This window comes from Balaenoptera musculus, chromosome 3, assembly GCF_009873245.2.
Source record: "Balaenoptera musculus isolate JJ_BM4_2016_0621 chromosome 3, mBalMus1.pri.v3, whole genome shotgun sequence".
Taxonomy (NCBI): Eukaryota; Metazoa; Chordata; class Mammalia; order Artiodactyla; family Balaenopteridae; genus Balaenoptera; species Balaenoptera musculus.
Genome location: NC_045787.1, coordinates 891202 through 960424, shown reverse-complemented (window position 1 = coordinate 960424; position 69223 = coordinate 891202). Strand labels below are relative to the sequence as shown.

Genomic DNA, 69223 nt, shown 5'->3' with positions numbered 1-69223 from the left:
GTGGGGTCCTCAGACCAGCACCCCAGGTGTTGGGAACAAGAGTGAATCAGCCCCCTGTGGACAGCGTGGGTGTGATGACGTTCCTTGTGCCCTTGTGACCTGGCTGTGGCCCTGGACAAGGAACTAAAATGCTTAGACCCACTCCCAGAGGGTCTGCCTCTCCAGGAGGGAGGGCGCTGGGCAGGGAGGGTGGAGAGATGGCAGCTCCCCCCGCCCCAGAGGCTTCCAGGAGTGGGGGAAATCAGGAAGGGCTCCTGGACGGAGGTGTCCGCCACTTGGCGAGCGTGCTGGTTTCCATGGGGGCAGACCCCCCTCAATGCGCTGATGCCGGGGAGGCCGCCAGGCCCTGGGAGGACCGCAGGAGCTGTGCGTGCTCTGGCTGGGGGTGCAGGTGGTCCTTGTGGACCTGTGTGTCCTGGACGCCAAGCCCGGACCTGCAGATCAAGCCTGGCATCTGAAGGAGGAGGGAGAAAGACCAGACAAAGACAGCATCTGGCCAGAGTGCCAGGACTAGGGGCAGAGCTGCCGGCCTGAGCTCCAGGGAAGAAAGCGCTGGACACTGGCTCTTCACGTGCTCGATGCCCAGGAACCGGTGGTCGAGTCGAGGAAGCCAGAAGTCGAAGAGCCAGCAGACGGAAAGATCCGCGGTCTGGACTGTCTTCTGCGTTCGAGGGTTGATAATCATGGTTACAGAGAAATGACGGTGCTACTGGAGGGAGGGGCGTAAACCTTCAGGAGCTTTCCCGGTGGTGGGCGGGGGGTGGGGGGGGGCAGCGTCCGTCACAGACAGGTCTGGGAACAACCTCAGGGCCCCCGCCGCCTGCTCAGCGCCCCCGGCAGGGCCCCCAGACTCTGCCGCTCAGGGTCCGCCCAGTTCATCGAAAGCCCTATCAGTGCAGCCCCAGCGCGAGGCCCAGGGTCTTACACGTGATTCTCCAACCAGGCAGGACAGCCAGCCTGGGCGGTCTCACCTGGGGCCCTGCCCTCCCAGCAGAACAGGTCCCGCAGATGAAGGGGCGACGTCCCCGCCCCAAGGGCAGTACTGGAGCTGGGGGCACGGTGTCTCAAGGCCACGAGGCGGCCTCCGGCCCACGCCCCAGCCGCCCCCACACACCGGACGCGCCCACATCCTGGCCTCGGTCAGCGCTGCGTGGCCCGGTGCTGCCGTTTCCAGAAGTCAGCTGACCCGAGAAGGTAAAGTTCCTGTTTGCAGCGCAGACATTCTGGCGGGGGGGGGGGGGGGGGGGAGGGGCGGCCCCTCCCCTTCAGCCCCGCAGACCCTCCCGAGCTGAAAGGTCACAGCCACACGTGGCAGGGGCCGGGGCAGCGTCCCCTGAGCGGCTTCGGGTGCCCTGAGGGAGCCTGTGGTGACTGAGCTCCCTCCAGGAAAGGAGCTGCAAAAGCACCGATTCTGGGGACTTTGTCCAGAAATGACCCCAACCCCCCGGCGGGGAGCATCGCACTGCCTCTCCACTCCAAGGGGCACAGACGCCTTGGGAGGGTCCCAGGAGACCGAGACCCCTCTGCGGAGGGCCCGGTGCGGACGGCGGGCACAGAAGCCTCGGCTTTGGCGGTCTGGGCACCGCAAAGCTGCTGCACGTGAGGGCCTTCCCCTGTGCCCCGGTGATGCTGCCTGGCCCCCACCTGCACCTGCCCTCACCTGGACGCCGGGCCTGCTGTTCAAGGTCCCTTCCGTCCGTCTTTGGTGGGGGTCAGCCTCCTGCCGCCAGCCAGGACCCTGCTTGTCCCTAGTGGTCCCCCGGGAGACCCACCGAGGCCCGTGCAGGGCTGGCCCCAGAGCTGTTGGGCTTTGCGGCATGCTGTCCCTGCCATGACCACTCATCCTGACGTAGGGGGACACGGCCACAGCGAGTGCAAGAAGAGCAGGGCAGGGCCGCGTTCTGGTGACACCTCGCTCACACTCTGCCCCTGGGTGCCTGTCCCTGCGCTGCACCCACACCCCTGTGAGATGTGACCTGTGAGGGTCCTGGCTGCGGACGGGATGACGGGGCCCCGAACCCCTGCCTGCCAGGTGCTGCCCTGAGTCCTGCGGGAGCCTCGACCCCCCAGCCTCCCGCGGCGGTCTCTTCCTCCAGGCAGCCTTCCCTGAGCAGGTCACACCTGCATGTGACCCCCGCCCCCGGTCAGACCCTGAGCTTGGCTGCGTTGGGAACATGCTGCCATGTCCCAGGGGGCGGCCCTGAGCTGCGGGGAGGGGGCAAGAGGGGGGCAGGTTGAAAGCCAGAGCTTCGTCTGTTGAAGACGTCCTGGGCCTGTGAGAAGGGTGCGACGCCACGCCTGCGTCAGGGTTTGGAAGTAAAATGACCCCCTTCCCTCAGCTTGGGGTTCCCTGCAGCCCAGGCCCCACCCTACACGTGAACTCCCCACGGTCCTCAGTCATCCGGACCGGACCATGTCCTTGCATGGACGCGCCCCTCGGGTGACTTCATTCCATTGCTAAAAAGGCAGGCAAGGCGGCCAGTTTGCACAGCATCAAAAACCACAGGTGGAGTCGCTGCCCCGTCCTCTGTGGCGCTGGCCATCCTGGCGCACACAGACCCTCCACGCAGCCTCCCACCTGACACCCGAAAAGCCCAGGCCCGCCCTGTGTTCTCCACTAGCAGAGTCACAAAGCGGCATCTTCAAGAAGAGTGACAAGAAGGGCCGGAAATTCACCCTGGGAGCAGGTGAAATTTTGTGGGAACCCAAAGCTGCCACTGTTGGCAGAGGGAGGGCCCATCCTGACACATCCTTGTGCAGGGAAACCCCTGAGAGCCGTTTTCGGGAAGGAGCCTAAGATTCCGTGGCTCAGTAAATGTTAGCACAGCACGGAACACCCTGAGCGGCTGGATTCAGAGATGGATCTGGTTCTGCCGAAGTCGGGGCCGGAGGGGAGCCGGCCGACGGCGGCCTCGCAGTGACCCTCCCAGCAGCGCTCCCACCGCGTCGGGACACACCCCTGGCCCTCCCGCCCAGCCCAGCTGCAGACGGCCCGTCCACTCCAGCCGGTTCCCTGATGAGCTAAGGAGCAATGCTGCTGGGTCCCGAGAGGCCGCCCCTCCTGTCCCTCTGTGTGTAATCAAAGCCGTCACAGACCGTTCAAAAGGCATGCTTCCCATGTGCAGTGCTGAGGGCCTGGCAGTCCAGACGTGGTTAGACACAGAAAAGCAGCACTCAGTTGAAAAAAGGAACTCTAAAACTAAGGAATCGTCACTGCGAGGTTGTATAATCCTTGTTGTGACAGAAAAGACAGCTTCCAGATTACCCTGTTCCATAACTGGAAGCCTCACACACTGGACCGTCCTGCAGAAAACCCACTGTGGGCGCCGTGCAGCATAGTCAGAAAGGAGCAGCCGTCGGGTTAAGCGGCGGCCATGGGGGCCTGAGCTCCACGGGGTGTTCTCACCAGGGCCCAGGGTGTCGCCTTCAGGGTGAGCCTTGGATGAAGGTGTTTAGCCTTGAAAAACACAGTTAGGATTTGCAAAGACGTCAGGGTTGGGGGACCAATCCCATCACTCTGCAGACGAGGACACCGAGGGCCGAGTCCCCAGCCCTGACCAGGGACCCGCGGTGACCCCACCCGCCCCGCGCCCGCATTCCGGGGCTGGCTCTGCAGAGCCTCCGTTTGGCACGTGGGCCCTGCATCAGCCCCCCGCCTCCACAGTCTCCCGTTCTCCTCCCAACCCCACCTGGCTAAGTTCAAAACACACCCACCCACCTCCAGGACACACCAGCGGACAGGTGTGCTCAGGTGAAAACACCTGAAAACCACGCAGAGCGGTCCTGTGCCTACCTAGGCCTCAGAGGGGCAGGACAGCGTAAAAGCGACTTCCCTGAAGCTTTGGTTGGAGACGGGAGGAACGGGGTTAGGCGGGTGGGAGACCCCTTGCGGGGAGCCCGCCTGGTCTGCAGCGGGTCTGCCTGGAGGGACGAGCCCTCAGCCCCGCCTGCCCCCTGGCGGACCGCCAGCTGCAAGTCCCGCCCCACAGGGCCTGGGCCGGCGTCACTCTGAGGACTGTGCCCGGAGGGGAAGCAGGAAACGTGCCCTCTTCTCTCTCTGCCCCGCTGATTTCTGAAAATGGGGCCCAGCAGGCTCCGCCCCCGAGATGCAGCACCATTCCCTCCTGGGAACCGTGCTGTGTCGACTGGAGGACAAGACGGCCCAGAAAGATCACACGGTGGCGGGCACGCCCCCCGCCCCACCACGTTCTAAGGTTCCAAGGCCTGAAAGAGCAAGACCCCCATCCGAGAACCAGCTGCAGCCCACCCAACTCCCAGCCCGATGCGTCCGCCTCAGGTGCCTGCCAGGCTGTGAATTATCCAAACAAGCCCGCCTCGGCCCCTGGGAACTACAAAGCTTCCTCTGCAGCCCCCCAGATGGGCCCCCCGGGCCGTCAGTCTTGTGCCTGTGGCTAATCACCTGCTGCCAGTCTCAGCTGTGCAGGGTAGGGTGTGGGCAGGCCCCTCCCTTCTGGGTGGGGCGAGAAGCAGGCGGCCCGAGCGGCCCCTTTGGCTGTGCTGGCTGAGGTCCAGGCATCCCTAGATCTGCTGTCCCCTTGGGGTCAGGGAATCCTCCCCAACTTCCTTCCCGGCAACGTCCAAACAGCTCAGGTTTCAAAGCCAAAAAAAAAAAAAAAAAGGATTGAGAACTGAATACAACAATTCCACAAAACCTGCAGGAATGGAGGTCTGCCCCAAACCAAGTTCCTGATCCTGAGTTTGTGGGGCTGACGTGAGCCAATGCCCCCTCCCCGAAAACCAAACACGGGACCGAGCGCCTCAGGAAGGAGAGGAAAGGTGGTCGTGAGGGTCCCGTGAACTCGGAGGTGCTGAAGAAATTCACGGGACGGAGTCCCCTTCCTCCGGTTCCCCCACTGAACCAGAATCGGGTACCCTCTGTCCCCCCTCCACGGGCTTTCCCTCCAGGTCCCTCTGCAAGTCCGTCCCCGTGGCCGAGCCGAGGCCGGGACCCTCTCTGTGCAAAGCCTGTCGCGAGGGAACAGAGGCTCGTTGTCGCCCTGCGGCTTCCAGGGCTGAGCTGGCCTCACGCACCGAGTGGTCCTGCTCCACAGACCTCGGCCGCCTGGCCGCCGTCCAGCGGGGGACAGAGGGATCTGTGTTGGGTCAACAGCACAGCACAGCCACGGCGGGAAAGCGGGGCGGCCGTTCCCAAAGCCCTGGATTGTGTGAACGAGGTTTCTTTTTCCGAAGTCGCCAAAATGTCGGTCCTCGCTGAACGCTCACCGCCTGCCAGGGTCACTGCAGTTCCACCGAAAATAAAAATACTACAGAACCAGAAGCTGAGCAAATTCTTTTTTCTTACTCTCCTTCAACAAAGCTGAATGGAATAATTGAGATCAAATCCTCCCCTTCAAAATCGCATTTGGCTGAGAACCATCTGTGCCAAGTGTCAGCCTGAAATAATCCTTTTGCTGACATTATAAACCCTGTGAAAGAGCGTGGACCACAGAGATGCTGACCCCACCAGAAGCGCCGCAGGACAGATGAGATGTGAGTTCTCTTCAATTTTATTCTTAAAGTGAAAGAGCTTGTGGGCGGAGCTGCATCTAAAACGAGTCATGTAAATGCTGTGACCCGTCAAACAACCTACTGTCAGGATCTTACCCTCCAACGTAAAATAAAATTCAAGCGTGGAGATTAAAATTAAAAGTATTGAATATAAAAAGCCATAGTTTCATGATCAAAAGAAGAAAGCTCAAGACCTAAAATGTACATTCCTAGTTACATAAACGCCCGTGGGTGTCTCAGTGTCACAGCCCCTCCTGGGTCCAGCCCCGTCTGCTTTCCTGTGCAAGACGGCAGTTGCCACAGTGAGACTCCGACGGACCCCAGCCTCACGCTGCTCCCCTCACCATCTGCCTTTGTCCATTTACTGTTGGGGTCATTTACCGTTGCTTCAGCTTTCAGGAGATGTCTCATCACCTTCCGCATCTGCTTGTCAAAATCTGCTCACGTCTTAGAAGGAGACCGAGTCCCCACCCGAAGTGCTGCCTTAGGACACCCCCTGGAACTCTGTACCTCTCTTCTTTGGTCTTAGGTTGTGATTGTTTCCGTGCTTCTAAAAAGGAAAAACAATCCCCATTCACCGTGGTTCTCCGGCTCTGCCTTGTTACCCACCACCAGCACCCGGGGCTGCATCTCCTTCTCGGTTACTAGCCGACTGCTCAGGGCTCCACACGTGACTCTGCTGACTTCTCTTACCACCTGCCCCCTGGATGGACACTCCAGTTCTCACAATTCCACAATAAAGAGTCTTCTCAGCTGTGGGGCTTCTCTGGGGTGTATCCCTAGGGCTGTCGTTCCTGGGTCACAGGGCGTGTGCATCTTCACTCACTGGGCGTTTGCGCACTGGTTCCCGGGCGGCCGCGCTCGCCTCGCACCCCGGGTCCTGGCTGGTCCCCAGCACCGCCTCGCCAGCCCCTCTCATGCCGCATCTCCTTGGGTGCGTCTCCCCTGTGTCTGCAAGCTCAAGCACCTTCTCGTCTCTTCCTGCCCTGCGGGCTTCCTCTCTTGGGCGTTGCCTGTGTGTAAGCTTTCCCCATTTGGGGTCATTTTGCTTTCTTAGAGCCATGTAGAATTTCTTTACATTATCAGACGATGCTGGTCCTTTTCCCATGATGCTCATCGTAACTATTTTTTGGCTGAGTTGTGGCTTTTATTTTCAGCTGGTTTACAGTGAGACTTTCACAATGTTATCGAAACGTGTTGGTGTCTCTCTGGCTTGTGCTTTTTGTGGACTCATTAGGAAATCCTTCCCTATCCAAAATTCACAAAGATAATCTCCAATTTTTTTAACTTTAAGGTTACACTTTGCACAATTAGCCACTCATTCATTTGTGAGGTTTTTTTTTTTTTAAATGTGGTAAAATAAACATAAAATAAAATTCACCATTTTAACCATTTTCAAGTGTATGGTTCAGTGGCATTTAGTGCATTCTCAATGCTATGCTACCATCACAGGCTCTTTCTTCACCCCGGACTCATTTGTCTTCTAAACCATTTATTCAACAGGCCTTATCGAGCCTCTCATAAGGGCCGGCAAGACGCTGGAACAGTCAGTGAAGAAATTAACAAGCCTCCCTGTCCTCGGGGGGCTGACCCTCGGGGACACGCGTCAGTGACAAGGAGCCGGAGCAGGAGGGCCAGGACGGCTCTCCGGCTTTCCCGAGGGCCGAGATTTGTCCCCTCTGACCTGTGAGGTGACGCGTGGGGCCATCACCCCAGCCACGCGGGGCGGCCCGCATGCGCACCGGACGCGGCCGCATCTCAAGGAGCTTCCCCCAAAGAAAAGCTGCTGAGAGCACCTGGTGGCAGAAACCAGCTCCCGGGCGCCATTGACGAGGGTGCCTGTGGGCAGGAGATGACACTCCTTCCGTGCAGGTTTCAGATCTTCTGGAGCAGAGATGGAACCAGAGGAGCTGGTGAGAGGGGCCCCGGGAGGGCGGTGACGGCCACCGCCCCAGCTTTACAGGGCTCATCCTGGAGGGAGGCAGACAGCTGCTCTGTCCTGTGCAGAGAGCAGCTTTCAGGGTGTGGTCGGCGTCCTGGCCCGGGGTCGGGCGGCAGGAGGGGTGGCTCCGAGAACAGCCCAGCCCTGGGGTCCCAGGGGGTGCGGGCCGCGGGGCTGGGGGGCCCGGGATGCCCCCGGCACCTTCTTCACGTGCAGCCGGCAGGGCCACAGCGCAGCCGCGGCTCCCCCAGGTTTGCCGACGGCACGTCTCCTTGGCACAGACCTCGGCCACGTGTCCGGTGGGTAGCGGGAGGGTCGGCCTCCAGGGAGGCCGCCGGCTCGGGACGCGCCCTGGACAGAGGCACAGGGTCGGGGGATGGCTCAGGACCAGCTCAGGGTGCGGACAGGAGGCCCCGGCCGGGTCAGCCCCCTAGTCCGCAGCCAGGCTGGTCCTGACGGTGTCACTCCAGCCGCCCAAGGCGTCGCCGATCTTAACACGCCTTCTCCTGAGCGGCGAGTTCCATCGGTAACAGAGCCACCGGGGAGCCGTCCCCAGAGCGGTGGCCGAGGCAGGCCACAGGGGTGCCCTTCACATGACGGCACTCAGGACTGGGGAAGAAAGTGACCGTTCCGTGCCTCACGGGGTCTGGAGCTTACACAACTGCAGGTGCTTTTTTTAAGGAAAAAAGTGTAAAATTACAATAATAGATTAGGATGACACCGGACACCTGTTTAGAATGAGAACAGAAATGGGCACATATCACAAACATTTTAAAGCTGCAGGACAAGGTCAGATGTGGAGGAGTGCCCACCCTGGGGCCGCACCCTCTCCGCTCCCCAGCTGGTCCACACCTTGGACACAGGGAGTCCAGAGCCCAGCCAGCCAGGCCACACTTACTGACAGTTTAGGGAAGTCTCCTTCCGCTTTGTCCTGCGGAAGGGCTGCCCTTTTGAGGCAGGAAGGGGGCGGGGCACAGCCTTTAAAAGCACAACGTAGCCCGAGGACAGGACAGAAGCTGGTTGGAACAACTAGGTCCAAGATGGCTGACAAGCAGACCTCCCCCAGACCTCGAGCCTCAGTACACGCTCATTGTAACACATCAGCTACCTGACTCACCCACAGGTGCCAGGAGAGCTCTGAGGGTGAGCATGAAGGGCCAAACGCAGGCGAGGCCCAATTCCCAGAAACCTCCCACCCCTCCAATCCTCCTACCCACGAGCCTATGAAATTACCCGGCCCTATTAAAGCTGACAACCCCGTACCCTGGCTCTTTTGGTTCCTTGCCTCTCTCACCTTCAGAGTGTGTTTCTCCCTGAATAAACCTTCTTTCTCTTTACTACGGCTCGCTCTTGAATTCCTTCCTGTGCGAAGCCAAGAGTCCACACTTGGCGGCCGTCCCAGGGACTCGGGTGTGACCCGGGAGGTGACCATCCTCTCACGCCTCACTCTCTTACCTGCAACACTTGGACCTCAGCTGTGCCAACTTCTTACCCTGCCTCAGCCTCCGGGGCTCGGCCAGGTCCTGGGTGCCCCAGGGGCAGCAGGGGTGCCCTGCTTGGCTCTTTCTCCTTGAGGGTCACAGAGGTCCACGTGGGCCATGGGCCCTGGGGGGTGGGGAGGCCATGTGGAAGCCAGGACCTCACCCAGGGGAGAGGGCACCCCCTAGGCCTCCCCCCACATCCCAGAGAACGCTCTGGAAGGGTCAGGAAAGAGGGGCCCTGATGCTTGAGGGTGACTGGGCCAGGGGGTTGTGGGTGAGGACGGACATCACGCTATGGCCAGTGGGTAGAAGCACCTCCCGGGGGTGCTGTGGCAGTGGGGCGGACACCTGGCAGAGGTCAGTCTCCTCGGGCCTGGCCCCGCGGCTTCCTGGCAGAAAGAGGAAGGAAGAGGGTTTGCTTCTCCGACTTTGGCACTTTCTCACTGCGTGGATGGTTAGAGCAGAGGCACCGGGCTCCGGCGCTGCAATTGTCATAGTTGTCACCTGGGTCCCCTTGCTGTCCCCTCACCGTGCTCTGTGGCTCACTCCCCTCTGCTCATGGAGGACCTCGGGGCCCCCACGAGTGCTGTCACTTCCTTCCTCTCACCTCGATCCCCTCCAACCCAGCCCCCAGGGGAGTGCCCTCCTGGTCCAGTGCTGGGGGGTGACCCCACTGCCCCTCAGCCTCCCCCTCCTTCTTCCCCTCCGGGGCTGCGTCTCCTCCGTGGACACCACCGTCCACTCTGCCTCGTTCCCTCTGTGCCCTGGAGCCGCGCCAGACATCTGGGCATCCCTTCCACGCTTGGTGGAGAGGAAACAAATTGGCTTTGAGGATCTGAAAGGAACCGCTGCCAAAGTAAACCTTAGTGTCCCCAACAGTGACAAATACCACGGTTGGTTACTCAGACAACTGAGATTTGAACGTAAACGTGTGGGTCCCAAAGAGGCCGTGGGGTGGTCCACAGTCAACCAAAGAAGAGCTTGCAACACCAAATGGTAACATGTCCACAGATTTTATTTTCTACTGAATCTCCCTCCTATTACTAGAAACTTTCTTTATTACTGGGCTAAAGAAAAAAATTTTTTTTAAGGATTAAGATAGAAAGATTTAAGTTGGAGCCTAAGAAACTTGTTACATACAGCTTGAGGGATTGACAGAAAAAGAAAGAGGGAAATGGCAAGGATGTTACAAGGGTAAATCTGCAAGTCTGTTCTGCCTGCAGATTTTACTGAGAGCTTTATATCTCAAGGTAGAATACGATTCCAAGGAAAGAAATCATTTCTAGAAGGACCTTTTGAAAATTGTTTGACTAGTTCACATTCTCACAGTGTGTCTTTACATTTGGACTTTGGATAAACTAGAGGAGTGGCTGTGTAACGTACCTGTGTCCCCAAGGATCCCGTCACAGGCGTCACCTGACAAGGGACTCCACCTCCGAAGCCCTCGGGGTGGGTCTGTCCTCTTCTCTCCAAGCCCTAACCCTGAAGACTTAATTGCTTTAGACAGCAGGCCCAGCAAATACCTGCTTCGCATCATTGGAATTCAAATTCACTGGGCCTTCTTTTGGTTTGCTTGTTTTGTTTTGGTTTTTTAAGTTGATATGTTGTATTTTCACTTTTATTCAGTTCAAGGAATTTTTTTTTTTTTTTTTGGCCACACGGCATGCGGGGTCTAGTTCCCCAACCAGGGATCGAACCCGCTCCCCCTGCAGTGGAAGCCTGGAGTCTTAACCACTGGACCGCCAGGGAAGTCCCTGGACACCCTTTTTGGGTGTGGGGAGACCCATCCCATTGCCCAGTGTGGGAGCTGCAAGGAACTGCATTTTCACACTTCACGCCTGTGAAGTACGACCGTGGCTGCAGAAATACCTGGGGGAGCAGACACAAGGGCTGCACGGGGTTCCTGTGTTTTCACCCGTGTTCGCTTCATAGAGTGGGTCTTGTCACCATCACACCTGTTGGGATCCTACAGGAATTCTTCGTGGTTGCTTAGCCACATGGGACGTATGTTGTGCTGTGCACCCGCGATGCCCTCCCCCACCTCCGAAGAGGCGCTGGATGCCAGGAACGAGGAAGTGGCCCTAAACCATTTGGTTGAAGTCACTTCATGAATCATAACGACGGTTTAGAACAATAAGCCACATTGTGAACACTGCATGAGTTCACCTCGAATATACTGTGCTGCTGTATGCAGCCTCTCCCCGGATTTCTTTTTAGAAAGGGAAGACAGAAGACCTTACTGCCCACCCACGTGTGATTCAATGTCCGTTTGTCTCGGTTGGTTTCATATGCGGGAGGTGGGTCCCTCTGGTCGTATTGGGGGCTCCGGACCCCATCCACCGTCCCCCCCCAGCCCCTCCCCCAGCTCACTCCCCCGGGGACAGGACAGGCACGAGGCTGGACCATTTACCTCCCTAACCCTCCTGACAACCATCAAAGAGGAAACAAGATCTGGACGCAGCCAGTCCCATGGACTCCAGTGAGAAAGGGGTGGAATTAGAATCCAGGCTTAGAAGTGGCCGCCTTCAGCCCCTGTCGACTTCAACGTCTCACAAAAGCACAGCATGCCTGTGAGAGTCAAACGTATGAGTTAACAGTTTAAAATAAAAGTCCACGGGGCTTCCCTGATGGCGCAGTGGTTGAGAATCTGCCTGCCAATGCAGGGGACACGGGTTCGAGCCCTGGTCTGGGAGGATCCCACATGCCGTGGAGCAACTGGGCCCGTGAGCCACAACTACTGAGCCTGTGCGTCTGGAGCCTGTGCTCCGCAACAAGAGAGGCCGTGATAGTGAGAGGCCCGCGCACCGCGATGAAGAGTGGCCCCTGCTCGCCGCAACTAGAGAAAGCCCTCGCACAGAAATGAAGACCCAACACAGCCATAAATAAATAAATGAATAAATAAATAAAAATTTTTTTAAAAAAAGGACCTTTAAAATAAATAAATAAATAAATAAAAATAAAAGTCCACATCACATTTAGAGACAGGAAACAACCTGCAATTTAAAATAATAATAATAATATGAATAATATTATAAGAAGACAACAGAGCATCGGCGCAATTTGTTCCTGAGAGGCTGTGGTGTGGACGCAGACTCACAGTCACGAACACTGAGCAGCACGTGAACCAAACGCAGGCCACAACGTCCCAGCTCACGGAAGAAGAAGCAAGTCCACGCGGTTGGCACGGTGAGCGAGGAACAGCAGAACTTCACGTTTAGGGGAGGGAGCGGCTCACGCTTCTCATGCCGATACTGACAGTGACCATTCATTAAGAACTCCCTGCGAGCCCAGCTTTTGCTAAGGTTGGACATGAAGACGCTGTTTGCAGTGACCCTTGAGACACGCCGTCTCACTGACCCCCTTAACTTGTCCAAGGTTCCCCTCATGGCAAAGGCCACCCCAAACCCCACCTCTCGGGCAGCCCCTGGGGGGCAGCCTCTGTTCCGGTGCCCTTGGTCAGCAAGCATGTTCATATGTCTAAGTCATGTCACTGTGCACACGTGCTGGGGATGTGTGTCCAGAGAAATGCGTGTGTGTTACACAGGAACAAACCCAAACTGTGAAAATGAAGAACACAGGGCACATGGTCAGAGTAGGACCCATGTAGCCGCATGTGAATGTGGAAGAGGTCCTTTGTTCAAAGAGAAGGTGGGGAGATGCCCACGTCGAAACACGCCACCTCTCCTGTAAGAATCGGGACTCTCTACTAAACACACGGAGTTGGCAGTGCTTTCCCCCAGTAATCCAGTCAGTAGCAAAAATCACATCCAACTTTCCACAAAACCCCGTTTGCCGTCCAGGACCCAACTCTCAGAGAACTGGGACTGATTCCCTAAACTTCATGAAGCAGTTGACGCGTTGTGTTTTCCCGGCCACGTCAAAACAAACTCTACCGAGAACCCAGGGATGTGCTCCTGTCCACCCCAAATTCCCGCTTCTCTGTGCAAAGAGCACGGACTCTGGTGAACGAGCGCTGATGAGCACCATGGGGGCTTCAGAGCACAGGCCACGCCAGGCGCCCTTCCGCGCCCTTCCGCACCCTTCCGCGCCCTTCCACGCCCTTCCATGCCCTTCCAGGCCCCTCCAGCCACCTCACCTGCGCTCACTCGGGGCTTCACAAAAACCCTGCAGACAGGTTCAGCCCCATCCTTATTTTGCAGATGAGGAAGGAAAGTGAGGCGGACAGAGGCGGTCCCTCCCAAGGTCACGGCAGAACCCACGCTCCCGACCCCACTCTGCTGTCTTGCTGTGTCACAGAATGTAACTCCCATGACTAAAAAAGACTCGGGACTTGGGTCAACTTGTCCCAACGGTGAGATCACCATTGGTTACAAGGGGGTTTCCAGGATAACCCTTTAATTCTGAGCCCGGAGGAAAGGAGAATTGCTGAGACCATCGTCAGAAAACAACCCCGCTCATATCAGACAAGTTTGCCCTATCAAGGGGATTGGCACAGCTGAACAGTATGAAAGTATTTCCTTTACAGCTTGAAGAATACAGCTGCAGAAGAATTGGGTTCATTTTGGGTTTTCAATGCCTGTTCTAACTGGGGGTCGTTTGGGACTTCCCTGGTGGTCCAGTGGTTAGGACTCTGTGCTTCCACTGCTGGGGGCACAGGTTCCATCCCTGGTCGGGGAACTAAGATCCCACATGCCACGTGGCGAGGCCAGAAAAATGGGGGTCATTCTAAAAACACACGATGAAGTGAAATATATGCTGTTCAACTCAGACTAAACACGCTTTCCGGGAACCGAGGGCTGCACGCCCAGTTCTGAGCGCAAAGTCCTGACTCAGAAGCCCTTCCTCAAACCCAGGAGCTACTTTCCACCCCTTGTCTTAAGAGATACACCCTCCTTATTGAGTCTCTAAAATCAAGTGGCTTGTAAAAGCCCTATGCTCCAATACAAGTTCCCGGCCTTATCAATTTAAGTGCTGGAAATAGGCACAGGGCTCCTGTCATGACCGACACCGCGAGGTCGAGGAGCCAGATCACATGATTCTCTGCAGCCTCTGTTCTCGGAAACCAAGTGCCCCTGCTTGGGAGGACGCCCCGTTTGCTGAAGCAAGAACCACTTGTACAAAGTGAGCCCCGGGGCTGCCGCAGCCTGGGCGCCAGTGCACGGGGGGGACAGGAAGAGGACAGGTGTGCAGGCAGGGATGTGTGCAGGTGTGTGTGAACAGGTGCAGGTGTGCTTGCAGGTACAGGCTGTGAGCAGCACACCCCGGGGTGCCCATGGCTCCACGGCCCAACCCATCCACACCTGCCATGCCTGCTCACTTCCAGGCGTGAGTGAGGGATGGGGCACCACCCGCCTGTGTAAAAGGTCTTGCTGGAGACCCGGTGCCCAGCCCTCGTGTCCCCAAGAGAGGACCTCAGGGAGGGAGGGGGCAGGCCACCCCCCCCCACCCACCTGGCACCACATGCTGCAGACACCACGGGGCCCGGAGTGGCTGAGGTTCTCACCTCCTCACTCACTACTTTCCTCCTGGACCTCTTTCCAGACTTTCCCAAATGCCCTCTCCTCCTTGGAGACCTCCATGACCTTCCAGTAGGAGTTACTGCTCCCTTCCTCAAGCTTCTGGGCCTTTCCAGCCCCTCTTTTCCCCCAGGCACCTGCTGGGCCCACCTTTGCAGGTGTTATCCCCCAGCTCGGGGCAAACCCACATCCTTGCCCCAACCTCCCGGCCAGAGCTTAGGATGTACTAAGGGTTAGGCAATCACGAATATGAAGATTTAAGCCACTACACCCATCTAGAAGAAACTTTTTGCTTCTCCAAATGAGTCTATTCTCTCTCTCTGTCTTTTTCAAACAATAATGTTATACAACCAAAATGTCTCAGGAGCTTAGAGCGAAGGTGGCACCTTTGAGAAACATCTCCTGAATCCCTACGACGTTCTAGAGCTTTGAGGCGAATAAAAAGGTTCGGGAGATGTCAGACCACCAAGGGCAGGAGGCCCTCCTGACGGGAGCTCAGGGTGGGCTTTGGGGAGTGAAGTGGTGTGGGAACGGGTGGAGGGGGGCCAGGCCAAAAGGTCCTGTAGAAATTGGGATGAGAAACAACTAGGGGTTGAAGAGGAAGCGGGAGATAGGCGTATTCAGAGGGGCTTAAAGGGGCTTCCTAAATCTATTTCAGTGCACAGAGATCCATACCTAAGTCTATTTTGTCGACACAAAAAGATCAAAAACATATCTCCTTGGGCTTTGCTTAGGTTTTGTGGGGTTTTTTGTTTGTTTGTTTTGTCTTGTTTATTTTGTTTTTGCTTGGGCTTTTTTCAGTCCAAGCATCCCTAGTGGCCTATATATTCATTAGGATTAAGTTTACTTGCAAGTAACAGAAAAATCCAAAACAATAACAACTTAAAGATAGAAGCTTACTTCTCACAACCATGAAGGCCAGCGGTAGCCACCCAGGTTTGGGAGCGTCCTCCACATGGTCCAGGACTTGGGTTCCTTCTCTCCGATTGGTCTGCTAGGATGCCTTCCACTCCCAAAGTTGTTTCATGGCTCAAGATGGATGCTGTAGCTCCAGCCATTACATTCCCCTTCCAGACAGCAGAAAGGCACCCTCTGCTTAAGGGCACTTCCCAGAAGTTCCACAAATCTTGTGCTTTTGTCCCATCTGCTGCTGGAACTTAGTCCTATGACCACAACTAACTGGCAGGTAGGTTAGGAAATGCAGTCTTTATCCTGGGTGGCCGTGCTTCCCTGTGAAACGTGCGTATTCCATCACGAAGGAGGTGAGGATGGGGGTGGCCTGGCCTCTACCCCCTCCTCACAGTGAACCTCCTCCTTCAGGAATATGCCCTTCTTCCGAAAAGTGAGGTCGCTGTTTGCAACTTTGTAAAAATAATTCGACACAGTATTTCTCAATGCCAACTGCAAACAATTACTGTAAGCAACTTCTTTCATAAAAGATCACTCCTTTGAGAATATATTTTCATATTTGTGCTTTCTTTTGACATTTTGGGAAGCAAAATTACATGCAAACATTTGTTCTGCAAACCCAACTTGTGAAGAAGCTGTGCCTCTGAGTTCCAAAATCTGTTTAGTTTGCACAGAGGCCCATGGAGGAGCATCATTTCAGCTCATGTTCCACTCCGAGGATCGTTTTCTTAATGTCACAGAAAATGGAACACTGCTAAGAGGACCCTGCTAAGGGAAGGGCCGTGGGATGACGAGACTTTAAACCCCGGGGTCCCCTTACACCCGCATCTCTGTGTAAGTGGCTTCAGATCACCAGCGTTACCCCACGTGGGTTGTAAGTGCTTACCTGAATATTAAATGACAGTCAAACATTACACATAAAATATAGAAAAATGTCAAGTATCTAGATCCTTACTTGATGTCCAATGTCTGTATCTTTGAGGAAAATGGTTTTGTCTGGAATCCAAGTGTTAATAAATAGGACCTCTCTCTGGAAGGCCACCTGCAGAGATGGATGACCGCAGGGCAAGTCCATCCTGACACGTGAGCTGAAAGAACGATGCCTGGAAACATGGCCACGGCCTTCGCTGGTCCTGGCTTGGATCTTGACCTCAGTCTCTGCGCCTCCATTTTTCTTCTATAAAATGGCCCTACTTGGCCCAAGTGTGAGGGGAAGGAGGAGGGGAGGGAGGGAAAGAGAGGTCGGGAGAGAAGGGGGAGGCTGGGGAAGGTGCTGACAGGGGCGGATGAGGTCAGGGGAGCCGCCAGCCAAGGGAGAGCGGACAGAGACTCCAGGGGCGTCTGGGGGCCCGAACAGTAAGGTTGAGGAGGGGAGTGGTCAGCGGTGAGGTGCCCTGGAGTGTCCAGATGCCGACGGACCGGGACCCAGCAGTGTGGGCCCCGGGACCGGCGTGGGAAGGTGAGGAGCCCGGGGTGGCAGCGGGCTCAGGGCGGCCAGGGGTGTGGCCACTCCAGCCCTCGGAGAGGACGGGCACCTGGGGCCCCTCTGCTGTCCTGCCACCTCCAGAGGGTTCTGGGCCCTCCCCGGTGCCAGAGAGCAGCCCGTGCTGAGGGCACCAAACCAACACAGGCGAGACAGGGACGCTGCTCAGGCCACCAGCTCCCGGGCAGTCCGGCTCCAGCCACGGCCCTGGGTGGAGCTGGACGCCAGCAACGAGACTTCCGCGAGCGCGTCCTCACCTCTGCCAGGTCTGAGGAGGAGGAAGGGCTCTGAAATCCTCCAACGAGAGGCCAGCCCTCACCTGTGTGTGCTGGTGGGTTAGCCCATGCTTGCAGAGATGCGGGAGTGAGCTCCACCCAGAACCTAGGAGACACCGACACAGCCAGGTTTTCTTTAAGGGACCACGTAACGTAAATTCCTGAGCATGCAAAAGCAATATTTTCTTTGTGCTTCTGTGCTGGATTGTGCACCTTGAATCTAAATTGAGCACAGAGAAAATGACGCTCTTCACTGTGTACTAGACAAACCCTGCGTAATAATGCTCAACGGGCTGACGTTCATCCACATTATATTTTGAAAGGTTGAAGTCCCTAAATAGGTAATATTTTCTTTCCTTTTTTTCCTCCAAATTGCATCAGTGTTGGGTTGAATAAGAAAGCACGACGGGGGATACTTCACGGCGTTAGAAACGCGTTCACACACACAGTCCCCTTCTGCCCACGTCGACACCTGTCCCCTGCACTGGGGAGGGACCCGGGGGAAGGACACAGGCCCTGCAGCCCCGTCCCCATGGCTCACGGGGGCACTGCAGCCAGGACCCCTCCCCACCCCGAACCCTCCGAGGACTGGACGGGCAGCGGGTGCCCGGAGCAAGAGAATCCTCAGTGAACTGGGTGCTTGGGTATTTTATGGCCAAATGTGTGCGGAAAACTTTCCCAAAGGGATCAGCAAGGAAATGTAACAAGGAGAGTGGCGGGCGTGCAGTGAGACGAGGCCCCAGTGCAGGTGGGGCCACCAGGCCCACAGAAGAACTTGCTCCAGGGCCGGTGCAGCTTGTGATTTCCTGAGCCATCCTTTGCAGATGCCGCCAGGTTGATTCTGGACATGGGCGTTTTGGCTGAGCTGCTTCCACCGAGGTGATAACCCCCAGCCCACGGGAAAGGGAGCCCTGAGCCCTGACCTCTATGGGGTGATGGAGGGGACAGAGGCTGTATTTTATCTTTAACATCTATTCACAGATTTTGCCAAGATTAGCTGGCCATAGTGGGCTGGATCATGCTCCCAAAAAAAGATGTGTTTAAGTCCCGACCTCTGGTACCTGTGGAAAGAGCGTGACCTTATTTGGAAACAGTGTCTTTGCCGATGTGATTAAAGTAAGACCTCCAGATGAGACCCTCCTGGATTTAGAGCAGGCCTTCCACCCAATGACTGGTGTCCACCTAAGAGAAAGAAGAGGGCGATTGGAGACCCACAGACACTGCCCTATAGCTATTAAAGAAACTGAATTTCAGTTAAAAACACTCCCAGAAAGAAAACTGCACACCCAGATGGCTTCATGGGAAATTCTACCAAATATTTAAAGAAGAGATAGTGTCAACTCCACACACACTCCTCCAGAAATTTCAAGAGAACTGAACAACTGCTTCTAAAGGCTAACATCACTCTGATTCCAAATCCAGACCCGGATGTTACAGGAAAGGATGCAACATCCTGCATGAATACAGAGGCAAATTTTCTTTTAAAATGTTTGCAAATAGAATCCAACAACGTAAACGAAGGATAATACATCATGCCTAAGTGGGAAAAGACAGGGGTGTCCACGGTCACCACTTCTATTCAAAAGTATACTCAAGACTCCAACCAGTAAGAAAGAAAGAAAAGACATCCAAATTAGAAAGGGAAGGAGTAAAACTGTTTTTATTTGCAGAGAACGTGACTTTCTATCGAGAAAATACAGATACTAGAACTTGCAAGTGAATCTAGTTCACGACATGAAATCTGTATTAGAAATAAATTGTATCCCTATATACTAGCAATGAACAATCAAAAATGGACATTTTTTAACAAGGATTTACTATATAGCACAGGGAACTATATTCAATATCTTGTAATAATCTATTGATATAATGAAAAAGAATCTGAAAATATATATTATATATACACACATAAGTGAATCACTTTGCTGTACACCTGAAACTAACACAATATTGTAAATCAACTATACTTCAATTAAAGAAAAAAATAAAAAGGGGCATTTTTTAAAGTATTGTGTACAGTAGCACCAAAAATTTAAATACTTACTGATAAATCTGACAAAAGATGTACAAGATTATACACTGAAAACTACAAAACGTTGCTGAGAGAAATTAAAGCAAACCTAAATAAATTGAGAGATAAACCATGTTCATGGATCAAAAGACTCAATATTGTTAAGATGCTATTTCTCCCAAAACTGATGTATAAAAGCAACATAATCCTAACCAAAATGGCAGAAGGAATTTCCTGTGTAAATTCACAAACTGATTCTAAGATTCACATGGAAATGGAAAGGACCTAGAGTAGCTGGAACAACTTGCAAAAAGAAAAACTATAAGTTTGAGGACCAATGCTGACTGATGTCAAGACACATTATAAGGCTCTAGTAATCAACATGGTGTAGAATTGGCATCAAAATGGATAAATAGATCAATGGACAGAATAGACAGTCCAGAAATAGAAGCACATATATGTGGTCAGTTAACTCCTGACAAAGGTACAAAGGCAATTCCGTGGTAAAAGGATGGTCTTTACAGTAAATGGTCTGGAACCATGTATGCCATGGGCAAAATATTAAAAAGCCTTAGATATATATATCTCACATCAAATAAAAAATTTGTTCACAATGGATTATATACCTAAATGTAAAATATGAAATTATAAAACTTCTTGAAGAAAACAGGAGAAAGTATTTAAGACCTTAGCTTAAGCAAGAATATTTTTAGATATAACACTAAAAAGCAGGATTCACTTAAAAAATGATAGATTAAAAAACAACCATGGGGCTTCCCTGGTGGCACAGTGGTTAAGAATCCGCCTGCCAATTCAGGGGACATGGGTTTGAGCCCTGGTCCGGGAAGATCCCACGTGCCACGGAGCAACTAAGCCCATGTGCCAAAACTGCTGAGCCTGCGTGTCACAACTACTGAAGCCTGCATGCCTAGAGCCCGTGCTCCGCAACAAGAGAAGCCACCGCAATGAGAAGCCTGCACACCACAATGAAGAGTAGCCCCCGCTCGCCGCAACGAGAGAAAGCCCGTGCATAGCAACGAAGACCCAACGCAGCCAAAAATTAATTAATTAATTAAAAAAAAAAAAAAAAAACCATGAAAGACAGAACCGAAAATAAATATAAATATGATCAAGTGGGGGTTTATCCAGAAAAACAAGGTTGGTTTAAAATTGGAATATCAACCAATTTAATTCAACATATTAACAGGATTAAGGAGAAAAACTATATGATAGATCTTTGACAAAATGGCAAAAACTCTCAGCAAACTGGGAATAGAAAGGAACTTCCTCAACTTTATTCAAGGTGGCTATGAAAACCCACAGCTAAGGTCGAGACAGAATTCCTTCCCCTAAGATTGTTAACAAGGCACAACCTCTGCTCAGCCTCGTGTACTGACGTCCTAACCAGTGAAATGAGAGAAAATAAGAACAATAGAAGACATACATGTTAAGGAGGAAAAAGTAAAACTACCTTTATTCACAGGTAGCTTGACCATGAATAGGGAAAAGCCTAAGAAATCTACAAACATGCTATCAGAATGAATAAATGAATTTAGCAAGGTTGAAACATACAAAGTAAACACACAAAATTCAGTTGTACTTCTCTATATTAGCAACAAACCTCTAGAGACTGAAATTAAAAATCAGTCCCGGGACTTCCCTGGTGGTGCAGTGGTTAAGAATCCGCCTGCCAATGCAGGGGACACAGGTTCGAGCCCTTGTCCGGGAAGATCCCACATGCCGCGGAGCAACTAAGCCCGAGAACCACAACTACTGAGCCTGCACTCTAGAGCTCGCGAGCCACAACTACTGAGTCCATGTGCCACAATTACTGAAGCCCGCATGCCTAGAGCCCATGCTCCACAACAAGAGAAGCCACCACAATGAGAAGCCCAACAAAGCAGCAACAAAGACCCAACACAACCATAAATAAATAAATAAATAAATAAATTTAAAAAAACAGTCCCATCAGTCCCATTTGGGAATTCCCTGGCCATCCAGTGGTTGGGACTCTGCACTTTCACTGCCGGGGCCCAGGTTCAATCCCTGGTCGGGGAACTAAGCTCCCACAAGCTGAGCAGCACAGTCAAGAGAAAAAAAAAAAACAAAACAGTCCCACTTAACAGCATCAAAACACAAAACAATTAGGGGCAGAATTAGAAAAACATAGGTAAGACCTATAAGTGATAAGCAAAATAATGAAACATTGCTGGGAAAAATTAAAGAAAACCTAAATCAATGAGATATATACCATGCTCAGGGATAGATAACATTACTAAGATGTTGATTTTTCCAAATTAATCAGTAGATTCCACACAATCTCATTAAAAATCCCAGCAGATATTTTTGAGATATTAACAAATTGATTCTAAAATTTCTATGGGAAGTGAAAGGATCTGGAAGAGGAACAAAGCTGGAGGACTTACATTATCTAATTTCAAGGTTTAACACAAAGCTTCAGTAATCAAGGCAGTGTGATGTTAGCACAGGGGTCGATGTACAGATAAATAAAACACTACACGGGGTCCAGAAATGGACCCCATACTCATGTCACAAAGTTGCCAAGGTAAGTCAACAGGGCAAGGATGTTCTCGTCAATGATGGTGCTGGATATCCAGAGAGAAAACAATATAAGCCTCTGTCTCCACCCTCACCACAGGGCTTCACAAACATTAATTTGCAATGGAATCTAGACCTACAAGGTTAAAGCTAAAACTATAACACTTTTTTAAATTAATTAATTTATTTATTTGGCTGCATTGGGTCTTCGTTGCTGCACGCGGGCTTTCTCTAGTTGTGGTGACCGGGGGCTACTCTTCGTTGCAGTGAGCAGGCTTCTCATTGCGGTGGCTTCTCTTGTTGCGGAGCATGGGCTCTAGGTGCGCGGGCTTCAGTAGTTGTGGCACATAGGCTCAGTAGTTGTGGCGCACGGGCTTAGTTGCTCCATTGCATGTGGGATCTTCCCGGACCAGGGCTCGAACCTGTGTCCCCTGCATTGACAGGCGAATTCTTAACCACTGCTCCACCAGGGAAGTCCCTAAAGCTAAAACTATAACACTTCTGAAATAAGAAAATCTTAATGACCTTGGTGTAGGTAAATACTTCTAAAGCAGGATATCAAAAGCATGATCCATCAAAGAAACATATAAATCGGTCTTCATCAAAATTTGAACCATCCGTTTTGAAAAATGCTGTTGATACTTACAAACCATGCCAACACTCAGGGACCGAAAAGCACATGATTCATTGTTCCTCATGATGCTGTGGCTTTCCTGGGAGGTTTGTTCTTTGCACATGCTGGGGTGCCTCATTCAGCCATGTCCACCTGGGGCTGCGTCCACCCGGGGGCCCATCCACCTGGGACAGGAACCTCTTACAGGGCCTCTCCTCCCCTGTCTAACTTCACACAGTCTTGAAGAGCAACACGGCCAGTACTGTTCCTCCACGTGAGTCAGGAACAATTAGAAAAAGTAATAAAAAACAAGATTCGTTTATTTTACTACTGTAAAATCACAACTTATTCAGGAATTAATCTAATAAAATGTGGAATCTTTATGTAGAAAAAATTTAAATGCTATCAAATTAAAAGAAGACCAAAATAAATGGAAAGATAATCATATTGGTGAAAAATGATGCTTAAAATGGCAAAGTATCTGTATCTTCTGTATTCATCATGTTTTTAATTTTCTATGTTTTCTGATACTTTGACATCTTGGGGTCTTGCTGACTCTGAGGGACCGCCCTTGGGGCTAATTCCCTGGGAGCTCACCCTTCAAATGCAAACCGGCCAATCCAGAGCCCACGTCCAACCCTCTCCCCTATGGGGCTCTCAGACTCACGGCCACTGGCACAATCAGGAACAGTCCTGACACTCTGGAACCCACTGAAGTTATTCACACTAGCCAATTCTAAGCCTGTTTGCTCTGTCCAGCCCATTCCCACCGGTGGAGACCACAGGGAAGGGTCCTGCCCACACTTTGTCCTCGCCCTCTGCCTCCTGACTAACCTGGTGCTTCCCAGGGGCCCCCAGTGGCTTGTCACCACTCCTGTCTCTAGGGAACTGTGAGCAAAACTTCTTCCTCTGTGACTGTCTTTCTGGATCTGTGTATCTTACCGCAAATTAAAACAAATTCCTCTTACCAAAGTAATCTATACACGTCATGCAATTCAAAACAAAACTGCCAGTGGGAATTTTGAGTAACTGCACAAACTGATTCTATAATTTGGAAGGAAAAATTAAGTTCTATGAATCATTAAGACAATTCTTTTTTTTTAATTTATTTTATTTTTGGCTGCATTGGGTCTTCCTTGTTGCGCGTGGGCTTTCTCTATTTGTGGAGAGCAGGGGCTACTCTTTGTTGTGGTGCATGGGCTTCTCATTGCGGTGGCTTCTCGTTGCAGAGCATGGGCTCTAGGCACGCGGGCTTCAGTAATTATGGCACATGGGCTTCAGTAGTTGTGGTTTGCGGGCTCTAGAGTGCAGGCTCAGTAGTTGTGGCGCACGGGCTTAGTTGCTCCGCGGCATGTGGGATCTTCCCGGAACAGGGCTCAAACCCGTGTCCCCTGCATTGGCAGGTGGATTCTTAACCACTGCGCTACCGGGGAAGTCTGATTAAGACAATTCTTGAAGCGCCAACCGGAATTCATCCTACTGGTGGCTAAGGCACATTAATCCAAAGGTATAGAGGTTAGAACAGTGTGGTACCAGCACAGGAGCACACAAACCAATGGAATAAAATAGAGCACCCAGAAATAGCTTTATAAACACTTCTCTTCATGCCCAAAGAGAGACCACAAGTGGGAGACACAGATTGATCAACGGTGTTGAAAATATTGGGTCACTGTGTAAGAAGAAAAATCTGTAGATGGGCTAGAAACAACCATGAAAGGCAGAACTAAAAATAAATATTAGAAGAAAATGAAAGAATGTCTCTTCCTCTCCTGTAATTAACTCTAGAATTCAAAAAGTAAACAAACCAAAACTACCTCACCACCCAGGAAGAGGCAGGTACCACCTGCGCTCCGTGCATCTGGAGCGCGGGAAGTGATTCTCGCTACATCCACCTTCTCCAAACCGAGCACAGCAAGAGCGGGGAGCTGCAGGGACACAGCTGTGTCCCCAGAGCACAGCCAGCAGCTCCTGGGTCCCAGTGTCCAGGGTCCGAGGGTTCCTGGAGATTCCAGGCGACGGGCTTTAGTGGTTAAAGGACCCACCTGGTGGTTTTTCCAAAACCGAGAAACAAAGGTCCAAAATGATTGAAAGCTTTCTTTCTCCTCTAGCAAAAGAAACTGCTTATAACTGCTTGCCCAAGAGCAGCTTCTCCCGACCAAGCTTCCAGAGCCCTCTGGGACTTCCGGAATATTCCATTACACTATGAAAATTGAAGCCTAGGTGCGAATGACCAGTGCGAGCCAACAAGCTTCCCAGCCCCTCTTCCGAGCCCGCAGCACCCTCCCCCCAGCCCCTACCCGGCGTTCTCAGTCCCCAAAACTGACTTCCCCCCCGCGACTTCCCCCCACACGGAGGACCCTCATCCCCAGCGGGTAGCTGCCCTCCTTTCCAGCTGTAGCAGAGAGGGCTCCCCAGCCCGTCCCAGCCCGTCCTGTCCCTTCCCCTGATCCGGGATCCTTCAGGACTGAGATGGGGCCACAATGGGGGTTTCAACCTCCCCTGTAGGGCTGGCTTTTTGCCTCCTGCCCCCAGCCCTTCCCCAAAGAGACAGTCCTGGATCCGAACCCTCCCCTCCCCCGGCCTCCGCTTCCCTCCTGCTCCTCCATCACCCAGCTTTCCCCACGGCCCACAGCAGGCTGGTCTCCACCGCTGGCTTCTGCTACTGAGTGGCCACTATCCCAGTTCTATCCTGGTCGGTCCTCCTGGGGGGCGACTCCAGAGAATCACCCCTCTCTCCCCGGCCCCGCTCTCCTGGCTGCCTTCCGCCCTCCTCGGCCTCTCAGGGCCCACCAGGCTTCTGCTTGTTGTCAATGAGTGGAGCGTCCCTCCCTCACCCGCTTCCCCTCACACTGCCCAGCCCCCCGCACGGTCCCACCAGCTCTCCCAGCCGTCAGAGCAACTGCCCACCGAATGTCCAGGAGGTCAGCAGAGGGCCAATGGCCTCAGAGGCAAAGGAAATGGAGCCCACCGGTGTCCACCAGCAAACAAGGTCCATCATGACCCCCGGGGCTTTCGTGTGGTCACAGCACGGTGGACAAGGCAGGCACTGCTCGAGTTGCCTTTTACAGATGTGACAACAGAGGTTCTGAGGAGTGGTCACTTGCCCAGGTCGAGCCTGAGGCTTTGAAGAAGTTTGGACCCAGCCCTGCACTTTCCCTTCTGTATTAACAATGCACGCAGGATGCCGGAGACTTCAGGGGGGACCACCGGCCTCCCTTTTGGCCCTCCTTCCCCCAACGTCTCTCTCTCTCCATCTAAACACAGAAGGGCCCTCAGCATGGCAAGGCTTCACCACGTGATCCGTGAGGGTATTGGCTGGGTTATCAGAGGGCAGATCACTACCTGACGTGCTGCCCAGGAGAACACAGATGCCCCAGGAGCCCAGGGCTTTGGAGAAGGTCAGCCGGGCAGCCGCAGAGCAACGCGGGAAGAGCTGGGGCTCCTTCCCAAGGTTTCGGGCGTCCTTCCTCACCCACCACCACTGCCTGGTCCTGCTCTTCTTCACCTGCCTGTCGGGGCCACAAGGAGAGACGTGCGGAAATGTAGCTGTTCTTGACACGAAAGGTTTGCGGTGACTTTTTGAAATTTATAGACTTGGAACAGGGAGTTATTTTGCATTTGCCCTAGTTAGTACTGTGCCACAAATTAGGGATCCCCCGTGTACCCCCTTCACCCAAAAGAGTAATTCCAAGAACTAGAGTCCTTAGGGAATGAGAAAGATTCATCACCCCCTTCTCAAACCACTGGGTCCCTGGACCCTGTGGTCTGAGTGGACCCTGTGGTCTGAGTGGACCCCGTGCGTCTGGGATGAGGCCTGCCCTCAGGGGCTCCTGGTGCAGCCCACAGCCAGGGCTGGCAGGACCAAGGAGCAGCGCAGCGTAGCCCATCTGAGGAGGACAGGTGAGGAGGAAGAAAAGCCAAGGGAGCTGGGTCTGGGACGGGGACCCAGTGGAACCTCTCACACGTGCTCCTGGCCAGGCGCTGCTCAATAGCGTCCCTCGGGATTTGGGCAGCTGGGGCTGCCTCCCGCGGGGACTGCTCTGGGGCTCTGCACCCACAGCCCGGGGTAGCGCGTGCCCGCCCCATCTCCACGTCGCTGCACTCCTTCCGCTCCACAGGCCGCGCCCCGGGTCGGCGCCCTGAGCGGCGTAAGGGGGGAACGTGGCGGGCCGCGCCGCGCTGGGGACTCGATCGCCCCTTCTCCGGGACCAGGCCCGGCTCGTGAGTCCCTGTGGTCAGGCCACCGCGAGAGGCTCTCCGCCAGGGCCTCGGCGCCCCTCGGGACCCGCGCCCAACGGCTCCGGCCGGCACACCCGGCAGCAGCGCGCGGAGCCCTGGGCTGCCTGCGCGCGCTGGGGCGGTCTCTCCGGACCCGCGGGGGGCGGGGCGAACAAGCACGCCCCGCCCCGCCCCGCCCCGCCCACCCCGCCGGCGCCCCCCGCCCGCCCCGCCCCGCCCACGTCATGCAGCCTCCCCTCCCGCGCCTGCGCGGCCGCGCGCCTGGCCCGCTCCAGACGCCGCGCATCCTCTGCCCGCGCCCGGCGCCCCGCGCCCAGCTCTGCGTCCAGCTCCGCGACCCGCTCCTCGCCCGGCCCGGCGCCCCGCTCCCCTCGCCGCGGGCGGCGCGGCCATGAGGCTGCGGGGACGCGATCCCCGAGCCGCCCCCGCCTCCAGCGCGGGGGCCGGCGACGCGCGGCGGCTGGCGCCCCCGGGGCGGAACCCTTTCGTGCACGAGCTGCGTCTCAGCGCCCTGCAGAAGGCCCAGGTGGGTGTCCGTCGTGTGCCCAGCCCGCCTCGGGCCCGGGGCCGCGCCGAGGGTCGGGGATGCGCGGCCGGAGGGGGCCGGGAAGGGGACCTTGGGCGCGGCCCAGCCCCGCGGCGCCCCGGGGCCCGCGATCGCCACACTTCCCTGCGACCCGCAGCCTGCATCCCCCGCCGTCCTCACCCCATCCCCGGTTCCCGTCACCCAGGTTCCCACCGCCAGTGCCCTGAACCTGGCTCCTCATCCTCTCTCCCCAGGTCCCCGCTCCCGGGTCCATCCCCCTTTCCCTGATCCCTGGACCCCGCAGCCCTTTGCCCTGGCCCCTGCACCCCGATCTCGTACCCGCACCCCGGTCGGTCGGCGCCGCGCTCTCTCCTGGTCCTGGCGTCCACTGCCGCCGCGTGCAGGCCCCGCGCGGTACCGGAGCGGCTCCCCCTGGATGTGACTTCGTCACTTGATGCGCTTCGTGTGTGGGGACCTCTTTGGTCACTTGAGTCAGTGCCGGCGTCAGTGGGGTGCGGACTGTGGGCTCCCCTGGAGCTGCCGCCAGGAGGGTTCTGTGTCTGCGGGTTTCCACGTTGTTTCCGGGGGACTCCCTTGGCGGTTAGTCTGCGGCCAGAATCGGTCGCGTCCAGCCTGGTCCAGCCTGGGGTACAGCGCGCAGGCGGCCTGCTTCTGGCACGTTTTATCTGTGGGGTGGTCTGGTCCTGGCTGAGGGACGGCGGCTGCAGGAAGCAAGGAAGCAGGGCGGCCCCTACACTTGTCCCCTGCCTTCACGTGGCTCCCGACCTGGAGGGCTACTTCTCTGACCTGGTGGGATCTCTGAGCCGACCGTGAGCTGTGTCCGCATTGCTGTAGGATTGCTCACAGGAGGGCCTTTCTTTGACTCCAAAACTATGCATAGAAGCAGGGAAGTTTCGGGTCTCCAGGGGTTGTCTAGCCGGTGGGGAGTACACCTCGAACGGGGACAACACTTTTTGTGGGAAGATCGGAGTTTTTTAAATGTGTAAAGTAACTCATCTGAAATAATATTAAAGTGAAAAGTTCTTGAAGTCAGTCTAAAACTGTCATTTCCCCAGACGCCTGCCTTTTCTCTAACCGCCCCCTTGGTGGGTCCAGAGGTTGTCAGTGGGAGCAGAAACCGGCAGAAGACTGAGGGTGGTGGGGGGAACGGAGAGCGGCAGCCCCCCTGGCGACACGGAGGGACAGGGCTGTCCCACCCCGCCCGCCTGGTGGTCCCCTGGTGCCTCCCTCCTCGTCCTCACTGGCTCACACGCCCCCTTGTCTCCTCCAGGTGGGGCTCAGGTGGCTTCCTCTGAGCTCCTGAGTGAGCCCCCAGTCGCTACCACACCCCCGCCCCCTGCTTCCAGGGTCTCCCTCCCGCTGCTTAGAACCCTCGGGAGGGGGCTCCCTGGGATGGAGCCCGGAGTCCTTCGGGGGGTTTCCAGTGCCCCCCAGGCCTGTCACCCTTGGCTCCCGCTGCTGCAGAGCTGTCACTGTCTCCCGGCCCCTCTGCTCCTCCCTCAGGTCTGGGGTGAAATACCTCCGCCAGCAGGAAGCCCCCTGCGCCCTGGAGGGCCTCCTCTGTGTCCCTGTCACACTGGCAGCCCCCGTTACTGCGGGCGCACGGGGCGGGGGGGTCAGGTCTGTCCTGCCCGGGACTGTGCTCACTGGCCCAGGGGATGGAGGGGCCACACGGAGAGCCAGCTGGCTGTTGAGGGAATGAACAAGCGAAGGGACAGATGTCAGAGCAGAGTCTGAAACCCTGGCCCCCCTCAGGTGGTCACAGGGTCACAGGGTTGGGAATTGGAGGGTCCCAGCCGTGGGCTGTTGTCGCCTCAGCATCTGGATGAGTTCAGAAAAAGAATAGGTGTGTGAGGAAAAAAAAAAAAGAACGGGTGGGTGGCATGTTTTCACCTGCCTCCAAGGGAGGGATACTTTGTTTGTACCTTGTTGCAGTGTTTCAGAGGCCGGGTCAGAATAATCTTGGGGTATTTGTAACAAAGTCCTGTTTCTGCCCAGGGGTCTGAGGCCCCAGGTGTAGTCTGTACTCTCCAATTTCCAAGTCCCAGTCTGCAGAAGCATTTTGCTTTTTACCAACAATGTTCTGCAAAGCTTTCCCCCTTTACCATACTTTGTTATGGTAAAGTTTGAGCAGAGTGGACTGGCCTATCCAAGCAAAGAAAGCCCGCCTCCCGAAATCAATACATAAACGGATCCTGCAATGTCCGAGACACCCGGGGGCCGCTCAGAAGCTCACCTAAATTCTGAGTTGAGGTAGAACAGTAAGTGTGCCTATATTTACCTGCTGGCATTTGCTGTAGGGGAGGGGCTGCCGCGTGTCTGGGGATTAATGACCAGTTGGCCCATCTGTCATTTAACTGCAGCTTTAGTGAGGAGCTTAAGCATCTCTTTGGACAGAAAACAACATGTTAAGATCTGAAAAACTATGAATAGTGGAATATCATATCATCACCCTGTGATTTGGAGTCAGGCGGTGGTTCGATGTCACCGGGTGTTTGGGTACTTCCCTCTGGAAGCCGCGGGTGTGAGCACATCCCCTCCAGCTCTGGTGCTTCCCCATTTCTGAACCCCCTGAACCAGTGTCACCGAGAGTGTACTTCCTGGAGAGCAGCCTGGTTTCCCAAACACCTTGGAACTGAGCCCTCGGAGGGAGAGACCCTGCGTGCACCCCTCGCCCCGGTCCAGTCCTCAGAGAGGATCACAGGAGGGGCGACTCCAGGCACAGACCTGCTCGGCAGCCTGCGTGGAGTCTAATTACCCAGAAGTGGGCGATCTTTCTCTCCCAGTTCCGACCCAAATGCCCGCGTCTGGGGCTCTGTCTGGATGCCGAGTTGGGGCAGCCGCTCCGGGGCAGGGAGCCCACGCCCTGCTCGCTCCCCGGCCACTCAAGGGAAGGCTGCTGTTCACAGCCATCGTGGCCCCAGTGCCCCGCCCCCACGTGTGCACACACCAGGCCCACCTGCACGCCCTCACCACCCTCACGTCTGGGTGCTCCACGCGGGAGACTCCACAGGGAGCAACTCTTCATCCGACCCCTGCCACGGCCCCAGCGCTGTGCCTGGTGGCGGGGGGTCGCGGGGGGACGGGTGAATGGGGAGGTGGCCCGGCCTGACGCCCATGTTCTTGAGGGGCTGGCGATTATAGAAACTGGGAACGGGAGATGGAGGCCTTCCGGGAGAGCGCGTGTCCTGTGGCAGCAGCGGCAGGCTGTGTCCCTGGGCACCTGGGAGGCCACGGCCCCACAGTCCCCTTCTGAGGGCTGCTGAGGACCCGGGAGCGCAGCCCCGGAAGGCAGGCGGGTGGAGGGTGGGGGGCCGCGTCCTCATGTCCAGCTGAGGAGGCCGAGGCCCGGGTCCTGTGCTGTCCCCGGACTCCGGGCAGCACGGGCTGGCCCAGAGCAGATGTCTGAGCCGCCGCTTTCTCTTCCAGCTCACCGGGAGCCTCCTGTAATCTGATTCTAATTTTCTGGAAGGATGCGCGTGTGAAACTTAGTTGTGGTTAACGTTGAGGCCTGAGACGGGGGATCCAAGGGTGCAGGATTCCACTTTTCATTTCTTGCTCTCTTCTCTCCTGAAGTGAGACACACACACACACGCACATACACACAGTTTTCTCTTACACTCGCTTTAATTTCTTAGTGCTGATCAAAGCACAGTCTTATTTCTCATTTTTAAAAAGCAGGCTTCTTTCCCTGAGAGTGGGCCCGGCCCGCCCCGTGCCCGCAGGCCCGGGGACCGTCTGAGGAGGTGCCCTGTGGGCTCCTGTACCCAGCGAGTCTCAGCACGGCCTCCAGGAGCCCCTGTCACGAAGCCGGGCCCTGCCCACCTGCCCCTGGGCTGTCACCCACACAGCCAGGACAAGGGCCACCAGGACAAGGGCCACCAGCCCCAGCGGGCGGGGCCCGAGCCCCGTTCTCGCGGGTTCGCTGCAAGTTAGGGTTGGTGTTTCCGTGTCCCGTAAACCTTTAGTCTTGCTGTGAGTTATTCTGAAACGAGTCCAGAGGAAAGCATGTGTTTGGAAATACCCTGTGGAAATGCGGTAGCGGGTTTGTCCTAAAGCCCAAGTCACCGCTCGGCCGTCAGTGCAAGGTTTGCAGTAATTTGCTCATTCGCACGTTCCTTGGTGTTTTGACCACGTTCCAGCCTTGTGGGCCGGGGTGTAACCGTGGCTGAATGCCCTTCGTCACCGCGCACACGGCTGCCGGCCTCCGGGCCCCCCTTGGGCACAGCGTCCTCGGTGGCGCTCCGCGGGGGTCCTGGCTGGGGGCCGAGCTGAGGCGCCTGGGACTGCGGCCTGTGTACCCCTGACTCGTGTTTCCATGTTAGACCCAGAGGAGTGAGTGATGTTCCCTAAAAAGTTAGCTGCCGCTTAAGAGCTTGTTAAACTACATCTTTCACGCTTTTAACCTTTCAGTCCCCTAGGATGGGAACACGGAGCTGGACCTCACCTTGCGGGGTCGTGCTCGGGGTCCTGAGGTCCGGCGGGGGAGGACGGGCCACCCGGCGGGCCCTGCTGCTCCTTGCCACCCGAGGAGCCCGGGAGCACAGAGCGACCTCAGTGCCCGAGGCAGCGGGGATGCCGATGGGCTGGACCCGGCACTGAACGCCCGCCCCAAGGCGGGGGTCTTTTCTACCGGGTCTGTTCGCTAGCCCTGGAGGGGTAACAGCTGTCCCACGCACGTACAGAGCGAGCGACAGAACCTCCCTTCGGTAGCAGCAGATCTCTCTCACCAGGGGGCAGGAGCCAGTGGTCGCTTTTGTGCGTGTGACTCACGATCTGCACGCCCTCACTGGGTCCCTCCAGCTGGACCCCCGTCCCCCGCCCTGGCTCCCTTCCTTCTGCTGGTTGCTGGCCTGCGACCACCCGGCACGGAGGGGTTGGTGTGGGATGCGGAGCCCCTCCTCCACCCCCCAGAGTAGCCGGGGCCACTTCTGCTTCCGGTCTCCCCCCCCAGTGCAGTGGTCTCCCGGCTGCCTGCCCTGGCCCCGCCCTCTCCTTCCATCACTGCCTCACCCGTACCTGGTCCTCAGGAACCTCAGACCGGTCACCTCCCCGCTTCCCCAGGGTGCTCAGGAGTGACTGCCTGGCTGGGGGACGGGCTGCCCAGGCTCCTCTCCCCTCCTGCTCCCCTGAGCAGCCCCGGGGCCCAGTGCCGGGCCCAGCCCGGCCCACGACGTAACTGGCGGGCCAGGGGCTACCTGCAACCGGCGGGGGGGGGGCGGGCAGAGCTGGGGTGTTCTGGGGGGCTGCCTGCTGCTGGGGGAGGTGCAGAATGTACCCGTGGGTCGCCTTGCAGCTAGAGGGGACGTCCCAAAGCTGGGATTAGAGGCAGGATGTGGTTGGGGGGAACCCCTTGCAGTTGGGGGTGGCACCAGGGTGTTCCCTGGGGCTCCCCACAGCTGCGGGCCTGGAGGCAGAATGTTGGTGAGGGGCCTCCAGCCGTTGTGCTGGGGTTGAGCCGGGATGTCCTGGGGGTGCTCTCGGTACCTGAGGGGGGGGGGGTGAGTAGGAGGTGCCCAGCTGGGGGGCTGCCTGCAGCTGGGAGCCCCAGAGAGCCCGAGGCTGCCGGGGGGGCTACCACAGCAGAGGGACGAGGGCGCTCTGGCCAGGGCCCTGCCGCTTCCTGCAGGTATTTGCTGAACAGGTGGAAGCAGCGGGGGAAATGCTGCAGGTCTGGAATTTCGAGATTCTCTTCTTCAAACCCTGCAGTAAGGGCCCTGGAGATAAGGGATCTCCTTGAGCCACAAGCCAGGGTGGGTCTGACGTCTGGGCGGCTCTGAGCTGAGTGGGCAGGGGGCAGTGAGGGGCTGGGTCTGAGCCTCTCAGGCCCGTTCTGTGCGGTGGGGGGGGGGTCCTTTGTCATCGGGGTTCTCCAGCATCCTCCATCCCTGCCTTGGGGACCGCCCCAGGCCCCCCTGCCCGTGTGTCCTGCCCCTGCTGGCCACCCGCCAGGCGCGGTAGGATGCTCCCGGCTTCAGACAGTGAAAACAGGAGAAGCGGTGCAGTCAGGAGCCGGCGCGAGAGCCCCGAGGGCAGGGACCGCCGTGTCCTGCGACACAGCCAGGGCTTCATAACCACCTGTGGCGAGCCAGCCAGTCGGCAGACGTTACCTCTGGGCCCTGGCACTCACTCGGGTGGCACCCTCCGGCCCAGCGTGTCGTTGTCTGTGGACACAGAGATGCCCCGCCTCAGCTGCCGCCTGGCTCCCCCCTCCCGTGTTTCTCAGCCCCTCGGGGAGACATTCTCGAGGACCAGGCTGCTGGTAGCGCTGGTGGGGTGGGCCCTGCACCCCGGTGCCTGAGCCTCGGCACCTTTGTGTGGGACTTGCAGCCTCCTGGGTCCGCTTCTGCAAGTGGGGAGCCCGGTGCCTTGGAAGCTCCCTTTCTGCAGACACAGAATTACCGGGTGTCCTAGCCCCACGGGGGAGATGCCTGGGGAAGGAGGTCCGGTGGCGCTGAGTTCCTGAACCAGCACCTGCTTTGCGATCTGAGCCTCGTGCTGGTGGAATGTCCAGCCCAGAAGGCTTACACCTTCCAGCCTTTCTGCCTCTGCCCATCCGTCCTTCCCACAGAAGGGCTCCAGCCTGTGAATTTCACAGCCAGAGGCTGCAGGTCACAATCTCAGGGACCCCGGGACAGAGCTCTGGTCTCCAGCAGAGGGGTCCTGAAAACCCGGAGGAGATGAGATTTCGTACAAGACTTGAGTGAGTCGGAGGAGGAATGCGGAGGGCCAGGGAGGGTGCAGGCAAGACCCAGAGGCCAGCCCGGCGGGCGCCGGCGGCCAGGAGCAGGGGCGGGGCACCGGCTGTGGGCGCCCCCCACGTGTCCGCCCTGCCCGCGCACTGGCCCGCCCGCTCCTCCAGGCCCAGCCTCCCCTCGCACCCGCGGGAAGCTCCCCCCCTGCTCCCCCTGCACTTCCCTCCGTCTGTGCTCAAATCCCACCAGTTATCATTCTAGGGGCCTTTCCCAACTGCCCTGGAGACCCGGAGTCCACGGGGCAGGCGGCTCCCGGTGTCCCAAGCGTCCACTCCCCTGGCCTCCCGGGCGGGCTCCTCTGCCGTCTGCTGGAATGTACCGAGGCCTCCGGCCGGGCCTGAGTGCCCTGCCCGGCCTCCTTCAGGCCCCCAGCGCTGCGATCTCTGCTGCACTGCCCCCGAGGCCCCCGAACTGCCCCTCCGTGCTGACCGCTGACCCTGGGGCTGCCTTCCCACCTCCTTTGCCTGCGGACCATGGGCCCCACCACCCCCGGCTGCCCGCAGTGTCTGGGCACCAGGGACCGGCATGCCCCGGCCCCGTGAAAGGCCAGTGTGAGTGCCGCGGCCAGACGCGGGCCGGGCCGGGCAGGGTCAGCTGATGCCAAGGCTTCGACCTGCCCCCCTGGAGCCCTCGGACCCTGGCTGGGGGGAGGAAGGGCCAGTGTGTGGTTCTCCTTGCCGCCTGGGCTGCAGGGCGTCACGCTTAGGGTTCCCTCCGACCAAGTGGCTCTGACCTCTCAAAGAGCTGCACAGGTGTTCACTGCGGCCTCACAAGATCACCCTGTCAGCTGTGGTTGAAAATGGTGAATATGGTCATCTAGGAAAATTGCTCTGCGTTGGACTGTGGGACAGATTTGTAAACTCGGTGAATTACCGAGAGACACTCATTTTGCAGAAGGCTCCAGATGAGGCAACACGCGCTAAAATTTGAGTTGAAAGCTCTTGAATAGAGATCACCGGGATGGTGGGGAAGTTGGGCCTGCTTGAGAGTTTGAAAGAAAAAAATAGCTCTTTAGAAAAGCTATATTTAATTTTAGATTTGAGTGGGAGAGCTAAGAAGAAATAGCTTCTATACACAGTAAGCATGGGCTCTGGAAGGAGAGATTTCCCAAGTGGAGGCACAGATTATCCTAAGAGACACACAGGTAGATGGAGAGCCTCAGAGGTGAGGCAGTGGAGGCCTGAGGTCAAGAAGACAGTCACCTTAGCAAGAAAAAGACAAATGAGTCCAGTGTGAATCTGGGCACGGGTTTTATGTAGATGGGCAAATCCCCAAAAGAAGCCCAGGTACCCAATAAATATAAAGTGCTCAATAAGCACAGGACAGGACCTGTGCCCCCACTAGCCATCCCCCCTCGCTGTTGACCCCTCGGATCTCTGGCCACACTTCGTGTTCTGTCTGAGGGTAAAGAGAAGCCTTTTCTGGAGAGCAGCTGTGGGTGTGACAAGGTCCAGTGAACAGCCACGGCACAGAATGCCAGCTTTTTCTGTTTCGCTTTTGCTTTCAAGTATTTTAACTATTCGAATTAGTTGTGAAAAGGACCGTTTATTTCCTATTTGAAGGCAGCCTATGATTTGGACCGGAAGGCATTTTATATTTAATAAAGGTGTTTTGCTGATGGGGGCAAGCAGAGGGGATGCGTTTCCAGGTTGATTTGCTGGCTTTGCATCTCAGGCATCGGGTCCAGAGCTGGTCCTGGACCAGCTGTGACCTCCAAGGGCCTGTGGCTTCACTGTGCCAGCGTGTAGGACTCTGTGGCAATAACTGTGCTTTTTCTAAGAAAAATAAAGTTAGATGTGTCTTTTTCTCTCTCGCCGCTGCGTCCAGCACGTGGAGTGTTCCCTCGAGGCTCTGCCTGCTTCCTGCCCGAGCGAGGCTTGCCCAGGGCATCAGGTGTCACCTTGGCAGTTTTAGCATCTTCTGTCTACTCGAAAGCGGGATTCTCAAGAACACCTGGCTTTATAGTTTGTTTGTTTGTTTTAATACATGTAAGTAACAGCAAAAACAAGATTGATTTCCTGGGTGAGGCTTTCCTGTGTTTCTCCCAGGTGCCTTGGAGATCTTTCTGCAGAATTTGCGAGTCTCGTCTCTAACTTGCTCCACGTGGAGCAGCTTGGAGGTGACCAGGACCAGGCTCCCAGGAGAGCACAAGACCGGCCCCAGAACGCACCGCTCCCTCCCCTTCTGCCCCAGCTGTGCTTGTCTCCAGAGGTGGGCTCTGTGCCCCATCGGGACTGCAGCTGGCCTGTCTCGGGAGGCTCCTCCGGGTCGGGGCCGGGGCACCTGTCTGACTCCCTCACTCCTTGCCCTCTGGGCCTCGTCTGTGGCCGAGGGGTGAGAGGGTTCTGGAGCCGGCCCTGCAGCTTGGGGAAGGACCCCCGGGGAGGGAGGTACAGGTGAGGTGGAAGAAGGAGGCCAGTGTGTCCAGCAGCGCCCGTGGGGGAACCTGGGGTCGAAGGGTGACTCTGCAGCCATGCAGAACTCTGAGCCCCAATCTGTTTTGGAGGCGGAGCCAGTAGGAGTGGGTAAGAAAGAGAGGTGGCGAGTGTGACTCCCAGGTGTGTGTCCGGGAGCAGCTTGGGTGTCGGTTTGGGGGCTGTTGCCAGTTTTCCCGTTGATGCCTCTGGAGCCCTGGGCAGCTGGGACGTCAGTGTAGGGGCCTCGTCCCCATCAGGCCAGGGTCCGAGAACGTGAGGGTACTCACGGGAGCGAGGGGGTCCCAGGCCTGGGCTCCCCCCGCCCCCTCCGCCGCCAGGGCCGCCCCTTCTCGTCCAGGCTGCTCCTCGAAACCTGGCTTTGCTTCCACCGGCGGCTGACCTTGGGAAGCCGCCCCGCCTCCTGGCCGGGCCTCAGTGTCCCCGCCCGTCTGAGCCCATGCGCTGCGGGTGCGTTCTCTCTCTGGGGGGTGGCCCGCACCCTGCCTTCCCTGGAAAGATCATCGCTGACGCCCCCTCTGGCGGCCTGTGTGCTGGGCGGGTGGCCAGGCCCTGCCTGCCTGCATCCTGCACGGGGTGCCCACGCTGTTTGGGAGGGTGAACTGATCTGGGGGGAGTTGACGGTCGTGTTCCTGGAGCTGCTCCCTTGTATCCTGTGAGCTGGTGAGCCGTCCCCGTGGCTCCCTGCACCCGTGCCGGGTTTCCTGGCTGGGAGCCGTGTGGGGTCTCCTGGCCTCTGGCACTTCCTGCGGCCACCAGTCAGCCCCGCGCCTGTGTCCTGGGGTCCCATCCTCGTGGGTTTGGGGAGACCCACAGGGCAGGACGCCTTTTGTCCTTCACACCTTGGATCTGGGCACCCTGGACGCTGGCTCCGTGCGCCCCCGGCCCCTGTGCTGGCAGTGCGTGTAGCACCCCCGTTAAGCCAGGCTTCACCTGCCCCTCAACCCCACCACCGTGAGTGATTGGCCTACTTTCTGTGTGCTCACCGAGGTCCGCCATCCTTGAAAACACTTCATTCCAGGTTGTGAAGTCATCTAATTGGCTTGCACAGGTCGGTCCCGTCTTGTTTCTTATCTTTCTTACCGACTGTTGCCCTGGGATGTGTCCTCTGTGTCCCGTGTAATTCATTGCTCCTCCCCTGGCTGGCCCCTGGCGTCTGTCACACAGGTGACCTTCAGCGCACCTGTCCCCCGGTGGCGCCCTGGGTGGCATCCCACTCCGCTGCTACCAGCAGCGCGCCCATGTGAGCAGCCCCTGGGGAGCTGGGCCTGGGCCTGCCAGCTGGCCAGGTGCCCACGCACAGCTCCCCACCCCTGACCCCCCGTTCCACCTGCAGCACAGAGGCTCCAGCACCGTCCTCACGGCCTGGGGAGCAGCTCTGAGCTCTGGTTACTCCCAGAACCTCAGGAGCACGTGGACCCCGGCAGAACCAGCGGGCCCTGGGCTCTGCACTCAGTGTCCTTGTGGGCACTGGTGCAGAGCTCTTGGCCGCGTGACGTCAGGGGCCAACGCGTCTGGTGGTCCACACCTGTTCTATCAGTTCACGGATCTTACCCGCTGCCCGAGGATGGTTTGTGGTGACTGCGGTAGATCGAGCAGCCAGCGCGCGAGGGCAAAGTCTATTCCTTTTTTTTTTTTTTAAGTCCTGCTAAGGTTTTTTTTTTTAAATTTATTTTATTTATATATTTTTGGCTGCGTTGGGTCTTCGTTGCTGCGTGCAGGCTTTCTCTAGTTGCGGCGAGCGGGGGGTACTCTTCGTTGTGGTGCGCGGGCTTCTCATTGCGGTGGCTTCTCTTGTTGCAGAGCGCGGGCTCTAGGCGCGCGGGCTTCAGTAGTTGTGGCACACGGGCTCAGTAGTTGTGGTGCACAGGCCTAGTTGCTCCGCGGCATGTGGGATCTTCCCGGACCAGGGCTCAAACCCGCGTCCGCTGCACTGGCAGGCGGACTCTTAACCACTGCGCCACCAGGGAAGCCCCTCCTTCTATTTCTATCGGCATGATTTTCAGGAACTTTCTAAGGAAGGGGTAATGGCCGAGGATGTGGGCTCAGCGCTGCGGTTGTGTGGCCAGCTGGCCCTGTGTGCGCTTGCTTATTACATTTTCTTTCATCACAGGAGGGAGTGAATTTCCCTCCAGCCTCCTGGTGAATGCGGTTCCTTTGGAATGGTGGGACTTCTTCCCGTGATGAAAGCACTGGCATTGGAAGGCGCCGTCGGGAGAGTCTTCCTGTGCCTGCCGGTCAACGTGCTGACGGTCCTGATGTGCTGGCACCCAGCATCTGGAACGTCTGCTCTGCCTGTAACGCGGTCGCTGTGTTCTCCAAGCTGCTGGCACCGATTCCCTAGTGCCGTCCTGGCCGCACGTGTCACGTCAGGGTCTCGCACGGCTGACTGGGGTCCCTCAGCAGGCATGTGCTCGAGGGCACAGGCATTGCAGCGCCCTGGGGCCTGTCCTCCCTGGGCGAGGGCCTGTGTCTCTCTAGAGATCTTGTCTCTTAAGTAACGCATTGTGTTTCCTCGTTGGTTGTGAAACATAAGGCACTTGGACCAACTTGCACGTGGGTGATGCCAACGGCCTGGGTGGCCTTGGCAGGGAGGAGGAGTGATTGCCGGGCTGGTCTGAGCCGGGCATTGGAACCTCGGGTGCTGCACCTGGAGAGTTCTGGACCCGTGGATCCGATGAATTCAGTGTGAACTGGAGACTGTTTTACATCCAAAATGAGAATTGTCACTTTCACAGTTCTTATCACAGGAAGTGTCAAAAATACAGCAAATGTTTTTGCTTAGGGGGCCGTAACAAAGCACCACAGAGGGGCCGGCTTAAACAAGAGGAATTTATTCCTCCCAGTTCTCAAGGCTGGAAGCTGAGATCCGGTGTCACAGGGCTGGTTCCTCCTGAGGCCTCTCTCCCTGACGTGTAGACGGCCGTCTTCTCCGTGTCCTCATGTGGTCCTCCCTCTATGCATGTCTGTGTCCTGATCTCCTCTTCTTATGAGGACCCCGGTCACATGGGATTAGGGCCCACCTTAGTGACCTCATGTACCTTAATCACTTCTTTAAAGACCGGACCTCCAAAGACAGTCATATTTTGAGGTGCTGGGGGTTAGGACTCCAATACATGAATTTGGGGGACACAATTCAGCCCCTAACACCAAAGCAGAGAAAACGTAACGAGCTGCCCCCTCTCCCCACCTCAGCAATCCCCCCCTTACAGCCCCTCTGGGCCCACAGACACCCCCTCTTCTCCCACCAGTGATTTGGAAGCAGAGCCCAGACTTCATCATTTCACCAGTAACAATCCCATGGGTATCTGCATCTCAAGGACAAAGACGGCTGGCAGCCGCTGTGCAGGCCATTGTCACCCCGAAGGCACCGGTGGCTCCGGGGCGGGGGCGGGTTCTTGGCTACAACTGCGCCAGCCCACACCCCCCCCCGCCCCCCACCCCCGGGCACACACTCTGATCAGAGGGTCCCCTTCCAGCTTGTCGTCTTGATTTTTTTCCTACGGTATATTTGGTGCATCTGTGTCTCCTGGTCTTCCTTTTGCCGACTGTGTGCTGGTCGTCCGTGTCTTCTGGAAGCTGGTGGCTTGATCCAGAACTAGAGAGATCCCATTCCTGTCGGGCTGTTGTGTGGCCCCCCCACGCCCAGCCCGGCACACCTGCTGGTCTGCGTCCGGGCAGGACCCTCTGTCACGCACACGTGCCTGGATGGTGGGTTCTGGACGCCTGTGCGAGCCCTTCGTGGACGCCTCCATGGACACGCCCCCTCCACCCCTTGGCTGTCCCGAGGGACAGTCTCACGGGACAGGCAGCACGAAGCTTGACGTTGCCCCTAGGCCAGTGTCACGATCGGGAGATGGTTTCATAGGGTCGTCCAAAGGCAACCAGAGAGGCTGGGGCGCGTATGTGGCACGTATAAATAGATGTGTGAGGGTGAGGGTGTGTGTGTGCGTGGACGTGAGCGTGTGCCCGTGAGGCGTGCGGTGTGAGGTTCCCATCACGCATGGACTCTTTCTGTCTGTGTTCCAGTCCTCCATCTGCTTGGGGCCCTGGGTCCTTCGGGCGGGAAACGGTGCCCTGGGCCTGGATGGATCACCGCCTGGACCCACTCTGCTAGGGGCTCGTGGTGAAGTGTGCGGGGCGAGAGTGGGCAGCGCACCTTCAGATCCGGGTTAAGCTGGCTGCCCGGCGACACGGATGTGCAGGGGACACGCATGTCTGCGTCTGTGCCTGTTAAACCCCTTTTTCATGGGACAGTTTCTCATAGACAACTTCTAACGGCTTAATCGAAGTAGCTCAGCTGGGCACTCACTGCATGTCACCCTCAAGGGTTGTGTTACAGGCCCTCGTGTGGCCCTCGAGAAGGGTGACCATACAGTTGACCTGGCACTTTTGAGGGTGACGGGCCCCTGATGATGGCCCAGGGCCGAAGCTGGGGGCAGCATCTCAGGAAACGGGTCTCCCCTGCCCACCGTGGCCTCCTGAAGGGACCCGCCTCCTCCAAGCAATTTTCATGGCCCCCGTGTGCTTCCTGCCCGCCCCACCCCCCGACCCCGGCCCCGGCAGGGCCTGGGCGGGTCCATGGCTCAGGCCATGTTCTGTCGGCACCTGCCCATCTCGTCTGTGGGAGGCCTGCCTGTTTGCCGAGGGTCGTGGCTGTGTGGTCACTCCCACGTCCTTTCCCCGCTGGCTGCAAAACTCAGACACCAGGGCCGTCTCCCCGCCGCACACAGAGCGGGCACAGAGATGCGTCCTCCGAGAGGCAAATGTGGTCACGTGTCCTGTCCACGGGGAGTGGCCGGTGAGCCGGCTTGTGGGCGCTGTCCGCTCATCAGCCAGCAGTTGGAACGGTGGCACTTGCCGCGACTCCAGGGTCACCCCTTCGGGCCTCGTCATCACCCCAGTCGGTCCGGACAGGCTGGGGTGCTGCCTCCCCGGGGCCTCAGAAGCCCTGGGGAAAGCGGGAGCTCTTTCTGGAACCCTGAGGTCTGCTGTTGTCTTCCGTTGCGTGCAGTCGCAGCCGTGCTGGCCGTGGCGTGCGGCTGCACAGTCGGGGTGTGTCCGCGACCCGTGCGCGCTCTGAGCATGCCGGCCCCGGAGCTCCTATCCGGCGCTCTGCCGCCCGTCCATGCTGTCTACGGCACAGGCACCGGCTTTAGGGTCCATTTATGGGGACGCACCGCAAACTCTCCAGTGACTCAGCTGCCCTGCCACCTGGAGGGGCAGCGGCCACGGGTCATAGGATGAACGGGTACGCGGGGCTCCCAGCACAGCCCCCGGAGCCGGAGCCCCGGGCCGTCAAGGTGACAGGCAGCCCGAGAGGCAGGGCCCACCAGCGAGGAGGCGGGGCGTCTCCGCCCTCCCTCTGCAGCAAAGTTACAACAGCAAGGATGGAAAAGGACACGTTTTGAAATGAAGGAAAGGCTACATCTTAAACCTTGCGGGATTGGATTAAAGTACTTAGAGAAGGCTGCGTTCTCCATGTGAGTTTGGGGGAAATAAGGTATTCCTGAAAATATGCTCCAGGCTGTTCCCTCAAGAAGTTAGAAAGAACGTTAGCGTACACTCAGAGTAGAAGAGAGAGGCCCCTGTAAGATACAAAATTAATGTGACCGAATAGGTCACAGCAGGGATAAGGAACAAATGCACAAGTGGTTCTGTAAACAGATTAGTGAAGGGGAGGACTGTCTATCGGCACAGGCTGACGAGTCTCAGAAGCACAAACGATATGAACAGCGACGCCGTAGATCAGGGCAGGGTTGATGTAACTTCAGGGCAGCGGCTCCGCACGATTATCCTGAAAACGCGCGATGGGGAATCGGGTGGGAGGAGAAGCCTGCTGAGGACGCCCAGAGATTTCCTCCCTGACAGAAACACTGAAATAACTCCAGAAAACAGGAAATCTAGATCAACAATGAAAAGCATTGGAACAGCCATCGGAAAGCTCCGTAGGAACTCCTCCAACGAGGTGGGCTGGTGTCTGGCGTGGTGACCGCAGGACCCGAGGACAGCGGTGCCCGAGGACGGCGGTGCGGGGGGCGTGACCAGGCTCGCCTTCCAGACGCCTGTTGGCAAACAAACCTGGCGAGGCCTTAAGAGAGGTGGCTTTCCAGCTCTGGAACCGAGGTTGCGACACCGGAGAAGCTGTGGCCGCCGTGGGTCACGTGGATAGGGTGACAGATGAGCACGTAATCATCCCGCAGGGAAGACGTGTGGTGACATTCACCCCGTTCACGCTGACCCCGAAACGAGACGCTTAGGAAAGCCGGTGCAGGAGGCACGTTCCCACCAGCACGTTCCTGCGCCGTCTGACCCCCTGGAGCAGACCCCCCCCACCACCGTTTAACAGGAAGCATTGTCACCAGCGGCGGCCACAACAGATCCGGGGTCACCGGCCCTGTCCCACCTTGTGCTGAAGCCAGAGGTTCAGCCTGGGGACCCCAGCCCTGAAGGCGGGGGGGAGAGGCCGCTCAAAGTCACCATCGTCAGAGCACACGGAGATCTGGACCCACACGTGGCTGTGGGGCACCTAGAATGTGGTGCGCGTGAATGAGCTGTGCTGTGAGCACAGAACACACTGGATTCCCTGGGCGTGACGAGGACAGTGTGAACTGCCTTGTGCAACGTACGTGCGGAAATGATGTTGTTTTAGGCGTGTTGGGTTAGATAAGCTGCATGTTGAATTGATTTCATCACCTTTGTGTTTTTAAACACGGCTGCTAGAAAACATAAAATGGCACACGTGACCTGCGTCGTATTCCTGTCGGGCAGCGCTGGCCCTGATGGAGACACCAGAGAATCAGGGAGTGGCCGGCATGCAGGCCTGCAGGTGGCAGAGGCGGGGGCGGCGGGTGGTGGTGGTGAGCAGCTTGGACACGGTACCACGGACCTGGGTCTCGTCCCGTCTTTTCTGTCTCCTGTGCACCCAACCGACGTATTTCAAGTATATTTTCTTACAAATAATCAAAAACTGCATCTGTTGGTCGTAAGGCTCTGTGAGTTTTGTCTTGTCATCCCTCCGCTCCCCTATTTTCTAATCGACCGCCTGAGATCAGGTTCATCACAAAACACGCTGTTCCTGAACGTCCCCCACCCGCAGTGTGGAACCAGACCATCACTTTGTATGTAGAAGTGCTGGTACCTCAGTCACAGCTGCCCGGCCACCGGGGCCCCTCCCTGACTCGGCCACTACTGAACCCGTGTGTCCCCCCTCGCCTGCAGGGCCTCCCCTCCCCATGGGGCCCTAGCCTGCCTTCCCCATGTCCACCGGAGCAGAGCCGTGGCTTTGGATGCCCCCTCCCTCCCTGCTGGGCCCGCATCCTGTCTGGGACTTCCTGGGGGTGGAGAGTCCCCGAGTCCCCAGCTTCCTTGTGGTCTGAGCCCAGCCCTGCCAGCTCTGTGCCCGTGGCCCCGTGAAAGCATCCTTGTGTGCAGGGGCTGCTGGGGGCGCTGAGGAGGGGGGCTCGGGGGCGGGGCTGCCTGCTGGGGGTGCCAGGAGTGGGCGAAGCGCCGGCGGCCAGGAGAGCACCCCGACCCCCAGGCGTCCCCCCGGTGGCTGTGGGAGGGACTGGGGAGGGACAGGGCCGCAGCGTCCGCGGGAGGCTGGTGCCTGGGGCAGGGCGGGCCTGGCGCGAGGAGCCCAGAGGACAGTCCCCCGAGTGACCGTGCCCTGTCCCCTCAGGTCGCCGTCATGACGCTGACGCTCTTCCCCATCCGGCTGCTGGTTGCCGCCGTCATGATGCTGCTCGCCTGGCCCCTGGCGCTTGTGGCCTCGCTGGGATCCGCTGAGCGGGAACCAGAGCAACCCCTGGCCTTGTGGCGGAGGTGAGTGCACGTCTGTGGGGGCCCCGGGGGGTGTCGCAGGGCCCGCTCCCCCTGCCAGCATCCTGCCCTGAGGCCCCTTCCAGGGCTCCGTGAGCCGCGTGGCCGCTGTGTTGTGTCCTGAGCACCGGGGTCCCGTGCTTCCCGGTCCCCGCCCCTGAGGCCGCGCGTCAGCCTGCTGCCGCTGGTGTGGTCTCTGCCTCGTATAGGCGGACGTGTGAATCCGTCTTAAGTGAAGATCCAACAGGGGCCTCACAAAAGGACGTGAAATCACAGCATTGTCTTGTGTATTTAAACACCTAAAGCTGTTCCTTAGCTCACACTATATGCCGTTTCTAGTGAAGGGAAACGTTGAGCTATCGGGAGGGTTTTGGTGAGTATTTTCGGTGCGTTAGAAGATACCGTTCCTGTCGTAAAGCCAAGCTGCTGACCACCTGTGTCTGCATCTCCGATCAATCCTAAGGGTGTTTGGACGGTTTATTCACAACCGAAGTGTTCTTAGTTTCGCGCAGGGGCGGTGGTCGGCAAAAGGGCCCACAGGCCAAACCCGGCTGCAGCCTGTTTTTGTGAATGAGGTTTTACTGGGACGCAGCCCTGCCCATTCATTTGTACACCGTCCAGGGCTGCTGTCCTGGAGGGCAGGGGTCGTTGTGGCCAAGGCCACAGGCCCACAAAGCCTAAACTACCTGCTGCCCGGCCCGCAAGGTTTATGGACCAGCTCAGGCCCCTCGTTTCTCTCCCAGTGTCTGAGCTGCTGGAATGTTGATGCCCTGAGAGGCTGTGGAAACTGGCACCCATCCTGGACCTTGGTTCCCCACTGCCCACGTGCCGTGGTCAGAACAGCAGTTACATGCAGGGCAGAGACGGCCAGTTAAGGTTCAAGGGTTTTCTGAGCCGTTCATGAGCATGGCGCCCGGGGACCCCTTGCCCTCCTCATGGTAATATTTCACATCCTCAGACCATCCCCAGTTTCAAGTGAGCCATGGTCTCTCCCCCTCGCTAGAAGCCAGAAGGTAGACGTGGCTGTCTCCGTGGGTGTGTCCCCAGGACGGAGCCTGGCCTGAGGGACAGGAAAGTCTCTCCCAAATGAATGAATGAATGGGTCAGTGAATGACTGAATGAAAGAGTGAATGAGTGAATAGAGAGCTGGGTTTTCTAATCTCTTTGGAAATCATGCTTTACCTTGAGGTTTTTGGGGTTTTTTTTAATGTTTTAACGGTAAAATATGAATTTGGTATCAAATATATAATCAAGCAAAATAAATCCAGACCAAATAGGAATCAGAATTTCAGTTTTCACTAGGTTGAGAACCCATAGCTAGAAAGCAGAGATTTTGTAGTTTTTTACGAATTACGAATGATTTGATCAAAAGTGTCTTAATTCCCTGTTCCCCCTGCTCTGTTGTGGGCTCCCCTCCCTCCCCGCTGTCCTCTCCCACGAAGGAGGAAACCTCGCACAACCTCGGCGTCTGTCTTTTCAAAACAGGTGACTCTGGGCTGTTTCCATTTCCCTGTTTTGACTCCCTGTAGCTTTTCTTGTCTGCAGTAAGGTACTTGGTCTCATCGTGTGATAAATGGGCCACAGCAAACTTTAGTTCCGACAGCCCGCTCGCTTCACAGACGCACCGTGTGAGTGTGCGTGTGTGCGTGTGTGTGTGCGTGTGTGTGACGTGCACACCTGATGTGCCCCTCGTGGGGAGATGTGGGGTTAAGGCTCACGGGAGCGCTGGGTGCTCAGGTACAGAGACTGAGCATCGTTCAGAGTGTGTGTGTATATGTGCGTGTCTGCGTGTATATGTGTGTATGTGTGTGTGTTTGTGTACGTGTGAGTGTGTGCATAAGTGTGTGTGCTCATACGTGTGTGTTTACATGTGTACTGGCATGTACCCCAGCTGCACACGCCGCCCACATTGAATTCCCACCCCCTGCAGCCCTCGGGGTCTCCACACAGCAGTGTTTCTCGGGAACCCGGTGCACAGCCCTGGGCTCCGTGGAAACAAGAACAAACACCCGGCCCCGAGCTCCTCAAAGGAAACAGTGACAGGAGATCCTGAGTTTGGGACGCGGGGAGTTAGGAGGAAACAAGTTTGAAATAACAGGACTCAGAATAGAGGACATCACGTCATCAGCCGGGGCGGTGGGTTGGTTCACGCCAGGCACAGCTGTGTGGTTTTGAGCAGATTATCGTTTGATCAGGGAGGATTTCTGCTGAATGTAAGTTAGTGTCAGTCAGACCTTCCTAAAATAAAATCTTCGGTTTTCAATGAAGGGAGGAACGACACAATTTTGCATAAGACTCTGTGTTTTGAAACACAGAGTGTTGTAAAAACTATAGTATTTATCTTCTTACAGGACCCAACCAGGCAGGGCAGGAGACACTGCTGGCCAGTCCTGCAGGCGCTGGCCCTTGGCCGACTCAGGGTTCAGGAGGGTCAGCTCAGCCGTCACAACCGGGTACCACGGCGGGGCTCAGACAGCAGGATTCGTTTCTCACGGTTTTAGAGGCTGAAGTGGGAGGTCAGGGTCGGCAGCCGTGGCTCGTGGCGGGACCTCTGTCCACCTGCAGATGCCGCGTCCTCGCAGGCGAGACCTCTTCCTCTCCTGTAAGGACACCGGTCCCCTGGGTCAGAGTCCCACCCCAGGACCTCACTGGACCTTAGCTCCAGATACAGTCATGTTGGGGGTCAGGGCTTCAGCATAGGAATGTGGGGGGACATGAGTCGGTCTATCGCAGAGGATGCCCTTTCCTGAGTGCCCCGTGTGGGGACGTCCATCCTTGGGTCATCTCCATGACGACTCTGAGTCGCCACGTGTATGCTGGTGGCGTTTCTCACTTTTGTTGGAGTAACGCGAGTTGGCGGTTACAACAACGTGGTGGGGAAGAGTGGGTGGCCGAGGGCAGGCCTGCAGTCCCTCCTCCCAGCCCCATGCAGACGCCCTCCACACGTGTGTGTGGCTTTTCTGACGTTGCCTCTGTCACCCTGGGGAAGGAACCATGAGCTCTGGGCCTGTCGGGGTCGGACCCCAACCCCGAGGGGCACCGGGCAGCCCGCGCATCTGCACACGCGGGGCCCCAGGGTGGGTGAAGGGGTGGTCCCCAGCGTGGTCAACATCACCATGTGCTTCTCTCTCACACGGTTTCTCAGAGTCACCTGCACATCTGCCTGCTTTGTGAAGTAAAGTCTGAACTTTACTTCTTGTATTGTTTTTTCCATTTTACAGAATTTCCGATTTTATTTTGCCTGTTAACCAAGAGAATAATGAGCCCTGAGTGTAGCCTCAAAATTCTCCACCCCCAAAGTCCTGCGGCCGCTGCCTGGGATTCATTCTCCTCCCAGAGGGCCCGGGGCCCTGACCCCTGCGTGGCACGTGTTTCTCTTCTGCTGTACTCTCAGGCATGATCTGCATTTCCTGGGCCTGTTTTCTTTGTCTTTGTTTTTTGTTCCAAGATTTTCTGGAGTATTGGGTTCTCAGAAGGAAGATGTGCAGGAGAAACTCATTCACATCTTATGTCTGGAAATGTCTTTATTCTCTCCTCTGTGTTGGTGGGTAGTTTGACTGGGTATAGAATTGCAGGTTTCACGTCATGTGTCCCCAGAGCTTTGGAGATGCGCAGCTGACACCTTCAGCTTTGATGCTAGGCACCCGTTTGTTCCTCTCTGGGAGGTTTTACAGTCTTCTCTTTGTCGTTGGAAATTTGAAAAATTCTCAAAAGAAATAATATGAGTCTTCCTCATAAAATTCTTTCTGCTCAGCACCTTGAGATGGTGCTGAAGATCTGGGTCTTTCTTCAACTCTGAGAAACTATTTTCTTTATATCTTATAGTTCCGTACTCTTCTTTTTCCTGCATGTTCTGGGAGGTCCCCTTCTCCACATTTTTGAGCCTTTTTAGGGAACTGGTATTTCTGCATGAGACTTTTGATTTCCAAGAATATTTTCTTTTTCTTGTCCTCTGGACCTTTTCAGAGCACCCTGCTCTTCTGGCACTGTGATGTCCTGACGCATGTGGGTTTTTACACGTCTCTTCTGACGCCTGCCCTGCGGGTCTCCTCAGGGTCATACTCTTATCCATCATGTAGCTGGTTCTGCCCACACGTCCAAGTCTGAGGTGTCCACCTGTGTGATGAACGACAGATGGAGTCGGGGTACAGGTCCCTGCCCTTGGGCATGTAGATCTGTCTCCCGATTCCCTTCCCCTGGAGAAGCTCTGGCATCTCCGGTGTCACTGGTGCCCTTGCCTTGGGGACCGCGGTGCTGGCCCTGCACTGGGCAGTGGCCGGGGCTCTTCTCTGAGGCCGGTACCCACACCTATAGGCATCTCTTCCCCACAGGCAGCTTGGGGACAGAATTCCTCCAAGACCTTAGAGAATTATCAGATTTGGTTTTTCCTGTCCCAGTACATCGCTGTCACTGTTTGACCTTTGGACCCGAGAGGTGGTGGGTGTGTCTCCGATGGAGAGGCTGAGATTTGACCCCCCTTTTCACCAGCTCTCCTCCTGGACCTGCCTTCCTGGGACCGGCTGCGCTCCCACTGCAGCCTCCCCCGCAGTCTCGTTTCTTTATCCTTGTGCATCAATCGACATCCATGGGCTTTTATTTTTGTAAATGACTTTATCGTGAAAAATAACATGCATGCAGAGAAGTGCATTTAAAAATGTGCAGTAGAACAAGCGACTGGAAGTGCGTGCTTTGTAGTCACCTAGCTCTAGACGCAGCGCCCAGCGTGGCCCCCGCGTCGCGTGGGTGACTGTGCAGGGCCTGCCCGTGGTCAGAGGAGGTCGTTTCCAGGCGGCCCCTTGCAGGCGCGGTGCAGCTTCAGAGACTTGCTCAGATCTGTCGGGACTCATCTTGGGAATTCTCTTGAGAGGGTTGTTAAGCCCCTTGGGAAATCAATCCAATAAGGACTTAGGCTCTTGTGCTTCTGTGCAGTGATTTTTACCCAATTTGATCGCCCACGTAGCACAGCAGCACAGCGAAACACGGGTCCTTCTGAAAATGGCCCTTCGCCCAGGGGCTCAGGTGCGTGGTCTGTAGTCACTTGGCACCGGGCCATCGCTCACCGTGGTTTCGGTGACACGAACAGTGATCTGGTTTGTCGTATCAGAGCTTCCTATGAAAGGGAATGTGCAGATTTAGATGCTTACGTTCTCATATGTTTAAAAAAGAATAAATATGAAGCAAATTCAGTTCATCTAGCCTGATTTTTACTTTCTTTTCCAAATTTATTGTCCATCTAATTTCATCCAGAAAAGGCTGGTTTCCGGAAGGTAACAGCTGCGTCCCGGAGCCCGAGGCCACCTGTGGGAGGCGAGGGAGAGGTTTACCCGGCACGTCCCTGCTCTCGACCTCAGCTCTGCTGCCTCTCCACCTTTCAGTGTGCGTTTTAGGTGCCGATGATTTCTTTTCATTGAAAACTTATATCCTTAGAATGCTGACAGATCACCCGACGTGTCTGTGTCTCTAGTTTTGTCCTGTGGGCCTCGCTCCTCACATTCTGCTGTCCTTGTAACGTGACTGAGGCGGCTTCCGTTTTCTTGAGTGAATGGACGAGACAGACGTTCTGCTGCGCACGTACACAGTCGCAGGGAGGAAAGCACAGCCTCTTGCCCTTCCCTCCTCGGATGTTCCAGTGACCGTGGCGGCAGGTCTCCCGGGATCGGCATAGCCCCTGATGGGGTGCGGGCAGCGGGGCTGCGTCCCCCGCCGGGCCTGGGTCTGACGGCTGCGCTTCTGTTGCAGGGTCGTGGACGTCCTGCTCAAGGCCATCATGCGCACCATGTGGTTTGCCGGCGGCTTCCACCGCGTGGCCGTGAAGGGGCGGCAGGCGCTGCCCACCGAGGCCGCCATCCTCACCCTGGCGCCACACTCCTCCTACTTCGATGCCATCCCCGTCACCATGACGATGTCCTCCATCGTGATGAAGGCGGAGAGCAGAGACATCCCGATATGGGGAAGTGAGTGAGCCCCCCCATCCTGCTGGGAGTGAAACCCCCAGTGCTGGCCAGTCCAGGTCACGGTGACAGCACAGCCACGTCCACACAGCTCATACCACAGGAAATAGGCACCGGGCCTTGCATCCCTGTTTCCTTTGTTGTGGTTTCTTCTGTGATATTGTTGTGATTTTCATTTTTTATTAACACGCAAGTGCCCTTGGCTATAAGGTGTTGAAGTGCTCCTGGAAGTTCTAACAAGAACGTGTTACCCTCGTCACACAGAAGCTCTAGAAGTTGGGGACAACTCAGTAACTGTCCCATTGGGTTAGTTTCTGTACCATAAACCCAGGTGTATGAGCGTCCTGAGACCTCGTAACCCGTCACCAAAGCTGAGGGCTTAAAGTCACCGGAATTCATCCTCTCCCAGCTCCAGGGCCAGAAGCCTGCCATCAACGTGCCCCAGGGCCCCGCTCCCTCCGGAGGCTCCGGGGGAGGGTCCTTCCTGCGTCTCCCATGCATTTACCGACCGCTTCAAATGTCTCGACCACAGAGCCGCCCGCGGCCTTTCAGCGAAGCAGGCATCGGGCCCTTGTTGTCCGGGCTCGGGGCTCGCGGGACAGAGACTGCATTTCCCTTCCGTCCTCAGAAGCGTGCAGTTCTCGGGTGGGACTCGGGTGGGGTCCCCACAGACACGCGAAGTCGGGGACCCCTGCCGTCCTGAGTCCAGAGAGCCCTCCGGGTTCCCCGCCTTGGGCCTCGGGTCCGTCCAGGAATTGGGAAAAGCCTCCTCATCCGCTTTCTTCTCTTTGCCGTGTAGACAGAGTAGCTCTGACCGGTAAAACCCACCCCCCTGCCAGGTGAGCAGGCCTCCTTCCCCCTCGCCCTCTGGGAAGCAGCGCCGTGCTCGGGCAAGACGCTCGCTGGGCTCACCTGTGTCTCTGCGCACCGTCCTTCTGGGTGATTCCACCAAACCTCCCTTTCCTTCTCATGGTCATTTTTTAGCAGCATCAGGAGAAATCGGTGAGGAGGGATAAAATAGTTCCAAGTTGGTGAAGAAGCAAAATGTTTCAAGACACGGGAAAAACTATCACTGAGATCCACTTAGATTTTATGCGTGCCATGGACCCAGCTAGATAGAATTTTATTCTTTTTTAAAATGTCTTTTCTTTGCTTTTTGGAAGACCTCCAAGAAATAAAAGTCATGAAACATTACTCTTTACAAGTAACAGAAATGCTCAGAACAGAAGCTCAGAGCTCATCTTGGGCCCAGTGGGGTGTGGCCCTGGGGCAGAGCAGGTGGGGACGTGGCCTCACCGGCCCAGGAGGGTGACCAACTGCCACGGCCTCTGCCTGCCATCAGTTCAAAGTTTTCTAAGAAGTATCTTCCCACCTTTACATCCTCGTTCGAGAGGACCAGTGTGCTGGGTGTCGCCATCAGCCTCGGTCAGGGAGCCCTGACTTCACACACTTGCTGGGGGGCCGTGTGTGTGGTGCTGGAATGGGGTCTGTGTGAGTGTCCTGGGGCAGCCGTGACAAAGCACCACAGACCACACAGCTCAAAACTACAGAAATGTATATTCTCTCACTGTTCCGGGGGCCAGAAGTCCAAAATCAAGGTGTCGGCAGGTTGGTCCCAAGGGAGAGTCCATCCCAGGCCGCCCTCCAGTGTCCAGTGGTCCCGGCTCTCCTGGGCCTCCCCCGGCCATGGCCACGTCACCCCGTCCTTGCCTCTGTCATCGCGTGGCGATCTCTCCCTCTCTCCTCCTTACGGGGACACTAGTCACTGATCAGGGCCCACCCGACGAAGTGTGACCTCCTCTGAACTTGACTGCATCTGCAGAGACCCTGTTTCCAAACGAAGTCAGTCACAGGCACCTGGGCTAGGACGTCAGCCTGTCTCTCTGAGGGACAGAGTTCAGCCCGCAGTGAGGCTGGTGGGGTCCGAGCCACGTGCCCCAGGCCCTTCTGGCTCTGGGGCCTCCCCACTTCCCCCCCAGCCCCCCACCGGTGACACGGGTGACCAGAGGCTCTCCACTCCCCATGGGGTCAGCCCCATCTGTCTCTTTCTCCTGATTTGTCATCTGTGGACGCTTGGAGCTGTTACTGATGGCCCCGCAGGCTGCAGGGCTTCTGGCCATCCTCTAAGTCCGCTGAGGCTTCAGTGCCCCCCCCCATCCCTCGTGGTCCGCGCTGCCTGCCCCGTGGCTCAGCCCTCGGGGCACCTCTGGGGGGCTCACCTCTCACCGGGCACCCTGGGCAGCCACCCCAACACGAGCACCGCCCCCCTCTCTTTCAGCTCTGATAAAGTACATCCGGCCGGTGTTCGTGTCGCGGATGGACCAGGATTCCCGCAGGAAGACGGTGGAAGTGATCAAGAGGCGGGCGCAGTCCAGCGGGAAGTGGCCGCAGGTGCGCAGTGCTGCTTGCGCTCTCAGCAGTTATTCCAAGAGAGGCGGCCTTAGGGATTGGAGGGGAAAGAGAAACACGAGGGCCAGAGCTTGCTTTCCCTGGAGGCTGGGTTCCTTGTGTTTCGTTTTATTTTCGATGAGTGCAAATCCAAGAATGTGCCGGATATCAGGTATTTTGGGTTCTGGCGTTTTAAAAATAAAAGAAATAGGGGAAAACAATTCTCACTTGCATCTCAAGTTCCTGAATCATCTTTTAAGTTCTGTGTCGGAAAGAGCCGGCTGCCCTGGCCCTGGGGTCAGCGTGGTCTCATTTCTGAATACCGCGTTAGGCTGCAAGGTGTACCCCATTGCTTCTAAAAGTTCCGGGCTTGTCTGGCGTGTGTCTGGTTCCCTCGGGGCATCGGGAAGGCTGCCCCGGGCCGGGGGGCGGGGCCTCGGCCAGTGTTAGCTGTGGGTGCGTTTGACCTGTGCTGTACACGTATAGTTTTTCTTTTCACTTGAGCCGACCTTGAGAAGCTGGAAATCCCACAGGACTCTCTGGGCTCTGGCTGCTCAGAAGACATTGAAGGCCTTGCTTGTGGCACCCATGCCCGAGGACAGGCAGCCCCCCTGGGGGCTGTGCTTCCAGGGTCTCTAGCTGCCGCCCGCACAAGAATAGGTTGACCCCCTCCGCCATTCAGCCCACCTGCCTGACCCTCAGGCGTGCTGGGCTCGGTCCCGTGCCGACTCAGTGCCCCTTGGACATGCTCTTTCTCCAGGGCCCAGGATTGAAGGCAACCTCAAGGGCTGTATTTTCCACCACGCAGGGGAAAGTTAGCTTACGTTATGTTGCTGGAAGTCAGTAGGAATTGGAGTGATTGGAGGTCCTGGTGAGGCGGCTGATGCTGTGGGTGTTTGCGTCGCTGGCCCGGCCCCAGCCTCTCCCCTCCCCGCCCCCCCCCCCCAACCCCGCCGAGGCCCCGTACTCAGCCACGGGCTCTCCATCCCGGCGCCTCTGTCCTGCTTTGTGCTCGTGGCTGTCTCTCCAGGCAGTGGGGTCTCGTCTGCACAGCAGCTGCAGGTGGGCACTACGGCCACCTGTTCACATATCCCGCCGCCCAAGAAGGCACATGCTGTTTGTGTACCTGCGTTGCTTCCAGGTTTTAGTCAAACCAGCAGTTAGAAGGGAAATTAATGAAGGCTTCCATATGCATCTTAACTTTTTCAACTGAATATAATTAAAGTACCTAAATCACATCAGGACTAGAGGAAATAGGTTGTGAAATTGGCCCCTGTGAACTCTGAACTGTCCCTTTGATGCTGATTTGTTTTTTTCCACTTCAAGATAATGATTTTCCCAGAAGGCACTTGTACCAACAGGACCTGCCTAATTACCTTCAAGCCTGGTAAGTAGTTTTCTTAATTATTTCTTTTTCGCCTTGAGAAGGCGAGGGAGACCCTCACTCCCCCCAAAGTGCCTCAGCCCGGAGATGCTCTTGTGCCCGTTTCCTGTGACCCTGGGGTTTTCTCTGAGTGTCCACGGCTGGCACAGATGTTGAGGAAAGCTGCCCAGCACTGAATGACTGCTGACCGGGAAGGCCTGGCAGAGAAGCCCACTTTGTTCTGAGCCCCACACGGGAAGTGTGGGCGGGGGACTTGCTGCCACGGAGATAAGAGGCGTCCCTTTCTCCCTCTGCAGGTGCGTTCATCCCAGGCGTCCCTGTCCAGCCGGTGGTTCTGCGCTACCCAAATAAACTGGTGAGTGTCTTTTCCTGGCACGGATGTCCAGTGAATTTCCTGGGCCTGGGAATCGCCCGGTATCTCAGGACGTTGTCTCCATCTACCCTGGCATTCTGGAACATTCCCCAGCACTAGCTCACGAAGCCCCGCTTTCGTGGATCACAAAGCCCTGGCCCTTCCTCGAGCCTGCCGTGTAGGTGTGAGACCCCCGTGTCCTCAGTGGCTCTTGCCTCCCAGTTCGCACTCTGGGACATTTTAAAACTGAGGATATTTAAGTCCCAAAGGCTAACGAGCAGGAGGGAAAGGGATTAAGTGCCTCCATGGTCCCTCTGCCAGGTGCAGAAGGGTGGTCTTGACGGACCCCAGCTCAGCCCGCAGGGTGGGGGGCCTGGGCGAGGTTCTGGTGCCTGTGGGCACTCCTCCGGGGCCGCCCCGTCTGTAACCCCCATGTGACACCTGTGGGCCCCAAGGGCTTTCCGCCCGCCCTCTTCCGGGCCAGCGCCCTGGGGTCCAAGGTCAGTGCACTGACCCTGTGCCCGTGGGTGTGGACGGGCCCAGTGTGAGAGTGCCAGTCAGAAGTGGCAGCCACACGGGCCGGCAGACACAACCGGTTCTTACAGCTCTGAAGAGGTGCGTTCGCTAGCCAGTTTCTGAGAATGAGAATCCATCACCAGTGTGTAGAACTCTAGATTTTCCCCTTTTAAGTTTGCTCCATCGGCTTATTTGAAGCACGGCACTGGGTTCTTCTGGGAGCGTTCAGCTCGGTTGCCGGGGAGCTGTGACCTCTGCCCTGCGCTCATGGTCTATGCCACGTGCTCTTTGGCTGCCTAAGGTTTGAGCACAGACCCGCATGGAGGGGGCTGGGCTGGGGACTGCGTGTGAGACGCCCCGTGGCAGGTGGGTTTCCAGGAGCCATGAGGGTGCGGGTGGGTGTCAGGCCTGCGAGAGAAGGAAGCCGTGGTGGGTGACCGGTGTCAGGGTAGAAGCAGGACCTGTGTCACCCACGGTCCTCACCTAGGCAGCTGAGGATGGAGAGCGTCTGAAATGTCCCCGTGGGACCCCGGGCAGGCACGGGGTGGGGGAGATGTGGCCCTGTGGCTTTGTTCCACGCTCCCTGCCCCCGCCCGGGGCTGACCGTCGGGGGCGCGCGTCTCTGACCGAGAGTCCAGGCGAGGACCCTGGGGGCTCAGGTGGGTGTGGAGCTGGAACGAGGCTGCCAACAGCATCACCTGGCTAGGTGGTGGTGACGGGCAGGGCAGGGCCTGCAGAGCACAGAGCAGGTCCGGGCGTGGACTGAAGTTGCCCTGGGCGCCCGGAGAAGGAGGAGGCAGAAGGGGGGCAGGACGGGGTCTTGGGCAGACGCTGGGATGGGTGACCCCGGGGCCGTGGGAGGAGAGGTGAGCGAGTCTGGGGGGACCTGCGGTGGTGGGCTCCCCCTTCTCCCCTGCCCCAGAGGGGACGTGGGTGGTAGGGAAGACAGCGCCTCTGGGGCCCCAGGTGGCCGGGGCGAGGGCCGGGGCGAGGCCGGCATGCCCGTGGGCGGGGAGGAGGGGCGTGGCACACACGGGGCTTCCTTCCTGACTCATCGCTCCTTTCCTGCCCCCAGGACACCATCACCTGGACGTGGCAAGGCCCCGGAGCGTAAGTCAGACCCCGCCCTGTCCTGTTTGTCCTGTCCTCCCGGGAAAGCAGGCCCGCTCCAGTGCCCGCCGTGCTGCTGACTTTAGCAAAGGCAGAAACGGAGCGCAGGGCCACTGCTGCTGGACAGCAGTTCAGTTCGGCCCAGGGAGGCTAGCTGCACGAGGCTGGCCTTCTTCACGCTCCTGGATTCCAGGACTGAAGTTAAGTGCCCTAGGCCCTGGCGGGAAGGTAACCGAGAACCTCTCTTCCCGCCTGTGTCTGTCAGCTCGGCGATCAGCTGCACGTGGTCGGCCCCGGAGAGGAGAGGGGAGCATGCGGCCTCCTCCCGCGCGGCTGCTGGGGGCGTACGGGGGTCCAGGCGCCGGCGTGTGGGCTGGCTTTCGGAGGCGGAGGGCTGGGTGGTGAGGCCACGCAGAGCCCTCCGAGGGCCCTGGCGCGTCCGAGTGGCGGGGGTGGCATTGCTGAGGCTGGAGGGCGGAGTGGGCGGAAGCCAGGCAATGTCTGGGAAGGGGATCCTTCGGGGTCCCGGTGGCCTGGGCTTGGGGCTGGCAGGACGGAGAGCTGAGGCCGGGCATGGGGATGGCATGATGTAGGGCCTGGGACAGCCAGGAGGGGACGGGGTCAGGTAGACGAGACTTCCTGAGCGGGAGGACAGACAGGGCACAGCGGCTTCCAGGGCACAGCCAGGCGGGTGTGCGTGTGTTTAATAAGCTCAGTGGAGACTTCTGTTAATCCAAGTAGCCTTGTCACTGGGTGGTGTGTTTAAGGTTCAGATTTAGGCTGAGGAAGGCTCAGCATCCCCTCCTGAAGGAGAATTGCCTGCTCGGTGGTGCCCTCTGCAGGGGAGCGGGGTCTGGAGACTTTGCTCCAGAACCAGAAGTAGTTTAACTAAAAGGAATTGAGACTCTTTTAACCAGTGCTGTAAATCCGTTCATTTTTAAGGTTGAAAATCCTGTGGCTCACGTTGTGTCAGTTTCACAATCAAGTGGAAATTGAGGTTTGTATAGATACAGTGTTACACAATGTTGTATGGGAGTTTATACAGATGCGATGTTATACAATGTTATATTGTCTGTATTGTTATAATGTTATGTTGTGGTCTCTATAGATACAGTGTTACTCAATGTTATTTTGATGTCTCTATACATATAATGTTATATGGATACAATGATATATAGGGGTCTCTGTAGATATATTATACAATGTCATGTTGGTATCTGTACAGATACAAAGTTATATGTCATCTGTCTTGCTTTGAACTTTTTCCATTTCTCATGGCTCCTTAAAGGTGCTTCCCAGGGGTTTTGCATCAACTTTGTGTCTCTTGCATGACTTTTTATCCATTCAGATAGGATTTTAAAAATCAACAGGAAGCTAAGCCCATCGTTCTTTTATTATGGTTAGCATAGCTTCAGGGCATATACAATTGGCATACCTGCAATTAATGATTCTTTTGGCTTATATTTTTACCCAGTACTAACACTGCTGATATCGTACTGCTGAACTTATCATACTGTTATCCTGTGTAACACTTGGTCAGACCAGGTAGACTGCCTCCCAGTATTCAGCCCATTTCCAAAGTCACAATACCTGTCCTCTCTACTCAAATAAATATGGTCACATTCATGCAGCCTGTAAATTTAATTGAGTGGATGAGGAATAGAGTTTATTTTCTTAAAAGGGGAATTAACTTGCTACTCCTACACCTGAAAATGAGAGCTGAGTCTTACACAACTTAAAGCATTTCATTTGCTACCTTCTGATAAATACTGCAGAGTAATACTGAATTTACAAATGAGCCCGGCTTTCAGCCAGGTTTTTCACTTCAGTAGAACATAAGCCACTTATAAAGGACTGGGCTGAAAGGGCCGTGGCCCGAGTCCAAGGGTGGCTGGCCTGCAACCCAGGATATTTTATGTGGCTCGTTTGCTGGTGGCCGGGAGGCAGCAGCGGGGTGAGACTCCAAGGAAGGTGCTCTATTTCAGACTGGTTTCTAATTTTTTAAGAGTCGGAAAGAAACTGTGTGGCTTTGTGAAATCACTCTAAACTCTTTCTTTGTGTCACTCCTACAAGATGCCAGTGCTAATATGAGGAACTGTTGCAACTTACAAAGTTTTTAAAAAGGTAGCAGTAAGTGAACGACTAGAATTATATGATGAGAATTGATAGGATTTGGGGATGTTCCTGTATTCTTGAATATCCATACTGAAGAAAAGGGCTCAGTGATGGTCTTTTTCCTTTTCTACAGTGGGGGGTTGGCACAGGGGGGTGTGAGACGTACTTATTTAAAACACGCAGAGACACACTTTCCTGGCACAGTTTATTATATTCTCCAAATGCAGTAGTTGTCAAAAAGCTAATAGTAGTCTTTCACGTGGAAATAATTTGTCGTGTTGCCCACAACACAAAACTGAGACTTTAGAAGTGGAAGCACACGTGCGATTCTTTTGGTTCTAAAGACTAAGCCCCTGTGTGAAGTCATAAGCGCGACTCACTGGCTTCCGTGGCGGAGGAGTGGTGCTCCCGGTGAGGAGAGGTGGGTTGTGAGTTGACACACGTGTGTGTCTGTGCACGCGCGCGCGTGCATGGGCAGCAGTGACGACTCCAAAGACGATCGCAGTGGAGGGACAGGTCTTGATTTGCCCGGGAGGAGGTCATCATCGTGGTGGTGGTGGGGCGAGGGCAGTGTCCTGTGCTCACGCAGGTAACCGGCGTCTCTGTGTGCGCAGTTCCTTCCCGTGTACACCCCCTCAGAGGAGGAGAAGAAGGACCCCACTCTGTACGCCAGCAACGTGCGGCACGTGATGGCAGAGTGAGTGAGCGCCCCTTCCGCGGCGGGGTGGCGGGGTCTGCGGGAAGCCCCGGTGCCCTTGGCCTCCCTGAGCGTTCGTTACTCAGTGTCCCCGTCTGCCAGTGTCGTGGCCTTGCTGTAAAACCAGTCAGCGGCACCGGGGCGACGGCTGGAACCAGCCTAGGCTGAGCATCGGCCAGACTGTGCTTGGCTGCGTGCTTTGTCTCCTGATTCTGTTGGAGGACATTTCTGCTTGTTCAACATTTGGAAGATGGTTCATTGCCACTTAATTCTGCACATTGCAAACGTCCCCATTAGCCAGCCGTCCCCAGGGGGGCTGCGTCCGTGCGCGTCCCTTGGAGACAGGCAGCGGGGCCGCGGGCGAGAGCACTGGCCTGGGTCGGCGCGTCCTCGACACTTGCCATCTACCCAGACAGCGTCCCGCCGAGCTAAGTGTGGTATTTCTGCGCTTAATCTTGCGCTGCTCGTACAACAGTGTGTGTGTAGCTAGGAATATTCTCACCTCCTATTTCCCTGCAGTCCCCGCTTGTTTCAGGCCCTGGCAGCCTCAGCCCAGGCCCCAGGTGCCTTCACCCCTCCTCTCAGTCCCAGCCTCTCCTGGGCAGGGGCTGCCTCTGAGTTCGGCCACGGCAGTGCCTGGAGGGGTGCTCGGACGGTGTCACCTGTGGGGAGGTGCACACAGCTGCCCTGGTGCGACTTAGGTGCTAAGGGAAAGTCCATCTCCTCACTGCGGATGCGTCGTCCCCGCTTTAGTGCATTCTGTGAGACACACTGAGCAAAATCATGCGTTTAACCTCAGCCAGGCGTTCAGTCTGCCCAGGCGCCCTCAGAGTGTTAGGCGCTGGGAGCGGAGTCCAGCAAAACGCGCCCGCTCCCCTCAGGCCCCCCTTCTCCGAATCCCACATGCGGACACAGAGCTGCCGGGATGCGGGAGATGCTCAACTCCCAACTTTTGGGAAGTCAGGGCAGTGAGTGACACCCTTGATCAACCTCTAGATAAGAAAATAATATCCACAGAATCGCAGGCCTGACAGGTTAGGTGTAATTTTTTTTTTTTTTTAGTTCATGTTCAGACAAATTAACCATTAAATATTTTAAATATGTATCCTAAAGAAACTTTTATCACGTCATATGATCTGTGTTAACAGAGACGCGTCATGTTCAGTGGAAAAGGGCAGAAACCCATCGAGTCTCCCCTTGCCTCACAGCCAGAACCACGGAGGTGGGCCGTCAGTCACCTCCCTGGTCTTTAGTCACACCGGGGCTGCACCTGGGAAGGGCCGGGGTCCCGACAAGCTTTTCAGGCGGCCCCTGAGCCAGCCTCGTCCCCCTTCCTGTGGATAGCCCGGGAGCTCCTGGGGCAGTTCTGGCGTCTGTCCCCACGCGACCAGGCCTAAGTGCTCTTAAGGGGAATTTAGCAGCCTCGGAAAGAAGCCTTCAAAGTCGCTGTTTCCTTATTACCTGACTGCACACAGCATTGCCATGGCAACAAGGAACTATAGCTGTGCCCCAGTACCCGCCAGGGACTGGTACCAGGACCCTCGGAGACCAAAATCCAAGGATGCTCGAGTCCCTTATGTGAGACAGTCTAGTGCAGCTGCCCTCTGTGTCCTTGGATGTGGAACCGCGGATCTGGAGGGCCGACTGTCCCATCGAAATGAGTAAACGCCCTTTCAGTTACGGAGGCGGGGTTGGGGGGCAGTTTTCTATATGTGGTAAATTTCCTACCGTGAATGCGCTTTCCGTGATAGTCAGGAGGAGGCTGTTGTTCTTGAAATCTGACGCCGCTCTGTGGAGTGACTGGGTTGTGACTCTCCCTGACTTCAGGGCGGTGCCAGCACAGAGAGCAGCGGCCCCTGCTGCCTGCAAAGATGGCTTGAGCTGAACTGACCACCGCTGCGGGCAGCGTCGTCCTCTTGAGGGCGCTAGATGCGCGCTAGTTCCCTAGCGGGCGGAAACCACAGTGATGCCAGGCTAACCCCGAAGCTGGGGCAGCCCCGGGTTCCAAGTAATTGAGGTTTGGGGTCAGCTATTCGGCCTTTATGTTTAGTGCTGAATATGGTCTTTATTTTGTTTATTTGTTTGTTTGTTTCTATTTTGGCCACACCTCAAGGCATGTAGGGTTGTTCCCCGACCAGGGATGGAACCCGGGCCGCTGCAGTGAAAGCGCCAAATCCTAACCACTAGGCCACCAGGGGACTCCCTGAACGTGGCCTTTAAGCATCACCCTTCCGCCCACCTCAGCGTCCAGAGCACTGGCTCTGCTGCCCCGAGGGGCCGGAGGGGGCGGCTGATGGCGGTGCCCTCCTCTCTCGCAGGGCCCTGGGCGTCTCCGTAACTGACTACACGTTTGAGGACTGCCAGCTGGCCCTGGCGGAAGGCCAGCTTCGTCTCCCCGCGGACACCTGCCTTCTAGAGTTTGCCAGGCTGGTGAGGGGCCTGGGGTGAGTTCCCTGGTCCTTTCTCTTGAGCGCCTAGTTGGAGGCAGTGCTCCGGTGGGCGCCTGTGACACTGCAGTGAGATGGTTCACAGAGGGGAGAGGCTCTGTGCCAGCCCGGACACCCACCAGGACGCCGCAGGGTCTCCGCCTGGGCACTTGGTGACCGAGCTGGAGGTCACGGGTGGTGGGCAATCGAGTTAATTAATGGTGCTTTTCCTGAGGTTTGGGGTTTTTTTTTTTTTTTTTTTTTTTTTCAAATACCAGCTTCATTCCACACAGAAATAAGTGTCTTAAACCCTGAATGGTCGGCCCTGGCTGTCTCTTTATGGACGCCCCCCTGCCCGCCGTCCGCCATCCCCTGAGGACCTGCCCAAGGGGGGGCCCCTACACCCACAGGGGTGTCAGTGCTTGTGCAGATGCTCACGCAGGGCACACTCGTGCCTTCAAGCTCCTGGAAGAGCCTCTTTTCTCGAGGACTGACTGCTGCCTGGTCCATGAATCGCTTTAATGTTTTGTTGGGTCTTAATACATAACAGTAAATCTGCCATTTTCAGCATTTTGTAATTTTATTGAAAAAAATGTTCCCCTCATTTTTTGTTTAGGCTAAAACCAGAAAAACTCGAACGCGATCTGGACAGACATGCAGAAAGTGCCAGGATGAAGCGGGGCGGGAGCTTGACTCTGCCCAAGTTCGCGGCGCAGCTGGAGGTCCCTGAGTCCAAGGCGCTGGAGGACCTGTTTGCCCTGTTTGATGAGGTAAGGCCTTGTGTGTGGGGTGGGGGGGGGGGGGGTTGGGGGCAGCTGTTTCCCTTGTGATAGAAATGTTCTTCAGACAATTTTGGAAGCAGAGAAGGGGAGACCAGCCCTTGTTGCCCATCCTCCCAGCCACCCAGTCTTTTGGGGTATTTTCTCCCCAAAAGATGCTGTCAAATGCACATAGAAATTTGGCTTTAAATCAACGTTTGCTGATAAACACGCCTGTAGTTTGGGGTTTTTTTAAGCGGGTTGCCAAAAGGCCTGTGACGTCACACCCATGCTCGGGAGGGGGCAGGGCTGTCTCCTGAAAGCGTCTCTTCCCAGAGAGGCGGTGGGGAGATGGACATGCGAGAGTACGTGGTCGCCTTGTCTGTCGTCTGCCGGCCGTCCCAGACCCTGGACACCATCCAGCTGGCGTTCAAGGTAAGCGTGGCGTTTACGTGACTTTTAAGCTGTGGGGTCAGTGAGACCTGGGTCACGTGAGACCTGTGATACTTTTTAGTCCCTTCTGACTTTGGTAAACTTACCGTTTGCCTGCTCTTCTCACATAAGCCTGTACTAGCCGTCGTTTGTAAAAAGGCCCGCAAACCTCCTCTACTTGATTTCTCCCTGGAATCAGAGTCCTCACTCATAAGAAGAGTGTGGAGAAGGGTCTTCCTGAGTCCTGGATGCCTGAGCAGGACCAATGGGTCCTATCTCCCAACACGGCCTCCCCATCAGCCTGTTGACCAGAGGAAAGCAGGGCTTCGGGACTAAGGAGCCGCCTGCCCTGGCATAGCCCAGAGCCAGGCCGTTCACCATGGGCGCAGTGAGTCTGGGAGACTGGGGAAGGCCCATGATGGGGTCCCGGCCCACCCGCAGATCCACCTGGCTGTCCTCAAGCATGGCCTCACCTGGTCAGTCCCCTAGGATGAAGCTGGGCACGCTTTGCCACCTAGAGACATTCTGTCTGTGTCTCACAGGTGCAACTCACATTAGCCAGACTCACGAAAACATGACGTATAGCTCAGGAAGCCGCTGTCACTCACTGCCGGGAGAACCCCTTCTCTCCCTTCTGACCCCAGCAGACCCTCTCCATGGCACACTGGGAGAGTCCCCCTCAGTGCAGGGCGACTTCTGCGGGTCAGGCCAAGGGGGTTAATCAGGTGGCGGCAGTGGTCCTTGGTAGCACCCTGTCTCAGAAAGCCTGTCCCCTCCTCCGGCCTTGGCGGGCACCTCCCAGGGTTGCCCTTGGGCTCATCGCCTCTGTGCCGGTGCTGCCTTGGCCACGCCCCATCTGGTGGCCCTGCAGCAGCTTCTCTGACGTCTCCCGTGGACTCTGCTACCACGACAGTGGCTGGCAGGGAGGTGGCCAGCTTGTTTCTCAGTGAAACAGCTGAGCATGAGCATGACCACCTTCTAGCAGCGCTCACAAGGCCCCCACCTGAGGGCAGGTGCAAGGGCTGCGGGGAGGATGGCACCGCTTGTGCCACCTTGTGGGTCCCAGCACTTCTCCACGACGACCTCCCCTGCAGTGACCACCCCTCACGGGCCCCCTGGGAAGGCAGACAGCCCCGTGCCCGGGCATCCCCATGGTGGTGCCAGTGTGTCCTGCTCATGTGGACATCCCGCCGCAGGAAGCCCACCTCTAGGCAGGAGGGCAGAGTGAACGCTCCAAAAAGTCTGGGGGGTTGGGGAGCAGGTTGGTCAGGGGGCCCCCAGCGTGGGGAGGAGAGCCCACAGACAGCGCGGGGGTGACGGCCTCCAGCTCTCCTGCAGCCCCTGGTCAGGCTGGGGGGAGGCAGGGGCCACTCCTCCAAAACTGGGGCAGGAGGAGGAGGACGCCAGGAGCTTACGGCGCAGGATGGAATGCGGTCGTGTGCTGGTCTCAGCCCGTCGGTAGCCAAGGTTGTGGCTGGACCGGCCCCTGTGGTTCTCAGTGTGACTGCAGTATGCCCTCGGCGACAACCATCAGGGAACTTTGAAAAGACAGGTCTATTACTCACAGGTCCTGGAGGGCACACGGCGCGCCCTGGGTGCAGCGAGTCACAGGTCACGGGGAGAGAGTGTGGATCTGGGGCTCTGCCTTTGTCGGGGTTGAGGGTAGGGGCCTAATTTTTTGGGGGATCACTCTTTCTTGGCGAATTTAAAGCGTAAGAGTGGGAATTAGGGCACGGGAGAGGAGAAGCAGGGTCACTGAGGTGGTCAGTTACGTGGGTCACCCAGGCCCTTCTGGAAGGGGGACCTCACGGGCGGCGGGGCGGCCTGGCTCCTTTCCTGGCGGTTTCACCGGTCACCGCGACTCACAGCGCAGTGTGTCCATTCAGGTGGGCATCCGTGAAGTGGGCACCTCGCAGCCAAAGGCTGAACGCCAGGTCCTCACGTTGCAGTGTATATACCACCCTTTCCTGGTGGATTTAAAACACAAGAGCAGGGAACTGAAGGCTCTCGGCTGCCACCCTGCCCGAGGTACTCAGTGCTCCCGAGGGCTTGGTCGTGCAGCTGAGTTCCCGCCATTCTGAGCCTGTGGTATCTGGGCCGGCTGGAGAGCTGGGAACGCCAAGGAGGAGAAGCAGCTGCCCTGGACAGTCGGGGCTGGCGGGGCCACGGGGTGACGCCTGCCCCTGCCTTGCAGATGTACGGGTCGCAGGAGGATGGCAGCATAGACGAGCACGCCCTGTCCAGCATCCTCAAGACCGCCGTGGGAGTGGCTGAGCTGACCGTGACCGACCTCTTCCGGGCGATCGACCAAGAGGAGAAGGGCAGGATCACGTTCGGTGGGTGGCTGGGAGCTGGGGAGGACGCCGCTAGTGCGAGGTGGGGGAGGCGCTGCCCCCTGCACTCTCGCCAGGCTCTCCTGAAACCTGGCAGGGCTGCGGTGGGAGCTTCCTGTCTCGCTTCTGCAGGCCATTAACAGAAGCACGTTCCCAGCCCAGCTGTAAAGTAGGCGCCATCCCCAGGGCTGCGGCCGGGCTGAGATCAGGGTCCCCGGTGCAGGGAGGGACTCCGTGCCCGGCCCGTCAGGACCGACTCCTGGGGCATCTCCTCTCCCGGGGTTTTGGCTGCGTCACCTGTCGCCACACAAAGCGGGACAGCCGAGCTCCTCAGGAGCTGGGACCGGAACCTGCCTGGGGACCGAGGCCGGGGCGGTGGGAACAGCAGGGGCCCCAGAAGGCGGCCGCGCAGCGCGCCGGCCCGCGTGCGCATCTGAGGCTGGGCCTGTAATCTCCCTAAAGGAAGAGGAGACGTTTGCTCAGGAAAGGTCATTGTGCGCGTTGTGTTTGGATGGGTTTTTAAATCGCATCCAAATGTCAGGCAGGCGCCGCGGCGCGCTGGTCTGGGTGTGCGCGCGTGTCTGCGCGAAAGGGGGCCGTGCCTCCCGGTGAGCGGGTGCTACTGCTGAGCCCTGACCGACCACGGACTCCCATGGAGGCGGCTCCGCTCCCGGCGGGAGCACGGCATCTCCCTGCAGCCGCTGGGGCTTGCGGTGCCCTGGGCCCGGGCCTCTCACCATCGCCGAGCCCCCAGGGTGCCGCAGCGCCGGCCCGAGGGCACTCCCCACCCCGGCGCCGGGACCCGGGGCCACCGGGAGACACACAGCCGCGCAGGCCCCACGATGGCTCGGGGTGGCTCTCTGCGCGCCTGGTGTCCCCAGGGCCTAGCTGTGTCCGTCGAGGCTCCTGCCTCGGGGGAACCAGGCCGCTGCCGGATGCTGAGCACCGAAAGCAGGAGCCGCCGAGAGGACGTGCGAGCCGCCCTGGTCTTCACGGGGACTGGGGTGCAGAGAAAACGGAGGTGCGGTGCCGCGCGGCCTCCCGGGGGTCCACGCAGATGCCGCGACGCCCCAGGGTGTGAGTGGGGCGCCAGGGAGAGACCCCGGACTCTAGACCTTTGCCCCCGCAGGCCGGTAACCGAGGTGCCTTTGTCTTTCCAGCCGACTTCGAGAGGTTTGCCGAAGCGTACCCCGACTTCGCGGAGGAGTACCTGTACCCCAAGCAGACGCGCTCCCAGAGCTGCGCACAGACGCCCCCGGCTCCCACCCCCAACGGCTTCTGCGCCGACTTCAGCCCCGAAGACTCGGCCGCTGGGACGGAGGCTTTTCGTAAGAAGCTGGACTAGGACGTAAGGTTCTGGAGAGACGAGGCCGCTCCCCAGCCGCCGCCCCGTTGGCCGTGACAGCGTGCGGGCTCCACGCTCCCACACGTGCTGTCCCTTTCCCGCCCTCCGGCCCGAGTCCTAGAGCAGCGCGGGCCCGAGGCCGTGGCCGCGCGCGCCCTGACCGGCGTGGTGGGCTTGTGGGGGCGGCTCCCGGGGCTCCCTTCCAGGTGGCACTCGGGGGCCGGCCCGGGCGTTGCTCTCTTTTCACCTCGAGCCTCCCGTTTTGTTTCCATCCTCTCCCACCGTCCCTGCTGGTCCGTTCCAGGCCACGCAGGCCGGCGGCTGCCACACGCACCTGAAAGCGGGACGTGTCACCCGCGTTTCGATTCCGGCACAAAGTCTCTGCCGACCTCGGTGGAATCGGTGGGCAGAACCGCCATCTGATTTTTCAACGTTTCTATATTTGCAGGAGCTCATGCGTATTTTATAAACTTCATTTAGATACTTCGGGAAACACTCAGCATTTTTTTATGAAGAGAATTGCTTTTCTACTTCATCTTCCTTTGAGGGTCAGGGGATGTTTATTTATAGGCCCTTTTCCTGACAGACCCCGAGGCTGTCTGGGGCTTTGAGCTAACTTTCCCTCCGGCCTCTCTCGACCAGGGAACTCCTCTCCATTGGGGCACCCGGCCCGGAACCACTTTTTTGCCTCCTCGGTCCTTTACAAACCCCCTCTTTTTATACCAGCTTGGGGTTTGTGTTTCCATGTGACATGATCTACTTCACCAAAGTGTCAGCTCCGATCAGAGCATTGAATGTTGGGGAGATAAGGTGGGCCGAGGGGAAATAGGGGGGGAGTTCCTGTCTCCCGGGCCGGGGGCCCCAGGGACGGTGACGCTCTGGAAGGCCCCGCCTGCGCTGACTGTCCCCCCCTTCGCACCAGGGTTCTCCGGGCATCTGGAGCCAGATGAGCCTCGGGGAAGGAGGGAGTGGGGAGCAGCGGCGACAGGCATTTGGGGCGCCCGGGAGGACTGGGGGGCTCCAGTCCCTCTCTGTGTCCGGGGGCGTCGGCGGGGTGCAGCGCCACCGGGCTCGGGGAGGGGTTCCAGGTGCTGCCTTCACTCTCATGACACCACCTTGATCCATCTCCTTGTGACATGACTAGAAACCTGTCCTCAAAGCACAATGACAACCACACACTGAGTTTGTTCCCTGAAGCAAAGCCTCTGGGTCTGTTTGGGAAATTGTTTTTGAGTTTCTAAGATGATTGGATTTTCTCTCGGGGGCATCTCCATAGGAAGTGACCACCAGAGCCAGAAGTACAGGGAAAATGTTTACTAACTTCCTGAGGCTTGGAGATGCGCGTGTCTACAGTTAGACGTCAGAAAAGGAAACACCCTTAACTTCCGTTCATTCCGAAGCCCCTCCTGCCCCGCGCAGGGTGCGGGGTGACTGACATCATTCCAGGGCGCTCGCCCGTCAGGCACAGAGCTTCCCGCACAGCCTTGGTAGCGAACAGGACTGATTTCATGATCGTGGGAGGCGTGGAGTTTCATTTTTAAAAGAGAAAAACCCACACCTGGCAATGAAGGAGGTGAACAAGCTGAGATGTTCTGAGGAAGGGCCTGGGCCCCGCGTCTGTGGATGAAGGGTTTTTGAATGAAATGCCACTGTGCGTTTTCAGGAAAAAGTCTCTGATAAACAGACACCGAATGGATGTTTGTTCCTCCTGATCTTGTTTTCTCTTTCGCAGCGACTTAGGGTCGCGGGCATCCAGAACTGTGAATGTACAGAGCTCGGGACTGAGTCCCCTTGTGTGGGCCCAGGAGCCACAGAGGCGCCCGCCGCCTGCACAGGCCCTGCCCGGCGCGAGGGGGGTGGGACGGGTGCCTCCAAACGAACTCACTCGGGGTTTTCAATGGAACGAATAAAACGCAAAATCTTACGTACTTGAGGACGTATTTGTTATGTGCGGTTTTTTTCATCAGAAAGACAACAGCAGACGTGACGCAGGGTGTGACAGGAGAACCAGTCCCGCTGGGATTTCTTAGTGCTTTTCCAGGACGTTGGGGAAGCATCGTAATTGAACTTCTGTAGAAAAAGCTTTCTGGATGGCAAAGGGAGGGTCGGAGGTTTCACTGGCACGCAGACAGCGGCTGACGTCTCACAGAACTCAGCCTCGTAGGCTGTCTGCCGACCTGCTGAGTTGGTTTCTATAATTTCTCTGCGAAACACGCACCTTCTACGTACGCTTTGTCGAGCAGAGAGAGACAGGAACCTTGAATTCGTCCTATTAAATCAGTGAAGGATTTAGAAATAGAAGTGAAAGAAAGAACTGATGTACTGCAGTCCCAAAAACTATATAGGAGAAAATTGAGGTTGTGTAGCCAGCGGCTTCCGGATGGAGTGACACAGCATCGTGTTCGTGTCGTAAGTCAGGGAAGCCGGAGAGGGAGCCCGTGGTCTGACCCCATCGGGGGGGGCGGCGGCGGAGGAAATGCACCAGAATGACATTCATGCACCAACAGGGGTAGGCATTGGCCCTTCCTAACATAACAAATGGGTGTTGCCTTTGAAATTGGTTAAAATTTGCTCAAGTCTTTAAGTAAAGAAAAGGGCCAAAGCAAGCCAGGGTCTGGACATTTCACATTCAAAGCTGGACACAGCTTCCCAGTCGAAGGAAGGGGACAAGCAGCCTCTGGGAGTTGGTGGGGGGGGGCGGGGGGGGCGGGAGGGGAGGGCACACTGCCCTGGGACCTGCCGCGGCTTCTGGGGGTTCCCAGCGCCCCAGAGGGGACAGGTGTTAAGGAGCGGTGGGCGCTCAAGGTGTTCCTGGTGGCGACTCCTACAGAAGCAGAAGGTTCACCTCTGCCCAGCCCCCTGCCCCCATTTGCTGATCCAACCGGAAGCCTTCCAGCCAGTGGGACAGTGGCAGCCCCCGGCCCCCTCCTGGGGCAGAGCTCCGCACGCCGGGGGTACCACCGAGAGCAGCAGGTGGCCAGTGGCCCGACAGCCCATCCCTCCAGCCACGCAGCACCCAGCCTCACTCCTTCCTGCGAGGGAGTGACACACGGGATGTCATGGTCACTTCTACAAACACAGAGGCTCCACGTCCTCCCAGAAGGTAAGATCCAGGGAACCCTCGCGTCCACCCCGGTGATGTTCATTCTTCTGGTGCTGGCAGACACCCCTCGATGCTCTGCCACACGGAAAACTAGGTCTTCCCTAGCTCCCAAAGTGCCCGCTCCTCACCACTGCCGTTCCCTGTGTAAACTGAGGGCACACACACACACGCACACGCACACGCACACACACATACCAGGCAGGAAGGCGGCTGCAAGGGCGCTGCTGTCCTCACTTC

The 69223-nt window shown here is 56.9% G+C and overlaps 1 protein-coding gene across 8 annotated transcripts; it reads left to right on the top strand.

Annotated features, from left to right (window-relative positions):
• Positions 1-26790: 26790 nt before the first annotated feature.
• On the top strand, positions 26791-67816 carry LPCAT1 (lysophosphatidylcholine acyltransferase 1). 8 transcript variants are annotated; one of them, XR_005019332.1, is made up of 15 exons: positions 26794-27044; positions 43937-44079; positions 49816-50030; positions 52306-52418; positions 53742-53802; positions 54096-54154; positions 55743-55777; positions 56720-56774; positions 58507-58589; positions 60908-61033; positions 61632-61785; positions 62110-62208; positions 64400-64541; positions 65080-65559; positions 65699-65839. XR_005019332.1 is itself a non-coding variant. In XM_036847568.1 (15 exons), exons 1-14 carry the CDS (start codon positions 26910-26912, stop codon positions 65881-65883), a joined length of 1605 nt encoding a protein of 534 aa, XP_036703463.1. In that variant the 5' UTR covers positions 26799-26909; the 3' UTR covers positions 65884-65886; positions 67616-67742. The 8 variants fall into 8 exon arrangements, 5 of the variants coding, with proteins under 5 accessions (XP_036703462.1, XP_036703466.1, XP_036703465.1 ...); XR_005019333.1 differs by having other exon boundaries at positions 65080-65615; positions 65699-65837; XM_036847568.1 differs by lacking the exon at positions 65080-65559 and adding an exon at positions 67616-67742 and having other exon boundaries at positions 26799-27044; positions 65699-65886.
• Positions 67817-69223: the final 1407 nt, after the last annotated feature.

Coding starts and splice junctions, on each gene's coding strand:
- LPCAT1 (XM_036847567.1), top strand. CDS start 26,910: ATGAGGCTGCGGGGACGCGATCCCCGAGCCGCCCCCGCCTCCAGCGCG. Junction 27,045..43,936: donor GCGCCCTGCAGAAGGCCCAG/GTGGGTGTCCGT, acceptor CTGTCCCCTCAG/GTCGCCGTCATGACGCTGAC. Junction 50,031..52,305: donor AGACATCCCGATATGGGGAA/GTGAGTGAGCCC, acceptor CCTCTCTTTCAG/CTCTGATAAAGTACATCCGG.